We start from the raw sequence: 72089 nt of genomic DNA, 5'->3' as shown, positions 1-72089 counted from the left end.
AAAGGTACCGTGTCATATTTTAATGACGCAGTCGGTTCGAGATTGGTTTCGGAAACCCCTGATCTACTTAAAATATGGTTAATAAAAATCGTAAATTAAAAAAAAACATGACAGTTTATTGTTACATTGTTGAGAAAATATGTCTAAATCAAAATTATAATATAAACACTGTTATGTAGGCTGTTATAACTGCCTATAACGGCATATTTATAATAAAATCATCATCATTAATTGGTCACTCATACTAACAAAATATATCCATTCTGCTTTATATTCAAACATTATTATGTTCTTATAATCCCAATACAATGACTAGTTTTTTTTTATAAGAAATTGAAAAGAAAGTGTTTCACAATTGATTGGTTTAATGAGGTGTACTATTCTACTACTATGCATCCAGTGGTAATGATTAATGCAAGAGCTTAACATCGAAAACGTTGTCTACAAAAACAATTTTTTTAGGACAGCCAGAAAATATTTAATAGAATCGATCAACAATAATTAATCTTGGTATATGCTTTGATCATTATAAAACACCTAAAAAAATAAAAAGAACAATCAATCTGACAGATTTTTTTTGTAGATAACACTTTACGTTCCGTGGTTGTTTCTTATAATATATAATCTGCTAATGTTACTCATATTTTCATTAATATTAAGAATTTCAGTGTAAATTTATGTATTCGGTTCTTATTCATTGTTGGCTCTTTATTTTCTTTAACAGTAATGAATCCTTGTAAAGAGTAAACAATAAAATGTTAACATGATTCCCATTGGTTGAATTTTAACTGCAACAGCCAATGGTGTTTGTTTTTTGAAATACACCGGGAGGGTCTTTTTAGTAGCTTCATCTGAAAATGAGAAATGTAACAAACCTTGCTAAAATTAATTACCATATAATACCAATTACCGTATTGTATCAATCAGTAACGAAGGGTAGAGGTAGGCTGTTAAGATCGGCCATAAATAGTGCACATTAAACTTTATTAGTCATACGTATTTGTTTTTATTAAATTAAGACTAGTTTACAGATGGTGTTGGTTAATTTTTAAAAATCAATTAAACATTGCCTAAACAAACCATAATAGTTGTGGTGTACTTTGGACGATACGACAAAATTATGCACACTTTTTCATTCATATTTATTTGTTTTTGTTGAATTAAGAATACATATTACAGGTGTCGTTGGTTAGTTTTTTTAAATTCATTAAGCCCTGCTTGAACCAAATTATAATAGATAAAAAAATATTATTGTATCTATAAAACATTCAAAGTTATGTATGATTTAATTGCATAATCTTAGATATTTTATAGATAGATGAGTATTTTTTGACTATTATTTATTATGGCTTGGTTTCGCAGGGTTTAATTGAATTTTAAAAACTAACTAACACCGACTGTAAATTATAGTCTTATTTAAATGAAAACAAATATGTATGACTGACAAATTTTAGTGTGCACTATGTATGGCTGATAAATCTGAAGAAGTTTCAGACTCTGATAGTGATATTATAGATAAACAATAAACTGTTTTTATTGTTATTATATTATGACATTCATCTATGTAACAAAGTAAATAAGGATTCGTCTTAAAATCGATACAATAAGCTAATTAGGATGTGGAATTGGAATAGTGGATCGAATATTGCCTCTAAATCTGTCGCCGCCGTGTTCTAATCCTGGGGTTGGGTGGAATTATTGGATTCAGAGCATGGACTTCAGCGGGTTGAGCAAATATTGGTTAATAACTCTTTCTCAGAAAATTGAGTCAGGTAGATAATCTCAGGCAATATTTTCCACCTCGGACCTAGATAATATCCTGCCTATCCCGTAGATGATTGTGCGTGACATCAATCATTAACTGTGCAGCTGTGCCCTTGTGGCATCACAACCATGCTGTGGAATACATTTTCTTTTTTAGAAGTCATCTCTCTATTGTCACCTTGTTATTCAAATGAGATGTTGTATTTCCAAATACCGAAAAGTCCAAGGTCCACAATTCAATTTTTTATTAACATAGACATTTTTGTATTTCAAGTATAAATTGTTGAAAATTAATACTACCAACTGAGGGCATTTGATGGAATGTGAATTTAACTTCTAATTGATTTAAGTTTTGTACTATTCCATTTTGAGTCCATTTTTTGTGACTCAGGTTTCATCTATCGGCATATTGCGGCACTATCCACACTCACCGATGGAAAATGCACACTAGCACAGCATAGAGTTAATTCTCGTATATATAATGAATTAATACAATAAAAAAACATGAAAATCTTATTACTAAGTATAGATGTGAGTATAAAAATATTTACATAAGATACCCACTGAGAATATAACATAATATTAAAATATCTCCTAAATAAACAATGGCCATAGGTAGTGTTGGAAACTTAATAAAATTAGATATGTAATAAGCAATGTTACCAATTATATTAAATAAAAAACAAATAAATAATGGTAAGATATAATCCATAATGGGTAACCTGAATGCGTTAACTGTTGTACAAACCTGGGTCACAAAAGACAACTCAAATGGAATAGTACAAAGCTTATATCGACTAGAACATAAATTGTTGATTTTAACGTTAATATTTTCAAATTAGAACTGTATGCCCATCATTTTAATTAATTAGTTTCTGTAAACCATTAAATTTTTATATACTTTTGGAAGTTACACTGAAAATATAAATTGAATTTTTATGAATTTTTTGTTTAGATTTTGACCACAATATGAGGACTTATCGGTTTTTGGAAAAAGATGCCTTATTCTGCTTTTTAATGATTTATTGCTTTAGATTGTTTTTACAATCTTTTTTCATTAAAACGCATTTTTACTTATTTAAAATTTTATTGGGTTTTTTTTTTAAATATTCTTACCGATTTCTCCGGTAAGTATGTATTTATTGTAATAAATGAAAGAAATATTCAGGTAATTGGTAACTTGGATGGTTCATTAATATAGACATATTTAGATGAAGAAAAAAAATAGAAATGTACATTTTCACTAATGAAACGTTAAGAACTTCCTCGGTAGGTACAGAAACATTTTATTATTAAATGTTCGGATAGTACTTCCACAATATCTATGTAAATAATGTGTAATAAATGGTTGTTAGAAAAAATAAATTTAAAAAATATTTTGGGATGTTTTAATAATAATGCATTCTGCAGATTAAAACGAACATTATGTATGTCAATTTTGAAATAGTTAATACTTAAAAAATGTTGTATCGTCAAGTTAATATATTTCAAAACTAAAATTAACAAAGACACCAATTATTATGAACAATTAAAGCAGCCACAAATGTAAAGTTGTTTTCATTGAAATGTTCCCAACCATTGATTGGCCCTCACTCCTCATACTCCAAACCAATTTGTATGATTTTTTTAATTCTTAATACCTTCAATTTACTTTATAAAGTAGAGTATATGCTTCATAACTTTTCACTCCGGCTCTAGGATGAAAATTCTCTAAATATTCTTAAAATATTTTTTTTACATATAACACCATGAGTGTAAAACCAACGTATTTGCAAATTTTTTAATTTCGAGATTAAATGCAAAACAACTGCAAAAGTCGTGAACCTGATCATGTAAAAGTGAAGTAACTGAAAGAACATGCAATATAATGTAGATATAAACCAAATATTATGTTTTTTTTTTAGAAAATCTATTTCTCCTAACAAAACAAAGACTTCAAACCCCAATATATCCAAAATATGTCTTTTGCAGATGCATTGGTTTTACACTCACGGTGCGATATATTATCTATCTTTTTATTACTACATATAAAGTAATACAAGTAAATATCATTTGATCTAATTTTATGCGAGGTAATCAGGCAGAGGCGTATCAGTTTAGTAAAAAGTGCAAAGTTATAAAACGTATACTCTAATAAAAGGTATTTGCGTTTTTTTGTCAGTTTTTTTCAAAAACGTAAAACCTGTATTTCACCGTAAATCTCAAATTACATTGGTAGATTCTCAGGCCAACCGTCTGCCACGACCCGATCGTCTCCGATAGTGAAAAGCCACTTTTGAATCGTGAGCGAATTGGAACAATTCCTATTTTTTCAACACGATTCACCTACAATCCTATCGAGAATTGCTGAGAACGTATGAAAATATTAAAAGTTACCACCCGCTTTGTGAGTTGCATCGCTATAGTTAGTTGTGCCATTCTGTATTCATCAATTCAACCATCAACATCTCTCTGCTCAGCACTATCCGACTATCTTAAGATGGCAAAGAATCAAAGAACCGCATGCACTAACGTCGAGAACACACTCCTCATTGAATTGATCCACACTAGAAACAGTGTGGAACATTAAAAATCCATTGTATTCGAAAAACAATTTAAAAAAATAGGATCTTTGGGGAAATCGCAGATATATATAACATACAGACTATACAGTTAGCTCTGGCAGTTGAATTTTGATATAAAAAATGCGAGAGAAAACTTACTATTCAGTGTAGCCACCAACCTAATGAAGAAATAGGTTTTGGTAAACCTATATTTTTAATAATAGCAACACTACGTTTATTGTAAACCAATCTTAAGCAAGGATCAACGCAATTGAATCATTGCGTGTAATGACGATTGATCATGACGGTCGGCGTGGATCGTTGGATCTGCGTACCTGCCAGTGTAATTACGCCTTAATAAAACAACTCATTTACAAATATTTCGTTAATTTTATTATGATACCGTTTCGTTATCTTTACTTGCAAGATTGTTCCAAATTCCCGTATCGCTAAAGTGAAATTCCTTCTCTATGAGGTATAAAGTCAAACTTAAAATTTGCGCCTTTGTCACACAACTCATATCGATATTGTGACTTGCGATAATTTCATAGGAGATACTTTTTTTTTCATGGGCCTTCAAGAGAGGTGCGAGATATTTCTCAATGGAGCGCCACTGGTACAGTAAAATGTAACAATTCAAAAATATATCGTGAGAAGTAAATGTGGATTTCAATTTACCGTGAATAGTATAAAGATTCAACGAAGGGACTTTTGTTGATAAGGAATGACGTTTCATTACTTGGTGTAACTCAATAGTGGAATATTTATTATCCAAAATGGTGGATATATTATTTATATTGTCAGTTCCTTTAGTACGATCGCCTTGTGAATTTGCATACAATTGAAAAGAATCACTCGACGAGGATAATACATGCAAACTTATGCATTTCTTGTCGATTGTTTTGAAATACTTCAACCGCTCGTCTGCTTTCTTCTTGTAAAACACCAAACGAAGAATCCGTAAATTATCCATGAGGCACTGAAACTCGGGTACTTTTTTTAACTCCAAAAACCGTTCTTTTACTGTTTCGTATCCTAGTGTGTATATTTCAAAGCATCTTCGTTGGGCCTCCAATGATACCCCTTCATCCGTCAGAAACTTCTGTATATTCCAGAATGATTGATAATTCACGTTTAAAAGAATAGGCTTTTTTTGAATTATCTCTCTGATGTCTATACCGGCAAGACTCCGAACCTCCAGAATCTGTTTAACGTTATCGAGATCCGCATGCAGAATTCCAAAATGAGTAGCTATTTTATTGTTGGGTATTTTAATACATGTTTGTATAATATTTAAAACACTGTCTATCTGAGAGAGGGGTCGATGCTTTATTCTAGGGTATGTTATTATACATTTTTGAAACGTTTCAGGCGGTAAATCAATATTCAATTCGAGATATCGCGACAGCACACGCATCCTCGCCTCCAGCAATGTCGTCGTGTAATCAGACATGGTTTCAGACATCGGCGGAGATGTCGGCCAAAGCGACAGACACTTAACCAACTGGCGCTGTACGTCCACGTCATCGGCCAAGAGCCCGTCATATTTGAGTTTAAAAATTGTTTTTTTAGAAACTATCGTAACATATTTTGCAAGAGTATCTGCAGATATATTCTTGAAGCCGCACTCCAACAAGGTCTTACATCTGTAGTCCACGGTGATGACTTTCATTTTCGAAAACATTTCAATTTCTGCAGGAGCTTTTCTTTTTATGCCATATTTATGAAACAAATTTTCCATAGAAATGCTGCGATCACCCTTTGTTGATTTTTTTAAAAGATATGATTTTATTTCATTCACTGGAACATCCATATTCTTCAATTCGTTCGTTGGACGCTTTTTCATGTTCACTCCTCGGACAACGTATTTCATATAACCCTTTATCCCGATGAATCTTTTACAATCATTCCTAACTATTGGCAATAGAATCATTTCTATATTTAAATCCACAACATAATCATCAAGGTTTATCTATAATTATAACCTCCAAATGGAATAAATAACATGTCAAAATTCAAAATTATTGAAAGTTGACATTCGACTGATGTAGCCAGTAGCCAGGAAATTAAAAAATGTCAATTGTGAATCCGGGTCTCCGAATTATGAAGCTGCATCAAAATAGCACAAACATACACAATTTTTTTATAGAAATAGGTAGAGGTTTGCGACATGTTAGAGATATTATTTTTTACAATCCGTCCAAAGAAAGTACATGAATTTAATTATATTCTTAGTAATTCACGAACCGAAGTACATTTGAATTTTGTGGCTCATTTCATTTATTTGATTTATATTATTGTCTCCTATATTATATTATCCTATAAGATCGAAAACGAAATGAGTCGAGAGGTAAAAATTTGTCGCGGTGTAAGACGGGTGTATATTGTCACCTCTGCTATTTAACATTTTTATACTCAGAAGCTATTTTCAAGGAAGCCTTACAAGGTGAATCGGTGGGTATTTTAGTTAATGGGAAACATATTAACAATATACGATTTGCCGATGATACTGTGCTGATTGCTGATAGTTTAAAGAGTTTACATCAACTGGCAGAAAAGTTTAATGATGTCAGTAATTCTTATGGTTTAAAAATGAACCTCAAGAAAACAAAACTATCAATAGTATCAAAAAATAGCAACACCTAGTCCAGGCACCAACACAAATTTTAATTAACACTAATTAACAGCGAACCAATCGAACGTGTGACCCATTTTAATTAATATTTAGGTTAATGGGTCAATGAGAAAATGGGACCAGTTTCAGGAAATAAAAACTAGAATTGAGATCGCACGGAGCGCCTTTCTCAAAATGAGACGTCTCCTTAGCAATCGAGATCTTAACCTAGGTCTGAGACTGCGTATGGTACGTTGTTATGTTCTCTCAATTCTTTTCTATGTTATGGAAGTATGGACGCTAAACCAAGAGATGTCACGGAGACTTGAAGCTTTCGAGATGTGGCTGTATAGAGGCATCCACAAAATTCCTTGGACTGATCGGGTGGCAAAATGTTGAAGTTCTCAATCAAATGGGGAAGGACCGAGAAGTTCTACGTAGTATCAAAACCAGGAAACTACAGTACCTCGGCCACATTATGAGAGGACAAATATATAGCATTCCCCAACTCGTCATTCAAGGAAATATCAATGGTAAGCGTAGCAGAGGACGGCGCCGCATTTCTTGGCTTAAGAACCTCCGTGGTTGGTACGAGTGCAGCTCTACTGAACTGTTCCGGGTAGCAGACGAGAAAAATAAGAATATCACCTTGATGGTGGCCAACCTCCACCAGGGGATGGCACAATAAGAAGAAGAATATATTTGTAAATATTAGGATATCGTTCGATATTGAAAACACACCAAAAGTGGCACATAGCTATCTCGTTTGGAGGTCCATTTACCTGGAACACCCAATGTTAAAACTCCAACTTTTTTGCGTGCATTTGTTTGTGCATCGTTAGTGCACGTTTGTGCACGATTTTTTTTCGTTTGTGCACCTATAATAACCGAAAAATTCCAATTTCAAATTGGGTGTTCCAGCTAAACGTTGGGTCACCCAATGTTGAAATTTAAACTTTTTTCGAGTGCATTCGTTTGTGCATCGTTAGTGCACGTTTGTGCACGCGTTTTTTCGTTTGTGCACGCACATTAAGGGGGTTATTCGCATTTCAATTTGGGTGACCCAGCTAAATGCTGGATACTTGTGTCACTAAACATGTGTTTTTCCTTAAATTTAAATTGTAAACACTTGTGCGTTGGTAGTGAACGTTAGTGCACGATTTTGTTTTGCTTTTTCACCTATATTTAGCGCGCTATTTATTTTTAAAGTTTGTATGCAAAACCTGACTGGGTGGGTTTAAAAAAATATTTTGTAGTTAAATCTCTTGTTGCTTAGCTAGTGCGCAATTCTGCATACTTTTTTATTTTTTTTTCTCATATAGTGCGTGAGTTATTCTATATGAAATATTTAATGACCGTTAAGTAGAACCACCCAACAAACTTTTTTAACTTTTTATTAAGTCATCGATTTGTCTATTATTGGCTTACGTTTGTGCACGTGCTTTTTTTGTTTTATCGATTATATCGTGAGAGATATTATTTTTTAAATTTTAGTGACTTGATACTTGAACCATTAAATTTGCCTTAAAATTTTTTTGTTTAGTGCATCCGATTAAGTTAATTTATGTTAACTTTTAGCACGATTTTTAAAATTTTTATCTCTTATATTAAGCTAGTTATTAGATTTTGAGTGGCCGTCAAGTTTTAAAACCAAACATTTTTTTTCCACATTTTTTAAATGCACACCTTTGAGTAATTTAATTACATGATTTTTCATGAAGTTTTTATTGTTTTTCCATTTAAATTACGCGAAAAATTCGCATTTTTCCATTTTCACTAAGTACCCCGTCAAAATGTTCTGAACAAAAACGACCGCATCCGTTTGGAACATCCAGTCAAAAGAGTCTCCTCAAAATAGCCAAAACGGTGTAAGGTGCACTAAATATGTCGGTTTATAATAGACTACCTCAAAATTGACAATTTGATTACACAAAAGTGTCAAAATTACAAAATCATTCTACTTTCTTAACATTTATCTATTTATTAATGATTTTGAATGGATCAATGTCAGTTTAATAAGGAAAAATGCAGTCAATTATATAATTATACTTACCTACTGTTTTTTAAAATGATCTGTAATAAAAATAAATACCGTTAAGTTATTAGAATACAATTAGGTATGCATACTTTTGAAAAATGCAATAGGTATATTTTTATGCAACGATATTTTCTTCAAAAGATAATATTGGAATGACATTTATATTTTTTTTATATAAAGGGATTAACTTGCAGGCACTTAACTCTTCCTAATAATATTTGCTTCTTCTTTTTCTCTGTTTCTCCAGGTGGTGCAACGTATGCTTGTAGTTCTGGTAGGTGTTATGTTAGGAGAGAAGTGTTAAGTCACTTCATATTATGCTATTCAGAATCGATATCAAATAAAGTTTTGTAGGTTCTTTAAAAAGTTATTGCCTCTGACAGCTTCGACAATTGTTTCACGCAAATGGTTTTCTTTTGAATGTGTGTGTTTATTAGTTCTTAAACAACGTACCTACTTACATATCTGTTTACATTTATATTTAAACTCATCACGATTATGAGTTTTTAAATGACATATTTGTTTAGGTACTACTTTCAAAATAAAATTCATCACACGCAAATGGTTTTTCTCCTGTTTCGTTTTATGAGCGTTAAGATGATTTTGTGCCGAGCCTCCGTATAAGTAGTCAATTTATTTAAAAGGTAATTCACCATTTTGTATCTTTACATATGTTTGAAGATTACTCCGTCGCGAGCATCCAAATGAACATACATTGCATTTATAAGATTTTTCACGAGTATGTTCTATATAATAAGTACATATTCATTTCATGTTTTTTAAGACAACAAAGTCGTAGGCATTTATATGAATATACATCGAATTTTAAAGGTTTTTCACCAGAATTTGTCACTTGTTAGTTTTTAAGATGACTTAGTTGCGAGCATCTATATGAACATACATTGCATTTATAAGGTTTTTCACCATCCACCAAAAATGGCCGCGTGCCTTAAGCGTTGGCATATTGCGTCAAGGGTCTCTAGTTCCAATCCTCGGTCCGGAAAGTACGCATATTATTCGCGAAAATCTATATGAACATACATTGCATTTATTAGATTTTTCATCAGAATGTGTCATTTTGTGTCTTTTAAACCTTTAATTTGCGAGCATCTATATGAACATAAATCGCTTTCGTTAGTGTGTGCACCAGTATTGTCATTCCACATGTTTTAAGACTACTAGGTTTTTTAAATGACATATTTGATTACATTTCAAAGTCATCACTCATTACACGCAACTGGTTTTTCTCCTGAATGTGTAAGTTTATGAGTTCTTAAGCAACGTATTCGATGCGATGCTGCCAAAAGTTGGTAAGTTGATAGTTTAGGTATTTTGAGTTTACCACGGATAATATGTCTATACTTATATACGTTTGCCATATAAAAATATCAAGTTCATCCGATTTTTGAAACATAGTTTCTTTAGCAGCTATTCATTATGTTAAAAATACGTAACTCTTGATCGTTCTATTTACCAACATCAGAAGACTGTAAAGATGTTTACAGTCTTAATTTAGATAAGAATCTAACTAATGAAACGTAATGGTGAAATCTTTGTTATACTATTACCTAACAGTTTTATTATTTTTTAATAGTTAAGCTAAAATATAAGACTTCCGAAATAGGTTTGTAAATATTATGGTAAAATGGCATAGAAATTACATTATTTTCAACAGAAGGTATATGGAAGAATTATCAGAAACATATTCAAATAACATAAACTTATTCAATGAAAGAACTTATGAACTTACACATTAAGGAGAAAAACCATTTGCGTGTGATGAATGTGATTTCCAATATAATCAAATATGTAATTTAAAAATACCTAGTAAGCTTAAAACATATGGAATGGCAATACTGATAAAAACCTTTAAAATGCGATGAAAGTTCATATAGATGCTCGCAAATTAGTTTTCTTCGATTCCCATCTTGGTTGTATACTCATGGCTGAGGATCTTGACCACTGTTAAATTTTGTTATCCTTTGAGCGACTAAGACTTTCAAGCCTTCTCGATCTTCAGTTTCTCGCAAAGCAGAATAAATGGTGGCCGCAGTAATCGTAAAAGACATGATATGACAAATTCTTTCAAAGAACCTAAATTTAATCAGTGCACATATAGCTGCTGGCAACACAGTAGTTTAAAAAGACAAAAGTGATAATAAATAGTGTTGAAAAACCTTATCAATGCAATTATTGTTTATAAAGATGCTCGCAACCTAGAAACATTAAAATCTATAATATGAAACATAACGGGGGACACCCTCATTAATGCGATTTGTGTACATATAGATGCTCGCAAATTAATATTTTAGAAGACAAACAATGGCATATTATAATGAAAAACTTTATAAATGCCATGAATGTTCATATAGATGCTCGAAAATTAGTTGTTTTCTCCTCTCTTCTTGGTTGTATATTCATGGCTGAGGATCTTGACCACATTTAAATTTTGTCATCCTTTGAGCGACCAAGACTTTTAAGCCGTCTCGACCTTCCGCTTTTCGCAGAGCGGAATGAATGGTGCCAGCAATACTCGTAAAAAACATAAAATAACACATTGTGACGAAGAACCATAATGTGATCAGTGGACATATAGATGCTCGCTAGTTTAAAAATAAATTAGATGACAAAAAATGTGTTCAAAAACCTTATAAATGCAATATATGTTCATAAAGATGCTCGCAACCTAGAAACTTAAAATCTATAAAATAAAACATAACGGGGCACACCCTCATAAATGCGATTCGTGTTTATATAGATGCTCGCGAATTAATGTTTTAAAAGTCATACAATGACACATTCTGATTAAAAATTTTATAAATTCAATGTATGTTCATATAGATTCTCGCGACGTGGTAGTCTTTAAATACCTACATATTATGACACATATTGTTATCGAACATGTCCATTACTTATAAGATCTTATAATCCCAAATCCCATATGAGATCATTTATGAGGGTGTGACCCGTTATGTTTTATTTTATAAATTTTAAGGTTTCTTGGTTGCGAGCATCCTTATAACCATATATTGCATTTATAAGGTTTTTGAACACTTTTTTTGTCATCTTAAGTATTTTTAAACTAGCGAGCACCTATATGTACACTGATCACATTTAGGTTCTTTGTCATAATGTGTTATTTCATGTTTTTTACGAGTATTGCGGGCACCATTCATTCTGCTCTACGAGAAGCTGAAGGTCGAGAAGGCTTAAAAGTCTTGGTCGCTCAAAGGATGACAAAATTTAAAAGTGGTCAAGATCCTCAGCCATGAGTATACAACCAAGAAGAGAGGAAAAGACAACTAATTTGCGAGCATCTATATGAACTTTCATCGCATTTTAAAGGTTTTTATCAGTATTGCCATTCCATATGTTTTAAGCTTACTAGGTATTTTTAAATTACATATTTGATTATATTGGAAATCACATTCATCACACGCAAATGGTTTTTCTCCTTAATGTGTAAGTTCATAAGTTCTTTCATTGAATAAGTTTATGTTATTTGAATATGTTTCTGATAATTCTTCCATATACCTTCTGTTGAAAATAATGTAATTTCTATGCCATTTTAACATAATATTTACAAACTTATTTCGGCAGTCCTATATTATTTTAGCTCAACTATTGAAAAATAATTAAACTGTTAGGTAATAGTATTACAAAGATTTTACGACTGCGTTTCATTAGTTAGATTCTTATCTAAATAAAACTGTAAACATCTTTACAGTCTTCTGATGTTGGTAAATTGAACGATCAAGAGTTACGTATTTTTAACATAATGAATAGCTGCTAAATAAACTATGTTTTAAAAATCGGATGAACTTGATATTGTTATATGGCAAACGTATATAAGTATAGACAAAGTATGTATAAGAATCCGTGGTAAACTCAAAATACCTAAACTATCAACTTACCAACTTTTGGCAGCATCGTATCGAATACGTTGTTTAAGAACTCATAAACTTACACATTCAGGAGAAAAACCAGTTGCGTGTAATGAGTGATGACTTTGAAATGTAATCAAATATGTCATTTAAAAAACCTAGTAGTCTTAAAACATGTGGAATGACAATACTGGTGCACACACTAACGAAAGCGATTTATGTTCATATAGATGCTCGCAAATTAAAGGTTTAAAAGACACAAAATGACACATTCTGATGAAAAATCTAATAAATGCAATGTATGTTCATATAGATTTTCGCGAATAATATGCGTACTTTCCGGACCGAGGATTGGAACTAGGGACCCTTGACGCAATATGCCAACGCTTAAGGCACGCGGCCATTTTTGGTGGATGGTGAAAAACCTTATAAATGCAATGTATGTTCATATAGATGCTCGCAACTAAGTCATCTTAAAAACTAACAAATGACAAATTCTGGTGAAAACCCTTTAAAATTCGATGTATATTCATATAAATGCCTACGACTTTGTTGTCTTAAAAAACATGAAATGAATATGTACTTATTATATAGAACATACTCGTGAAAAATCTTATAAATGCAATGTATGTTCATTTGGATGCTCGCGACGGAGTAATCTTCAAACATATGTAAAGATACAAAATGGTGAATTACCTTTTAAATAAATTGACTACTTATACGGAGACTCGGCACAAAATCATCTTAACGCTCATAAAACGAAACAGGAGAAAAACCATTTGCGTGTGATGAATTTTATTTTGAAAGTAGTACCTAAACAAATATGTCATTTAAAAACTCATAATCGTGATGAGTTTAAATATAAATGTAAACAGATATGTAAGTAGGTACGTTGTTTAAGAACTAATAAACACACACATTCAAAAGAAAACCATTTGCGTGAAACAATTGTCGAAGCTGTCAGAGGCAATAACTTTTTAAAGAACCTACAAAACTTTATTTGATATCGATTCTGAATAGCATAATATGAAGTGACTAACACTTCTCTCCTAACATAACACCTACCAGAACTACAAGCATACGTTGCACCACCTGGAGAAACAGAGAAAAAGAAGATGCAAATATTATTAGGAAGAGTTAAGTGCCTGCAAGTTAACCCCTTTATATAAAAAAAATATAAATGTCATTCCAATATTATCTTTTGAAGAAAATATCGTTGCATAAAAATATACCTATTGCATTTTTCAAAAGTATGCATACCTAATTGTATTCTAATAACTTAACGGTATTTATTTTTATTACAGATCATTAAAAAAACAGTAGGTAAGTATAATTATATAATTGACTGCATTTTTCCTTATTAAACTGACATTGATCCATTCAAAATCATTAATAAATAGATAAATGTTAAGAAAGTAGAATGATTTTGTAATTTTGACACTTCGTCGCTATAGGATTTGTTTCCCGAATATCCATTTTTGTCGAAATCGACATTTTAATGCAGTTCAATTTCTTTTATGGAACTCTACCGAAATCATTTATAAAAAAAATATTTTTTTTATCTAGGAACAGAGATATTTTTTTGAAAAACCCGAATACGCCATGTTAAGTTACAATTACTCCGTGTTGTTCTCCCGAATGTCCAACTATTCGTACCTGAATATCCAAGTTAATTTCGGTCGAAATAAATCTCTGGCTGAGTTTTTATTTCCCGAATATGACTTTTAGCCAATCAAACCGCGCTGACGCCGTGCATCTCGCTCCCACATTCACGCTGTCTAGCTCTAAAACAATCACGCCCACTTTTATATTTTTCGGCCGTCTGGAATCCTCTTTCAAATTTCGTCTTATTGATATTGTTTTTAAAGTTACTATTGTATTAATAGTGAATTCATCTAATTTGAAGAGATCGTTTATAGCTGATACATCACTAGTTTGCCCTGAACTTATAGTAAAGTTATGGAAGTGAGTATTTTAACCTAAATAACTGCATTTTGTTTTGATAAATGACACAAAATCCCAACGGTTATATGAATTCTACAGTATGACCCGGCAACTACTATGACGTAAAAAATAATTATTATTTCAAATTATTATTAATCAAACATTGTTTGTCTTTATTTTACTTTTAATCTAGGTATTTCTATGAAAATAAAGGCGATGCTATGATTTATTTTTGAATGCGCTGATAGTTAATTTAATTTAATATGTATGTTAGTAACTATTTATTTGGTGAATATTATATACTTAGGATATTGGTACCTACCTAATATTAGCAGCCAATGGTAATTAATTTATAGATGCTATTATTTTGTGTTGTCATTCCAATAGTAAATATATAATATTTATTTGGTGGTTTGTAATAAGTTTAATTGTTAATTATAGAAATATATAGGTATAATAATATACAGATATATATACATAGTTTTTTTTTTTTTTGAAAAATAATTAATATAAAATTGTTAGCAAGTACGAGTAAGTACCATCATAAAATATTGGAGAAATCCGTGACGTCGGTTAGTAATTGAAGTAGTAGATACCTACTTTTATTTAATAAACAAAAACCGATCGCCAATAGTCGCATGATTTTGAAAAATACTGATAAGCAGGTATTAACAGGCCAATAGTTAAAGTTTGTCGTCATAAGTAGGTATGTCACCTCGTAGCATAGTGGGTAATTCGTGGACTTGGTCGTAAACCCAGGAGATGCAGGGACGATTCCTGCCGGGTGTCTTACTTTTTTCAAAAAGATTTTTTCTATTGGTTTTAATATATTTTCTCAGAAGTGATTTTCAAAATTATGTATGTTCAATAATTAGAATGGTACATTCTTAAATCTTGTGAATTATTGGTTGAATAAAAAAAAAAGATTATTAAAAACTATTTTATTACTTATTACGAAAAAAACCGAAAAAAGCGAATGCCGCATGTTATTATTACCTACGAACTTGGGTTATTACGAACATTAGGTATTTAAATAGTAAAAGTAATCATTACCAATTATCGTGTAAATAAATATAACATTTGAGGTGCGTACTTTTTAACCACTCAGTAATCCGTGGGCCGTGCAGCAATACGCTACGGTCTTAAGTCCCGAACGTCCATGTTTTGTCCCGAATATCCATTATTCTGAGAGAGCGCTAAAAATTTCCCGAATGTCCACAACGAGTACTTGTAAATAAAACGCATTTTCTGTGCATTTACTGATTTATACCAGTATATTATTCTTGGAATCTATTCTTAGATAATGTTGCAATCATACAGTGTAGAAAGAATGATTGATACATCTACTGATATTTCAATATACGACAATGAAATTTGTTTTTCGTCTCCTGAAAAATTGACATTTGGTCTATTCGGGAAACAAATCCTATAGCGACGACTTTTGTGTAATCAAATTGTCAATTTTGAGGTAGTCTATTATAAACCGACATATTTAGTGCACCTTACACCGTTTTGGCTATTTTGAGGAGACTCTTTTGACTGGATGTTCAAAACGGATGCGGTCGTTTTTGTTCAGGACATTTTGACGGGGTACTTAGTGAAAATGGAAAAATGCGAATTTTTCGCGTAATTTAAATGGAAAAACAATAAAAACTTCATGAAAAATCTAATTAAATTACTCAAAGGTGTGCATTTAAAAAATGTGGAAAAAAAATGTTTGGTTTTAAAACTTGAAGGCCACTCAAAATCTAATTACTAGCTTAATATAAGAGATAAAAATTTTAAAAATCGTGCTAAAAGTTTACATAAATTAACTTAATCGGATGCACTAAACAAAAAAATTTTAAGGCAAATTTAATGGTTCAAGTATCAAGTCACTAAAATTTAAAAAATAATATCTCTCACGATATAATCGATAAAACAAAAAAAGCACGTGCACAAACGTAAGCCAATAATAGACAAATTGATGACTTAATAAAAAGTTAAAAAAGTTTGTTGGATGGTTCTACTTAACGGTCATTAAATATTTCATATAGAATAACTCACGCACTATATGAGAAAAAAAATAAAAAAGTATGCAGAATTGCGCACTAGCTAAGCAACAAGAGATTTAACTACAAAATATTTTTTTAAACCCACCCAGTCAGGCTTTGCATACAAACTTTAAAATTAAATAGCGCGCTAAATATAGGTGAAAAAGCAAAACAAAATCGTGCACTAACGTTCACCACCAACGCACAAGTGTTTACAATTTAAATTTAAGGAAAAACACATGTTTAGTGACACAAGTATCCAGCATTTAGCTGGGTCACCCAAATTGAAATGCGAATAACCCCCTTAATGTGCGTGCACAAACGAAAAAAACGCGTGCACAAACGTGCACTAACGATGCACAAACGAATGCACTCGAAAAAAGTTTAAATTTCAACATTGGGTGACCCAACGTTTAGCTGGAACACCCAATTTGAAATTGGAATTTTTCGGTTATTATAGGTGCACAAACGAAAAAAAATCGTGCACAAACGTGCACTAACGATGCACAAACAAATGCACGCAAAAAAAGTTGGAGTTTTAACATTGGGTGTTCCAGGTAAATGGACCTCTCGTTTGGTCGGTATTCAAAAACTCGTTTCGCAATTGGATTTTTCTATGGTTGGTCTGGATGTCTATGGTCTGTCTGTTGTCTATGATCACTATATTTGGATTATGTGTTTCAAAAACGGCGGTTTTCACACTACTTTGTGTTTGTGTTTTTGACATATCAATGACATGTTCTTATGATTCAGTTACCAAATTTTACTTATGTTTACAAAATGAATGGTGCTCTGTGTGATATTATCTTGTTTTAAGTATAACATTTTTAAAAAGCAGGTTTGTACTTCCAGTGGTAAATTGACAACAATGGATAATAGCATGGATGAATCTCTAACTCCCGGAAAAATACTGTTCCGTCTCGAAGAACTGCGAAAATGGCAACAAATACAAGAACGTCGGCTTCTCGAGCAACAAACGAGTCAGAGAAAAACCTTAACAGAAGAACAATTGAAAGTTCGTCAACATTTTAATAACCGAAGTCATGTAAGTTACACTAGTGATATGCCTAATAATTCTACCACTTCTTGTGAGAATGTTGGACACTCGGACAGCGATGTGGAAATTGAATGTTATCCCGATCGACCGTGTGATTATTTTAGTTTACAAACAGTTGAAATGTTGTCGAATGAATCTGAACCTCTCTCACCGCAAAGTGGAATAAGAGATAATCTGACATCTTATGATTCTGACAAGTCTATAAAACTTGCACAAAATATTTATCAGACGAGGCAGACGAACGGAGACCTTCTAAATTGTACTAAAAATAGAACCAATACAAAAATAAGACTCGAAGAAATACCAATCATCGCTCCCAAAGATTTCAAAACACTGCTAGAAGACAATTTAAAAAATGAAAAACCTAGAATAAGCCCTCCAAAAAATAATAAAAAAGTTATGAAAAAGTATCTCAAACGAGGTGAAGGGATGACAAGGTTTAAATTGACGCCGGATGATATTGGTTTGAATAAAACCAACAAATTGCCATGGAGAAGGAAGAATTTAAAAAAAATACCAGAAAATATAAAAGAAAAACAAAAAATAACAGTTATCGAACCTAAAGTAAAAACTACATTTTCGAAGCCAGTATCAGATAAATCTCAAAAGGTGACCAGTAAAAAGAAGTTAAATTTTCCAACCGAGCCCTGTGAAAATAATGCATTTGATAATTTACCCATTCCAAGATGCGAAAAACTAAATCAATCTTTTAAAGAAACTTGTGTTACTGAAGTTTCAGACAGTTCGAATAAAACATTGTCACCTGGAAGACATCCGACTACCTGGGAATCGATTTTCAATAATGACCATGAAAAATTTCTGACAATGTTCAAGCGGACCAGTCTCTATCGGGATTATCTTGAATGCCCTGAAAATTATATGTCGGATTCTTCAGTTTCAATGAGCCCTTCATTTAATAAATTGAAAATGAATAAAGAAATAGCAGAACAGAATATGTTTGAATTGTTGGAAAAGAAAGTTGATAATGCTAGTTTTTGTTCCACGAGTAGTTTTATTTGCAAAATGGTCGGCAATGGCAATGGCAATGTCAATGGCAGTGCTGGCAACATTACTCCAAATATAAATAAAGAATATATTCAAAGACATCCCCGTGTTCTAAATTTGAAACCGAGTTTGGTTCAATTGAAAACAATTGAAAATCTAAACAGCAGTAAAGAATCCATTGCAGATGAAAGTAGAAATTTTCAATATCTGAATGAATTTAAAAATAAAACAATCCTAGACTCACAATTAAACACGGATTGTGCTTCAAATGATGATACAGATGAATATACGGAAAGTACAGATACAGAAGAAACGTGTAAAATAGGTATTGACAATCTTATTCCTACCTCTACTCCTAATCAACCTCTGGACATTATTGCAGAAAAAATACCAGATAAAACAAAAGATTGTCAACAAATGTCTCCAGATGCAAAGAGGAAGATTATCAAAATTGTAATAAGGAATGACAGTAGCAATGATTTTACTGTTGATCATGTTGAAAATATATCCGACTATGACAGAACCATCACAGAGCAAGGTAAAAATAATGTTGAATTAGATGCGCAGTCCGATTTGCAAACCAAAACTGAACTACTCAAGTCTCGATTGATGGAGTTAGAATCTGAGATAGAGGTATTTCGGAAAGAGAATGAAGCTATCAACCTATTGAAGGAAGAAATTTTTAAAGAAAAGGATGAATTTTTAAGAGAAAAGGCTGAAATGGAGCGTAAGATTAATGAGGACAAGATAGTCGCCGAGTATTATTTAGCGGAGGAAAAAGAAAAACTTGCCAAGCAAAAGTTATTGTACGATAGACACATAAAAGACATGAAGGGACAGTCTCTCAAAAAGGATCGGCAAGAAATTTTGTCCCTCAAAAGGGAACTGGAGGATTTGAAGCGGCAGATAGCCGACAAGGAAGCCAAAACGGGAGCCTTTCAAGCGAGGCTGAGAAACCAGATTAAAAACTTGGAAAAAGATAATGACAATCTACGAGAAGAAAATGACAAGTTGAAAAAGGAAAATAAAAAAATATCCAATTCAAATGCGAGAACTCGGAGATTGTCAAATATCAAATCGTTAGCCGAAATTAACAAATCTCTGGCGGAATTTACAATTAATAACAAAATGACCGAGGTCGAAATAGAGGATGTTTATCCGGTGAAGAGTATCTCATCGGAGTATTTGGCCGGAGAAGAGAGACCAAATAGATCCAGCAGAAGTTGTAAACCGAGTGTGATCAGGCACAGGGCCAAAAGTGTGCCCAATTTGTCAACTGCCACATCTCGATATGCAAAATACTTCAGCAAAAAAAATGAGAATTTGAAGATGAGACAAAATACTGACTACAAGTTCGATTTGAATTCGGAACAAAATTCAAATGATGACAGTAATTCCGATGATGAAGGAAACAAAAGAATACTTCCTGCTGATGATTTTACTAGAAATTCTTCCGGTAGTATTGATTATGGGAATTTGTCAAACGGCCAAGACATTGATTGCAAGAATAAAGATTCAGTCGAAGATGTTTTATTGACCAAACCGAACATCACTGCATACAGAAATGAGAATTTGATTGAAAAAATGTATATGGAAAAATTTAATAGGCTTTCGGAGCACGACCTTACGCGATCGAATATTCAAGACATTTCCAATAAGAAGGAGAGTGTTACCCCTGCTCCGGAGTCGATGAGCGAAGAAAAATCTGAAATAAATAGGCCCGACGGTAGTAAAGAAATACGGTTTGAAAACGGCAACACCAAACTTGTATCGGCGGACGGGTCTTATTCGAAGTTTACTTATTACAATGGTGACATCAAAGAAACATTCTACAAAGAAGGCATGATCAAATACTTCTACAAGGAAGTCAACACGTATCATACTACTTACAAAGATGGGTCACAAGTTCTACAATTCCCAGAGTAATTAATGCCTTTGTTTACGTTCTATTCTGTAGATTGCTTGTTTTGCTATTGTAATGTATAGGTGCTAGAGCAGTGATTCCCAATTAACATGTTATACAACATAACGGAACCCCTTATATTATTTTTTAGTATAGTATTACATCATCCCATTAGTAATTCAGTGTTTTAGTTGAAATGATAGAAAAAATGTTTTTTTTTTTTTAAGTGTAATCCTATACTTTACTCATATATTTCCCATTATTATTTGTGTTTCTTTCCTATCTTGCCCTTAAATTTTCAATTCTTTGGCAATAGAATTATCTCAGTTTGTCTACTTAACTGTTTCCCATTAAGTAATGTGATTTTATAGACTGCACATATAGTAGTGCCAGGTCAAGAAAATATGGTGGATGTGTCACATTCCATTTAAACTGCCTCGGTTTTTGCAGGGTCCTTTATGCCATATGAGGTCTGGCGTTATTGTCATGGAAAATGATACTCCTGTCAGGCGAGGTTGAACCTTTTTCCTCCAAATGATTGCTTTAGTAATTAAAAATTTAAGGTCAAGATGAGGAAACATCTAAAACATATCCTAGATTAAATTTAAAATATAAATTTTGTATAATTTCTAACATTCTTAAAATACCGTAATATTTGGTTGGCTTGTTTGAGAGAACATAACAGCGAACAATATGCAGTTTCAGGAGTCATGCATTCAATTGGTTAGCTGTTAATTACAAAGTTCGTGTTTGGCATAGCTATTTTGGATATTTACTATATCTTTGTGTTTTTTCCAGCGGCCATTTGGAGCGGCGTTATAAAGACGGTTCGATACAGGCTCACCTACCAGGCGGCGCCACCAGGTGGACGCGGCCCGACGGAAATGAAGAGTGGAGATTTCCTGACGGGACCCTCGTCATGGTCAACTCCAATGGAGAGCAGACTCTCCGCTTCCCGAACGGTCAGACTGAGATTCATACCCATGATCATAAGGTAAATCTGGCTTAATGTTTTTTTTAAATTTATCCCAATGAATACCAGCATTTTCAAGTAGTGCTCTTTCTGCTATGAGATACATAATGTACATAATATGTTTATTGTGTTTTTCAGAGGAGAGAATTTCCCGATGGCACTGTGAAAGTGGTATACGCTGATGGTGTGGTGGAGACCCGCTACGCTAACGGGAGGATCAGGGTCAAAGACAAACGGGGAAACCTCGTCATGGACTCCGCTGTGCGCCGCACTACGCAATCCTAATTATACATCATTTTGATTTCCACTTGAATAAATCCCACTGTTATGCACCTTCCAATAATATGACTGCCGGTGAGAATTGAATTTATGTGAACATACAACGGGGACGATAATGAAATGATAATGGTATAGAACTTGTGATTTCTCAACTTTTTTCGTTTCTCGAGATTTCAGAATTCTCAATATTAAAAACTTTTCACAAGCGACTTTACAAAATTCTGTTCCAGCTTGATGTCAAGAGCTATTTTGCTCGCTTTGCTTGCCAAAAAATTTGTTGGTTCACTTTCAATTTAATTGTACATGCGAGATCTTTCATTTGATTATGTCTTTTTTTAAAAATTGCTACTTTCAGGAATATAGAATGTTAAAAATCAACAATCAAAAAAAAAAAAAATTAACTTCTCTATTATATTTATATATATGTATATCTCCATATTTTTCGTCACCTTACTATCTATCTATATGTCAGAAAAATAGTTTTATGGTAATTGGAACTCTTTGAAATGTCACAATTTCAAATTATTCTACAACATAGTCTGCTGTTTTGCATTGTATGTAATAATTTATTTATAGCTTTTAAACATGAAGTAACCATCTTGATTTTCCCATGTTTCAATTATCTATGCATTTTTCATTATTTCAGCACCTTTATATGAATATAATATAATTTTAACTACTAATCTTTATGTGCGTAATACAAATGACCACAACACTGTTTTCATTTATTTTGTAAATCCGTCATCAGGGTTTTTACTATTGATGATGTATTTCAAAATTGGAACACTTCTGAGTAGACCTGTATGTACAGTGAAACCCTGATTTTACGATTTTCAAGGGACCCTAGAAAAAAAATGATAAATGCGGTGAGATACCCGGGGTTCCAGCGGCTAGCTCAGGTGTCCATCGAACCCCGGATTCACAAAAAAAAAAAAATTAAACGGTTGGAGTATAAATAAAACTCGGTCTTTCGTGTTCGTGACGTGGTCTTATATTTTCTTATAATTTTTAGTTTCACAAATACAAATTTATATCTGGGTTTTTACGATTATAGTCGCAGGTCCTATCCTATTGGAAAAAGGACGCTTACTAACTTTTTTTCTCTTTTTAAATTCCTCAGACCCACGCCAACTAGTAAAAGGGACTAGTGATTGGCCAAATCTGATCGCATGATCTTTGATTCGGCGAATCACGAGCCTGACCCTGGCGCCGGCGCGCGAGGATTTCACGCACAATGCGCGGCAAAATTTATTATATTTGAATACTTATATTTAGTCTTAAAATTATCGCTTTCATCCATCATCATTTATACTTTTTAAATTAAATTAAATTTATCTTAATTACACCTCCGCCCAATATGCGATTTTCACACACCGGACGAAGGCCTTTACTTATGATTAAAAATACTTACGTGGTTGAGCAAGGAATCAGATTAGATGTTTTATGAAGCCGTTTCTAGAGGTCAGGGTTACGTTTCGACTTATAGCTACTAAATGATTATTTTACACCGGGAGAAGCCCGCCTGTAACAGGGGTGTATCAGCGGGATATACAATTATTTTTTTTTAAAAAAAACTCGTTTTTCTCCTGGATTTTTTGTCTTGAATTATTTTCCGGTTCTCAGCTAGAGTTTTAGTTTTCTTCATGGGGAGCATTTTAGTTGCGACTTATAAAAATTCGTGATACAATATGCGAGGCAAGCCTGAGCGTCGATCGACCTGTGCAAACAGAGCGACGCGACTGAAAGGTCTGTCATAGTATGTATCATAAATAATTCTATGAAAGCGTAATGAAAAATATTCAACAAAAACGGTCAATCGGGATAATATTTGTGACGGGACCATATAATTTAGACGATAGATCGAGGAAATCGATAAATCGGGGAACGGTTAATGCGGAATTATTTAACATTGTTCTTATGGGTGTTTGGCGGGACTTTCAAAAATGAACGATCCATGCGGGAAAACGATTTATGCGAGAACAGTAGATCGGGGTTCCACTGTATTCTTTGCTTCACCGCATTAATGCAAAAAGATAGTTTTGGAAAACATCAAATAAATAAATAACACCTTGTTAAGTAAACCATGATGCCGTGCACTCAATTGTCGGGTTGCTATTAGTTGTGAGTTGTTGGCAATCCACAATTCTGCTTCATTCCTTTGTATGAGAAAGTCGGTAGAATGCCACTCTATACCTCTATGGTTGTGCTTTACTGTAAATAGCTATGTGCAGTTATTTACAGTTGGAGCTCTTTCAGGCCGGACACCGGTGTCCAGACACTCCCTTTCTTGCTATAAAAGATCTCAGTCCAGCATCTCTGTTTAATTATGTTATCGGAGTATTCTTCACACTGAAGATAATAATTATATGTAGGTCTATTTTATACACAAGGCCGCTATTGACGGTAGTTTATCATATTTATGTATTGAGGAAGTTAATTGTTACAATAAGTTAACCATCTAAACTGTCAAATAGTGCTATGTTTTAACAGTCCCCCTCTTGGCTGTGTTAACTTTTAGAGCGAGATTAGACAGTTTAGATAGCCAACTTATTGCAACAATTATAATACCTCAATACATAAATATATTTAACTACCATCGACAGCCGTCTTGTGTATAGAATAGACCAGTGGGTCTTAACCTTTTCAAAGTCACGGTGCACTCTTTATCATAAGAAAAAATTGCGGTGCACCAAATTCAAACGGTCAAAAACAAATAAAAATATGTGGACATAACTTTTATTACAAATTAAACAGATTACAATATAACAATTAAAGAAAAGAATTATTAAAGAAACAATGTATACATACATATATGGAAAAACTGTAACTAAAATTACCGAAATTAACAAAATGGAATTTATTTGATGTGAAAATCAATTAATGTGATACCCGAGCTTGTCGGATATTGCAGATTTCAGAAATATTAGATCGAATATTTTATATAGCTACCCTCACTTCTTCGTCTAAATTCGTAAGTTTTTAAATTTTTTTCAAAACATTGTTGTAGACTCCATGGTTGGGTCCACTTTAGTGCCACCGTTGGCTGGTTTGTTTGGTGTTACCCAATAGCGCACGGTCCACTCTTTAATTCCTTGAGTGCTTAAAAACATTTGACAACATACTTTTTCCTCGCAACCATTAATTTCAAGTAGTATACCCTACTTTCCTCTCGCTTGGACGGCCCTTCAACCCTTTTTCACTTTGGAGTAATTGTGTCAACCATGCTCAAAACAATGACCGTCTTTTCGTCCCACGATTTATTCCAATAGTATTTGAAAATTAACTCTCCATCTACGTCTTGAAATTTCTCACAATTCCGCTATTTTGATTTTTAACAAGCAGTCGACTCGCACCCTGGGCATCTTTCTCTCGGTTCTTCCAATATCCTGCTTATATTTTCCATTGATTTCCATTGCTTTTTTGAGGATATCTATCGTTAGACCATCTTCCCACGGGGCTTTCCCACTTTTCATGTAATTTAAAGCATGGTTTACTTCCCAGGATGTAATTTCGGGAGTATGGTCTTCATCATTTCCATTTCTCTGAAGATCTGAGTCTATAGTCGTATTGACAGTATCATCGCCGTAGAGATCGCTGTAGAACACTTCAACTCGGCTTAACAAGTGTTCCCAATTTCTGAGGATGGAACCATCTTTTGCTTTTAGTGCTGAGATTTGCCGTTTTCGTATCGACAAGCATTGATTGTTTTTGTTCAAACTCCTCCCTGCTTTCACAAATTGCTTGCATGAGGTTTACATTGAATTTACGAAGGTCTTCTCTTATCTTTCTTCGGAGGGTTTTACAAAGTGATGAAAACTCCATATCGTTTCGAGCAGTGGCGCACCCAGGATTTAATATTGGTGGGGCCCAAGGTGAATGTAAATTAGTCCCATAGGCTCTTTTTCTTCTTCACAGCCTAATTTCTCATTTATCGGTCGTTTGTCTATTGCACTCGGTGTATCTACACCATGGTCCCCACATCCTGAAATGGGCCCTCAGGCTAGGATATTTGGCGGGCCCCCTACCTACCGCTAAGATTAAAGACAGTGTGAAACACTACATTAACGTTTTTCAAATTGTGTTTTAGTTCAAATTAAGGGTACTTATACAGTCAATTATTGGCGATTTTTAATACATCTACTTTAATAATGGAGCTGTCGAGTAACGACACATAATAATCAAAAAATATATTGCACAATTATATAAATAATTGAAAATGTTCATGGCCATGAAGTATAATAGCGCCGCAGGCGACTTTTTTTACTATTAATTTGTTAAAGTGTTTATCTCACTTATCTGGTCAACCCGACACGCCGGGCCCCCCCACAGCCTGGGCCCCCAGGCTAGAGCCCTGTCAGCCCTCCCCAGCGATGACCTACACCACTCCGGAATTCGGGTGGACACTGAGAATTTTTTGACAGTCCATTAGGGATTGGGTTTCTAAAAAACCTGACATTAGTGTTTTGAAATTTTTGTGTTGGAAATTAAAATCTAAGAAATGTTTCTAAATAGGGTGCTGGAGAATTACAAATATTTTTTTTGCCGTGTTATTTGTCTAAGCCCAAGGTATAGTTTATTAGCTTTCAATGTTTAAAATCATTCTGTGCCAGGGCCCCTTGCCCCCCCCCCTGGGTGCGCCACTGGTTTCGAGCCTGTCTATCGCTCTTGGTTTTCCTTCTCTGCTCCATAAGATTCAATGTTGCCTTCGAAGGTTTGTTAGGAAGTGTGACTTCCGAGCTAACTACGAGTATGCCTGTTTTTTCTACACATTGTAAAATGATATTCGTTATATCCTCCGCGTTGGATAGGGAAACAGTTTCATTCTCATCTAAGTAACAGCCCGTTCACACGGTGACGTATCGTCTTTTTTTCAGGATCGTGATTTATAACGAATCGTTATTTTTTTTAATGGCTTAAGAACTCTTATGAGCGAGTTCACATGCGCCTACGGCTTTACGAATCGTGAAAAATGACGTATCACAACACACCACGAATACGGATGCAGATAAAAAGACAGATCCGTTGTTGAAAACTTATATGTAGAGATATATGAACGAGTTCACACTATATTCATTTTTTTGGGATTCGCCTTTCGTGTGGAGTTTGAATGCAGGACGGGAGCGGGAGCTCAGTGCTTCGATTCCATTGAATAAAGTGGACGCGTTTCGCGGACATTATGTCTGACACGGAGAAAGAAAAGAATTTGCATAAATTAATAGACGGAGAACTCTTAATTAGTTCGGTAGAACAAAGACCAGTGCAGTGCTATGGGACAAGTTTCTGGATATTTACTTATCTGGAAAGACAAAGTTGCCAAAGCAGCAGCATGGCTGGAAATATGTTTGATTTTAAACGAGAATTTTGAAGAAATAGAGCAAAAGGAGAGAATTATTTGGTAAGTGTTTGTATTTAATAATATATCGTCGGTATACTGCATAGATGTATTAAAAGTAGAGATAGGCAACGATTTGGCTTCCTCATACAACTGAATGAAGCATGCCTACAATAGCCGATAACTCACGAGAAATGGCGACGCGATAAAAAAAAAATGCAGGGCATCACGGAGGATTTACTTTGGTCAGTATAACGTACCCATATAATATAATGTTAACGTGGAAATTTTGCCACAAATTGATTACCAACCAGTTTCACCATACTTGCCGGCTTCACCATACTTTCATATACCATGCCGCCCCTAGGTATACTGGCAGAAAACGTTAAGTCAAAATTTAGCTGTTTTGACCTAATAATGCAACTTGATAGATTTTAACACGCTCTATCATCTGGAAAAACAAGCTCATATTCCATTTATTTTTTTCGTAATTTAAAGATGTCAATACGAATTAAGTCAATTATGTTCGAATTTCTTACTGGAAAATAACTATAAGTACACTTAAAGTTTTATGGCTGCAGAGATTTAATATTTCTATAGCTGCACAAAAACGTCAACGTGACTCATATCTTTTTGGCTGTACACATTCATGCCACTGCTCGGCTATTTGTACCAACTTAACTAAATGGCGTACGTCACCCGCGCATTCTACTCATCGATTTTTATAGTTAATGTTATATGCATCAGGCAGTTTTGAGCGCAAATAAGATTTTATTTTGGGAAATATTGAAAGCAATGCACCAAAAACACGGAGGCTTCGAATTGCTGAAGGTAAAGCGCGTGTAGATGCGAAATCTTATCATTTTTGTTGCAATGAAATAAAGCAAAGAGCCAACATTTCTCCAACACAGTAATTGTGAACGCTTTTAAGGGACGTGGTGAACAAGGTTCATTCCAAGGAAAAGATATGAGAGGTCGCAAAAGCCCAGCAAATAAAACAAATCAAGACGATATGAATTTTGTAAAGAGCCATATCGAAAAATACCCTACGATGGAAAGCCATTATACGAGGGCTTCTTCTAAAAGACAGTATTTGGAGAGTGGTTTATCGATAAATAAAATGTATGATCAATACCACTTGTTTTGCCAAGAAAAGTGGTGCCAAGTGGTGATTACCGACTAATAAACACATTTTGAAAAATCGGTGCGTGTACTTTGTACGTGCGTTATAAGTTATACTTTGGCGTAACAAAACTTTTGATAACCTAGATTCTTCGACTAGATATGGTGTGGTGATTTAGAATCTGGTTCACAAAATAAAGTTTTTCTTTGGTTCATCGAACTATCCAAATTATTTGTTTTTCTTATTGGTTGGAAGTTAAAATAAAATACTTCAAAAGTTTGGAGTAGTTTGTATTCTTCAATAATTACACATGGCACAACATATGATTTTTGGTGCAGTGGATTATTACCTATGTTCCTTCCTATACATGAATGGCAGTTGACTTGGATACTTCATAATATTATGTATGATGTAGGAAATGAAATAAAAAAGCATTTGGCATTATTTTTTTTTAATAATATTGTCCCCTCCCAGTATGAACTCACCAGATGCAGTTTCTTCACACTTAGTTGATCATTTACAGTGCCGTCTGCTCTTGGCAAAAATATTAAAATTTTATATAAAAAAAACAAACTGCAACATTCAAATTCGCAAGAGAAGACTCACGCTGACCGCCTGGTAAATGTAATGCATGTAATGGTAATCCTATTTTGATCTTTTGCAGTCGAGTTGGGGGTGGAATAGAAAATTTCATAAATTTGATCGATCCAATAAAGGCTGAGGAGACAAATTGGCTTGCAGGCATTACCCTCTGGATATGGCCACATGCAGTGCACACCATGTCAATACTGTCCAGGTTTGATGCTTGCGTTTATAGTGATAGTTGCCAGAATGTATTCATTATTTTAAGAGACAATGAAACAAAAATAATTTGCGAATAAATACAGCCAAAATATAATTCTCTAGTAATCTGTGGTGACATTTAAAATTAAAAAAATATGAGTGAAGACTAGCCACCATATTTTCAACAATAGCAATGCAACATATTGTGTTATGAACCGATCAAAACAAGCATTGAGATGGTCAAATTGATATCTGAATCGTGCATAGTTGATATTTAAGGTTGTGGATTGTTCAAAACGATTAGCGTGAGTCGTTGAGTCTGCTCATGTAATTAATGAATAATCAAAGCCTTAAAAAATGAGAAATTCTAATTATCAAAGATTTAATTGCAAATTTTCAAAAGAATCATTGAATTACATCATTTATTATTCAATACCGAATTACACACAACATTCCTTTTATCGAATACATAATATTTTCAATTGTTAATCGATTCATGAATATTTGCTAGGAAGGGATGATATTATCCTTATGAAAATATTAACAATCAGGTAAGTGTCTATTCTATACATTGTTTCAGAATAATCTACGATGAAGCTATCGATTCCATACGTTGAGAATTCTGTTTTGGCACCCCCTTCAGTTTGAAGTTGATGGGAGTCATATTATTTTCTGTGCCAAATAATATTTTCAATCCTTCCCGCGCCGCCATCTCTTTTGCTACGTCGACACTCTCACCGAATCCTGTAAAATAGAGTTAATATTGTTTATTAAACCTATAGTAGGCATATCCAATATATTATGGAATGGATTTACAATATAGGGTATGTTAATTGAGTCGTAAATGTATAAAAAGCATGTAATAATACAGGGTGGGGCGTGGGAACTGCCTTTTTGAAAATGAAATAAAAAACTTTACAGGTTTCAAATTTTTTTATTCTTATTTTTCGCCTGTCACATGACACAGGAGATTTGTTTTTACACAGTTTTAAAAATAATATCTTGTAAATATCGCCCTCCGCTGTCAGTACACTGATTCAGTTGAATTCGGCAGTTTTGGTTCACTCTCAAGCATGCCGACCGGTATATTGGCAATTTCAGCTCGGATGTTGATCTGTAGGTCTTCCAGAGGGTCTGTGGATGAATCGTTATATAACCAAGAATTTGAGATCATCCCACAGGAAATAATCACAAGGGGCTAAATCAAGCGAGCGCACAGGCCAATTTATGTCACCTCTCAGGGAGATCAGCCGCCCGGGAAGGCTTGTCTCAAAAATTCATTGAAACCCTGGTGGTATGGGCTACGGCCCCATCTTGCTGAAACCACACATTGTCCAGTTCCATTTCTTCGAGACCAGACAAAAAAAACTCCTGGATCATTGCCAAATAACTTTCTGAATTCCGTTTTCTTGAAAAAAGTAAGGGCGGATGATCCTTACTCTTGAAATTGCACACCATACCGTGACACGATCCGAATGAAGCTCATGAAGCACCCTGGAATTTGTTTCACTCCAGTACCGCATATTCTGTTTGTTAACACAGCCCACTAAGGTGAAAATGTGCCTCGTCAGAGAAGAACATAAGTACGTCATTGGGCAAGATGTCAACCAGCAGCTCACATGATATTTGTCAGGTTACATAATCACACAAACCTTAAATCCAGCCCCTCTTCCCTCTGTGATCCCCACTAACTTCTCCATGTTGTTTTTAAAAAAGGAAGTTCCCACGCCCCACCCTGTATAATGATTCCATTGTAATTTTAAAGGTAAAGCATTAGTCATTCCTATTTTTATTTCCTTAACCATATTACGTGAGTCATTTTCAAATTGACCATGTAAGCCCATAACCGGGTCATGTCATTTGATTCATATAGTATCACTCACGGCCTGCTGCAGGAGAGAAAGAGAGAGAGAAGATGTGAATCTCCGCACTTTAAACTGAGGCATACTTTCCTCTTACCATCATGAAGTAGGTTCTTTGCACAGTAGAGGATAATTTGACGATGAGTGTATTAAATGCCCAAAAAAGATAAGAACATAATTTTCATGATGAATACGAAATTGATTCTTGATGGAAGACAAATATTGTTGTATAATTTCTAAAGCCTCAGTGAAATCAACAAAATATTAGTGGCGAAGAGCTGAGGTAGGCTGTGAAGATCCAACAAAAGTAGTGCATACTAAATTTTGTCAGTCATACTTATTACAACGTTTTTCTTTGCTCGTATTCTTATTTGTCTGGTACAAATCTTGCAATCGATTTTTAACTAGCTTCCCAACTAGATAGACATTTAAAACTTTTAGAATATATCAGAACACGATGCCAATGCATTTTTTTAATACTTTCAGCCATCTTTAAGTAGAATTTAATTCATTTTCAGTTAATTCTGTTTTGTATGAAAAGTTATTTCAATACCATTATTGGTTGCTAGGTGGTCCTAGCAACTAAATTATTAATATATACGTGCGTTACTATGGAAATCAATATGAAATGACATTTCATTATTCAGTATTTCTATCAAGTACAAATTTTGTTGATCGTTTAAGCTAGTCAAGTCAAGTTTATATGATTCAACAGAAAATTTAAAAACGTTGTATATAAAAAGTTCTTTTTATCTTGTAATTATTTTTTTCTTTGAACTATGAATACAAATTGAAGATGGTGCTGGTTAGTTTTTAAAAATCTCTTAAACCCTGCCTGCCTAAACAAAACCATAAAGGATAAAAAAATATTCTTCTCCGGTCATCATTACCAGTTTCGATACCAGATAATAAATACATCACAGGTTACTTAAAGATGGACATACCTGATCGATTTATAGCATTCATGATAAAGTTTGTACAGTATAGGGAAAGTCGAGGAAAGCTGATTCAATTCCCAAAGTGCCTATTGAATAGGCACTTTGGGTACTTCTCAGACATGAGGGTGACGACTGGGAAGTCACCTGCTGTACATTTGGTAAAGTATTACTAATGTACAGAAGATGCCGGGTGCAATTCCCAGCTCGGTCAAAATAAATACTTGGACTTAACCATATAGTCGCTATAGGATTGGTTTGTCGAATAACTGTTTCTGTCGAAATCGACCTTTTAATGCAGAATGATTTTTTATAATATCTAAATAGACCAGAACCATACTTTTCTTTAAATTGCTTTGTAATGAATACAGCATTCATATGCTGTAAAAACAACAATTTAAATACCTCCTTGGATTTAAATATAAGATAATGAAATTTGTTTTTCGTCTCCTGAACATTTGACATTTGGTCTATTCGACATACCAATCCTACAGTGACGATATGTGAAGGAAAACCTTCTTCACTGGACAGGTAAAATAATAATACAGTAAAACCTCGTTAGTAAGAACACTGATAATTCAAAATTCGCCGTAATTCGAAATTTTCCCGAAAAAAAAGTCCCTTGAACATTATTTGAGTCCCTGGCATATAAAAATATTCAATAAATCGTAATAAAGTACACTATTTCATGAGCCAGTCATTGAAAATTGTAAGAGACTTTCCGTAAAACATCGAAAATTACTTATTTTATGATGGTAATTAAAATAATCCTGACATTTTATGACCCAATTCGGTAGGCACATCTATAATCAGAAACGAAATTAATAAAAATCAAAAAAAAATTTTTTTTTCAAAATTTTTATATTTTTCCCCCATACATTTCGTAATTCGTAAATCGATTTTTTTTCGATTTTCGGTCCCATGGAATTTGTATTAACGAGGTTTTACTGTATAAAAGTATAGTTGAAAAAGGGGACTCATGGATTATTTAAAATACCTGCAAATCATTTCGCATTGCAGATTTATTTGTAGAAAACTGCAAACTATCTCTCAAAAACATATGGTATTTAGATGAACAATCACAAATATGACATCTGTACCTTTATAAAAATGAAAAGTTTAAAACTCAATATTAATTTTGCTCTGGTTTCCAATTCAACCACACTAAAAATGTTTCATAAATGCCGTCAAGTGTTTTAATACTAAATGTTCAATAGGTTTCCTTTGTTACAGTCCAATTCATTATCAATCATCCAAAAATAAGAAAAAATAATTTGACCAGTAGCTACATCCAGACTACCGGTGGGCCATTGCGACTTGGTATCTACGAGGGAAAATTTTTCAGCCTTCAAAAAGTTTGCAGCATTTTACAGCGAGCGAAAAGGTATTTTCTCATCGAGAATTGACCGTAATACATTAAATCGAAGAAGGAATCACGCACACTCTAGTGCATGCCAACCAAGGTCTTGGGAAGTTGGTCCTGGGACACTTTCGGCACTAATTTGAATGGCGCCTAATGTTCGTTACGCCATGGTATACGCCTGCATAACGGGTGTGGAGATGTGGCAGGTGGTGGACGGAAAATCTAGTAGCTACATCCAGAGTAATCAATTTTCTGATTCATTTTTCTAGTAGAAATCTAATGAACCTTGTATCGATTGACGTGTAAGTATTTTTAAATGGAAAATATCATACAGGTATTCCTTGACTTTAAACTGCATTGATTTTGCACCAAAAAAAATTGTTTTTAACAACATAAATAGTTTTTGATTGATTTCTGCAGATGAAAGCGGTCAAAAAGTTTTTTCAATTGAATAATTTTATTATGTTCTACGAGTTTTACAACAACTCAACTTACGTCCAAAGTGTAGGAACCTATATTTACCAATCTTCTTTCTGTTTTGTGTCATATCTGGGTCACCAAAATGGTGGCAGTAATTTGTTGGATTCCTGTCCAGTGTCATTTTCAAGATGCAATTAGAAAAACTTAAAAGAATTAAAACTGACCTGCTGCCAACAGTTGTTTATCAACGTACAATCCGACACGGTAGCAAGCCAGGACGGTATTTTTGGCTGTTTCTCCTATAAGTCTTGGCTCCGGTTGTGACTTGCCCAGTTTACCCAGTAATTCATTCAACTTTTCCATTGGGTCATCGATCTGCCACAATTCGTTGACATCTAGATGATTGAGTTGCGTCAACACAAAATCCCGGACAAAATGGGCCGCTTGTTCAGTGCTTGACGAGTGTGCTATCGCTGCGACGATGGCTTTGAAGGTTTTCGACAGCTCATCTTCTGTAGGGGGGTAGTTCTACAATTGAAGTTAAAAGTATTGGATTAATATAATGTGGAATTATCTCCAAGACGATTAAGGTAAGATTGTGACTCAGTGTGAAGTAAGCATGGGGTTCTTTTAAAATTGAATTTCCAAAGGCCAAATGCAAAGATATGAACATTTTGTTAAGCTAACTAATTTTAAACTCACAATTATGTTGGAACAATATATAAAAAGACTAAGTATGTAGATTTTTGCAATTTCTTAGTATTTCTTTTTAATTGACACAATGGCTAAAAGTATGAAAACTGCACAATATAATTTTAATAATTATTATAGTATACAGTTAAGTAATATAAAACTTAAATAATTAAATAGTTGATTTATCAGTGGTTTAATTGAATAAACGCACACCACAGATGCAGTGCCCTTTATACTCGTACCTATATATAATTGCAACAATATCTAAAACAATTTATCTGACACATGCGAACAAAAAAAAAGGCTATTTTGTTTTAGTAGTTTGAACAATTTAATATACAATAAGCTACATTTTTAATACTGATAGTTGTTGCTTACATCCTACATGACATTCAATACTTATTTATTTTGACAGTTGAGTTTCTAAAATCCACTACTATGTTAGGGAAACCACTCGTTACATGGTAAATTTTCAGTTACAGTTACCTATGTCTAAGCATTTGGCCCTATTCAAAGATGCTCATTATTTGCACTTGAAATCAAGTTGTCTGTGATTGTAACCCGGGTCTCTTTGTCTGTCTTACTATGCAAACACTTGATCTTCCGTTTGAAAAATACTAAGGAATAATGGATATTTTTCATTTTACCACTAGACGGAGTGCTTTACATATTTTGAAAGTGAGTTTAACAGTCATAATCTAATCGAAAAAGTTTAGTCCCCATTGACACCTCATTGTCGCTAGAATGAAACAATCTGCAATGTTGTGGCATTAATTAAATTGCATATTGTAATAAAAATGACACCTACGGTGGCCGCGCGGCTTAAGCGTTGGACTATAAAGCCGTGGGTCCCAGGTTCGAATCTAGGGTCTGGCAAGTATACATATTGTTTTTCAATTTGTGTGTGTCAGGGTATGGACCTAATAGGTTGAGCAAGTGGCTGACATCCATTTCTCGTAAAAAACAAAATCTGTCAATACAAGCCTCTACTCTGTGGAGGCCCATATGATCCTATTAGGATCGGACATTGTCGAAAAAAAAAAAAATAGATGATCGTCATAAATATAAATCAAACATAATATTAAGTATCAAGCAGTGACGAAGGGTGGAGGTAGGCAATTAAGATTGAACATAAATAATGCACACTAAAATTTATCACTCTAACGTGTTTGTTTTTATTGAACTAAGACTGCAATTTGTATACTGATTGTTAGTTTTTAAAATTCCATTAAACCCTGCCTACTCCAATGGATAGTAGATAATAGTCAAAAAATATTTGTTTACCTTTGAAATATCTAAAATTATACTGTTAAACCATATAGAATTTTAGATATTTTATAGATGGAAGAATATTTTTTATCGATTATGGTTTGGTTAGGCAGGGTTTAATGAATTTAAAAAAATTAGCCAACACCATCTGTAATATGTATTCTTAATTCAATTAAAACAAATAAGTATGACTGAAAAAGTGTGCACTATTTTTGTCAGATCACCCTTAGCACACCTAAACTAATATGGTTTGGTTAGGCAGGGTATAATTGAATTTTAAAAACTAACTAGCACTATCTGCAAATTATTTTCTTAGTTCAATGAAAACAAATAAGTATGACTGACAAAGTTTAGTGTGCACTATTTATGTTGAATCTCAACAGCCTACCCCCACCCTTCGCTACTGTACATACAAAGAAAAAGGAAAAACGCACAATTTATTATAATGTTGAATTCTGGAATTAAGTTCTTGACTCCACTGATTACTTACGCTAGATTGTATGAGGTCTTTGGTGCCGATGTGTGAGGAAATATTGGCCAAGATTTTTTCCTGCATCAGGTAATCCCTAACGGCAAGGATACCGGCTTGCGGAAACTTGGGCAGGGTGTACTCCAGATATATTCGAATATAATCCGCCATGAAGGCTTCACCTGGAAGATCAAACATTGTACATGCTATTAAATATATAATCTCTATAAGATATAAAATAAAACTATACAAATTTAGTGTTAATGTCGTACGTCTCACAATTATATACCTCAAAAGTTTGTAAAAAGTTGAAGAAAAATATTCTTCTATGGAGACTTCAATATGTGAAAGTGAAGCTAAAAAAATGGTTACTAAAGCTAATGATTAAATCAGTTGCATGTAATTTTGCATTAGAGATTCATTGTTAGCAAGCTTCTACTCCAAGATTTATTATTACCCAGGGCTACACTGCCGCACAGTGCAAAAGTCACCTCTACACATACACATACATGATGTATAGGTGATGGACCTTTTTTCAAGGAAAAAAGATAGCAGAATGAATTTTATAATGTAATACAAATACAAAAAATTTTAATTTTAATAATTTTGATAAAATATATTATAGATAAGTAAAATATAATATAGATAAGTAAAATATAATATGGATAAGTAAAATATAATCCAAATAAACATTCATTTTTTTATTTTTAATCGACCGCAGCACCCCCAAGTATCTTATCCACGAGCCGCCACTGCATACATCTCAAATGAAACAAACCTCCCTCGGCTTGTTTTCTTTGTAACACCAATGAAAATAGTATAGTAGTAGCAGTAACAGAATCACAGAACCACCCAGGCTTTGAGAAAATCACGTAAATGTATAGTGACCTTACTGTGAATCGAACCCGGCACCCCCAGATGAGGAGACAGTGCCATACACATTAGACTACGAAAGCTGCTGTACTGTCATACTACATAACATTGACATAAAATCTTCTTTGGTAAACTATTTCTTTTATTGAACAAATAATTCAGATTTGTAGAATGTATCATTCTTTAAATTGAACATACCATACATAATTTGAAAACACCTCAGATACCTACTAGAAAAATCTTTAAAAAAAATATGACGCCCGACGGGATTCGCGTGAATATGCTTTACCGATTAATTTGAGAGGTTTTCAAATTATGTACGTTCAATATAAAGAATTATTCATTGAATAAAAGACATAGTTTATTAAATTATTAGCAAGCGCAAGTACGTTAAAACTAAAATTTGGAGTAATTCAGACGTTGGTTGGTAATTAGGCCACTTTATTGACTATGATTTAAAACACAAAAGCCGATAACCAAAAGTAACGTAATTTGATAAGCATTTCAATATGCAAAAATGCTAGTTAATTTCGTCGTAATTCGATAGGACACCTGTGGCTTAATTGATAAAGCACATTGGCGCGAAACCCGTGGATACTGACGGGAGTCGTATCTTTTTGAACGAATACATTTATATATCTGAGATGTTTTTAAATTATGTATGTTCAATATCTTTTTAAAATCAATTCAATATTCTTTGATTGCATGATATCAGTTTGTCAGGGTAAATATGGTAAAACTTCTTTTCACAGTTCAAAGCAGACTTAAGAGTGGGGTGCAAAATAAATACCTTCTTCAGTAAGTTCCCTATTGTCTCTTTGTTTCAAATCTGGATCCTCAATCCCGAGAGCTTTCTGGCGTATCTCCTCCTGGATAATGTAAGAGCGGTGAGTAAATGCTTCTTGTAACTTCATCGGGTCGATGTCTTCTTTGAGCCTCTTGCCAAAAGCAAAGATCTCCGCTTCTTGGTTCCATTCCAGGAATGTATTTCTCGGGTAAACTTTTGTAGGTAGCTTCTTTTGCCGGTAATTGAATATTCGAAGTGTCGGAGCAACCCATCGGTGGATTCTGCGATCTATATTTTTAAAATATGCCTTGAACTAATAGACGCTGTTTCATAATTATTTCCTGTATGGATAACTCATACGGAATATTAAAAGGCGTCAAACGACCGCCATATTTTAGATTTATAATATTTTTCACTAAAATATTTGACATAAAATAGTGTCAGTTTAGAGGTTATGTTACTTTCTCAACACTACTAGAGATATAAATGGAAACAATAATAAATCAGTTTGATTTTATTACTTACCTTGAAACTTATTGACAACTGCAAATTGACCTTTTAAATTCCATATTTTTAAAATATTTCCTGAAATTGACATTTTGAAATTATCGTGAATTCATTCATAGACAATACAGAATTATAATTAAATCTGTTTCTTAGTGATACCAGAGATGAAAAATATTTTTCCTTTTGGAGATTTCGTGAAACAATTATTGTCCAATCATCGGATTTAATCACGCGGCACGGTTTAACAGCAATTCAATAAACATAGTTTATAACAAAATCAACTAAATTATTTGCAATCGAAATCGTAAATATATTATTAATGTAGGTATGCATGGCCCCCACCACAGAACAGATAATAAATAGAATACCGATCGGCTATATTCAATACGCCGCTCGTTGAAGCAGGGTTTTTGAATGTGTGAGTGTCCTACGAAAATGAAGCACGCATTACGCACGTGCAATAGTGTGTGTAATACACCAACATTAAATGAGCGTAAATGCATAAACCGAGAGCAGTTTTCAGTATAAGGCGTACAACGTATTCTTGACACGTGTGTAAATTTAACACGGATTCTTCCTTACTCGAGACAGTTACCTGCTATCGCCTTACCCATTGGGTATTTCAGTTCCCATTATTTCTGAGTTCCCTGGCCCCCACTTTCTGAAGTGGGCCCCATATTTGACCAGCACTTCTACCACTATCGCTAAAGCCGCTTTGACACGATCCAAGTACGATCCAAGTTGACTTGGACCAAGCACACTCGTATGAGACATCTTCATACTAATTATTCCTATCCAAGCTAGCTTGGGTGAGAAGAACGCGATCCAAGTAGCTTGGATAGGACTGATAGGAGTAATTATTTGTATGAAGAGGTCCCGTAAGAGTGCGCTTGGACGGCGCTCGGTCCAAGTGTACTTGGATCGTACTTGAACCGTGTCAACACGGCTTAAGGTTAAGGGAATGTGATGCTCTGCAGTGGCGTTTCCCAAATTCTACACGAATTATCATTTAACCTTTCCTATGTTTCACGATATTACTATGGCAGTATCTGACAGGCCCAGATTGACGACACACGTTAAATGTAGAGCGAACCTCTTGCTAAAATCGCTGTAATACCAATAATTTGTGGCTTAGTATTTCATAAATATTATTCAAACAGATGTCCATGTGTGCTTAATTTTTTAGATTATGCAAATCAATCGACAGTGGCTAGTAATTAGAGTTTAAAATCGGACGAGATAACTCGCGAAATTTGTATGCGCAGCCTGTCGATCACGGCCTCATATAATGAGAAAACTCACAGAAGACATATAACCGGTTAAGTATATTATTATCAATCATCATATCACATCAATTTGCATCGCACTACCACATATTTTTAAATTTTAATAGGCTTTAAGTATAATACGGCCACAGGCGACTTTTTTTTTTTTTTTTTAACTTTTCGAGCACATTTGGGATGTGTGCTTATCTCATTTAGCTGGTTGGCCCGCCACGGTGGGCCACCCTGTGCCAGGCACCTAGGATAGTGTCCTGTCAACCCTGCGTGTGGGGGGCTTGCATGTACCTATGTGTTTATTTGTTTTGTAGATATAAGATATAACTATCATGTCTGGCTTTTTCATATTCAGCAGCGACGTGCTTAGCCAGGATTTTTTGATTTTTTAGTAAAAACAAAACTTGCCAAATCAAACAGCTCGTCGAAAAAATGCTGATAGAGAGGTACCTACCACGTAGGATGTATCCACCTCCATACAGATGGGTTCAAAGATGAGAATAGAGCAGGAGCTGCTCTCGTGATACCAGTAAGTATAAACAAGAGCTGGAAAATAAGCCCAGCAATACAGATAATGACTGCCTAGCTAGATCATCACGATAAACGAGGCAATAAAATAATACATTAATCGATGGTTTCTCTGCGCAACCCGCTGGCATAATAAATTAACAGACTCCAGAAGTGGTTTACAACACCTTGCCGTAGCTACTCGCTTACATAACTTTACTGTAAAAGCATAGCATACCACATCCATGACCAGATCGAGGCCAAGAAAAATAGAGGGGGAGCTATGCCTTCAATGGGTCCCATCGCACAATATGGGTATTGAGGGCAATGGAGGGCGGATGATCTTGCAAATGAAGGTGGCGAATCAGGGATGCCATATCAATGGATACCAGAAAACCTGGACTGGAATGAGGCCATAAATAAAATGTGCCAAAGCATGTGGATAGATTTTTACCACAAGGCATCCCTAGAAAAGGAGAAATGGAGTAAGTATCAAATGGAATAGTACAAGTAGTAGTATTGACCGCTTCGTTGTAACAACGTCTTTTGTGCGCTCTCAGCATTTTTTTAAAGAATATTATCATTTGTTGGTGTTTAAAAATCAGTCAATAATGCCAACTGATGACAAATATGTCCAGTGTGAGGATGTGTCGGTTCCTGAGAGAACATTGCTTTTAGTGGAGTTAGAAAAAAGTGGAACAGCTGGAAGAAAAAAATAATAATTATTCGTGTTTGTGTCAGTGCGTACGTCTTCCCCCGCTACCGCCTGCCGCTCCGCAGTTCAAACCAAAGCCACTAATTGCACCAACGTCAATTAGCGTAATCGGCGTTAATGCAGCCGTTAATGAGCCCAAACCACTAACAACTCAAAAACACTCGAAGACCCGTGCAACAACTATAATAACAAGATCCCAAAAAATGCCGGAGATTTAAAAGACGCAACTCGTGCAAAGGAGGCTTCAGCGGGAAAGCGAGATGTCACTCCCAAGGCCTCGACGACTCAGAAATCTGAAGGGACACCGGTATCAGGAAATGAAATATCTCTTGGAAACTCCACTACCGGTGAAGAATGGTCAACGGTAGTGAAGAGGAAGAGGGCAGCCATTGCGATTCGTGGTAGCTTTGGTGGGGCGGTGAGGGGGGCGGAGGTGGTTAAAAATTACCACTTCTACCCCTTTCATCGAGACACCACAGTTGCAGACATGAACGACTATATTAAAAAAATTACTAATTGTACTGCTGATTTCACAATAGTTAAACTGAAGTCAAATGGTGATTACGCTTCATTTAAGGTAGGGATCCCTACTAAGCTAAGCACGTTGGTTTTGAAGGCGGAAAATTGGCCCCGCCATTCATTTATTAAAGAATGGGTTGCCAGGATGGAAACACCACGGCTACCGAGTAGCTGACTTAATAATAACAATAAAAATAATAATTGCCCTAAGCAATTATTATTCTACTACCAGAATGTTTGGGGCTTGAAAACAAAATCTGTCGATTTTTTGAGCAGTGTTTTGGCTGATGACTATGACATCATAGGGTTAACTGAAACATGGCTCAATGATAGTGTTTTTAGCCGTGAATATTTTGGAAGTGAGTACTCAGTCTTTAGGAGGGATCGAGACTCCGGCGCAGGCCACAGGCAGGGTGGGGGTTGTCTTTTGGGGGTTAGAAGTATGGAAGGGTTACAGGCCGAACGTTTCCGTGCTTTGGAGACTCAAAATGAGGACCTTTGGGTGAAACTGACCTACGACGGAGACACTATTTACGTTTGCGTCATTTATTTTCCACCAGCAAGTGACTTGGAGGTGTATAAGTGTTTTATTGAGAGTATGTTATCTAATATCAACTTAATTGGAGATAGAAAGATTATTGTAATGGGAGATTTTAATCTAAACTCAGCGCGTAGTGGTAAAAGAGTCAGCGATGACCTTGAATTTCTATGTTCTATTTTTGGATTTTCTCAGCACAATTATGTCTCTAACTCTAGCAATGGACTTTTGGATAGGGTATTTAGCAATATCGACTTATCGCTTTCACGATGCAATGTCTCCTCTTGTACGCGAAGATGTGTATCATCCAACTTTAGTTTTTCTGCTCAGGTTTCGGTCGACTCGTCCGCTTCAGACTCCAATTCCCTCTTACAAAACCAACCAATTCGGCGGGTGGAGGTTTGAAGGCGGAAACTTCAAGCTACTTTACTCATTGATGGGTGAAGTGGACTGGAGTGAGTTGCTCGAGATTTGTGATGTAAATGAGGCGGTACAATGTTTTTACAATATTGTGTATAATATTTTTGATCAATGTTTTCCGAGGAAGTCGCCATGTCGTGGTGGAAGGCGATACCCGAGGTGGTTTTCTCGGGAGATTATTGGGGACATTAAGGTCAAGCATAACTATCATACAGCATGGAAGGCTGGGCATGATCAGACTGACTATATCATGTTTAGCATATATCGTTCGAAAGTGAGACAAGCTGTTCGACGGGCCTATCAAACATATATGGAAACGGTAGGAGATTCCATTCGCGAAAATCCTAAATTGTTTTGGAATTACGTAAAATCGTTAAGAAGAGATGGTGGGTTTACTGATAGGATGAGTTGGAAGGGCGAAGAGGTGACCGGACATGGAGTGGCAGAAGCATTTGCTGGTCATTTCAAGTCTGTCTACGCAAGTAGTATTCCAAATCTGGATGTTGCCTCAACGTCAGGAAAACCGTCATGTGGTGCCCAATCCGTCGATATTTTTTCAATTAATGAGGGCGATGTACTTCAGTTTATTAAAAAAACTAAAGAATACTTGCTCTTTGGGACCTGATTATGTTCCTACATTTTTTTTAAAGGGTTGTATTGACTTCGTCAAAGGCCCGCTTTCATATATATTTAATCTCGCAATGGAGACAGGTATCTTCCCGGAAACGTGGAAGATGTCGAAGGTTACTCCAATCCATAAGAGTGGTACAGAGTCATCAGTGGAGAATTACAGGCCGGTAGCTGTTCTCTCTGCACCAGCAAAAGTTCTTGAGATGATCATGCACAACATGATTTCTCCAAAAATTGAGTCATTTATAATAAATGAACAGCATGGATTTAGAGCAGGCCGATCAACGGAAACTAACCTGGTGGTATTTACCGATTATGTGTCATCGGCACTGGATAGAGGCCACCAGGTTGACTGTTCTTACAATGACTTCTCGAAAGCATTTGACAAGGTCGATCATGACATCCTGATGGAGAAACTCCAATTTATTGGATTGTCGGATCGATTTTTGAAGCTATTCGGGAGTTATTTTAGGAACCGTCAACAATACGTATCGTACGGCCTTTATCAGTCACAGACCTTTTACACATTTTCTGGTGTCCCCCAGGGCTCAAACTTAGGGCCGTTGCTGTTCACGATTTTTATAAATGACATAGCATTGGTAATAAAAAATGCTATGTTTTTGTTGTTCGCTGATGACTTGAAACTCTTTTTGGAAGTTGTCACCTTGGACGATTGTCGTCAGCTCCAACTTGATATAGATAATGTATTAAATTGGGGCAGGCGTAACAAACTAGAATTCAATATTGATAAATGCAATCTTTTATCGTTTACCAGAGCCTCAAAAGTGTTGTTTTTCCAATACTCGATGCATGGCAGAGTTCTGTCACGAATATCATCTGTAAGGGATCTTGGCATTACGTTTGAGAGTAAGCTGACATTTATTAGCCATATAGTTACCATTTGTAACAAAGCGCTTAAAATGTTGGGCTTCGTCATGCGTACTTCCCGGGTCTTTTCAGATGTTACGGTATTAAAACTTTTATTTAATTCTTTAGTTCGAAGCAGACTTGAGAGTGAGTCTATTGTTTGGGCACCGCACCAGTTGAAGTATGGCCTTATGGTGGAGAGGGTACAGAAGAAATTCTTGAGACTCCTTTACTTGAGGTTGTATGGATACTATCCGTGGCTTTATCCAACTGACTTTCTCTTAGGCATGCTTACATACTGCAGTCTGCAATTTAGAAGAAATCTTTATTTAGCTACGTATTTTTTTCGACTTATACAAGGTATAAATGAGAACTCTGCCATTCTGGGCAGTGTTGACCTGTGTGTCCCTGATAACTACCTTAGAAATAGAGACCATCAGTTGTTTATTCTCCCAAGGTGCAGAACCAACCTGCCACTGGTAATGCCAATTGGGAGAGTGATAACTATGTTCAACGAAATTGCTTCGGGTGTTGATATATTTCACCTACGTGAGAATGAGTTTAGGTGGACGTTGTTTTATAAATTCTTAAAATAGGGTCTGCTTAACTCATCCGGTGTACTTCCTTGTACCTATCTAATTCATCTACTGATATATCTCTTTTTTTATGTAATACTGTTATATTTATATATCTTTGCTTCTAAATGTCATGTTGTGAACGTCTTAAACTTATAATTTGTAATGTCCACAATATGTTAAAAAAATAAATGAAAAAAAAAGCGTAGGTACATCGACTGGAATATAAATTGTTGGTTTTAACATTAGTATTTGCAAATTAGAACTGTATGCCCATCATTTAAATTAATTAGTTTCTGTAAGTCATTCAATTTTTAAACTCTTTTTTTATTCGACTGTAGAAAGGAAAAATGACGTAACCCTCAGTTTTTTCAAAATAGGTTTTATTGGATAAATTTCGGTGTATACGACTAAATAATACATGTTGTGTCCAGAGGATGTAAACTGCAAACACAGATTTTTATTATCCAAATTTAGCTGGCAATTTAAAAGAAAAAGAAGGAAGTGATGCCATCATATTTGTTGGTTTTTCTTTCATTAGCTCAATATCTACCTAATACCTAGTACCTATATTTATTACAAGCTCACAGAGTGCATCGTAAATTGACCGTTTCAGATTTCATACATATCAAAATCGGTACCACAAGATCTGCATTCATGTCACGACTGGGCTTTACTTGTTTTGTTAGAATAATTTATTTTTAATGCCGCTGTCTATTAGGTATTCAGTGGTATACAAATTAATACGCATAGTACTAGGTACTTGATAAGTTAAAAACCAAAAGGACTACTCTCAAAAGCTATGTCTACATATTATGATCACTTCAATGTCCATTATACTTCAACTTTTAAATTCTGGTTTTAACACCTAGTAGAGTATAATGCTTCATAGCTTTTCACTCCAGCTCTAGGATGAAAATGATGTCAAATACATATACTATTTTCATTATCTATTTATTTATTTATTACTACATACAAGTGAATATAAGATTAGGAATATAAAAAACAAATTATTAATTATTATGCACTTTAAGGTCATGGCTATTTTGTATTTTAACTTTGATCGGAAACCATAACAAAAACATTTTTGTGCCTCCTGTAAAATTTGATTTGTGTGGATTACGTCTTTTTTCCTTTCTAGAGTCGAAAAGAGTTCTATGATTTTTATACTAAAAATATATTTTTCAGCTTTAGGGCGCTGTACATCTTTGAAAATCTTTTTAGGTACATACCTATTAGCCATTTGATCAGTATTCTTTATTTCTGTTAATAAATACTAACCAGATACCATCGACCTTTGTATGTTTATAGGTTAGGTAGTTTATTAGTAAGTGTGCATATTATGTACTTACAATTTTTGTATTATGTAATGGGCGCATTTTTCATTAATACCCCGGACGCTAAAATGCATTGCTAAACCTCTGGGCACCTATATGTATTTATAATGAAAATTCTGATAATGCAGGCAATTGATAATATAATATTTATTTATTTATTTGATAATATCAATAAAATTATTACATAATATTATTATGTACAGTGGAATAATCCGTGTCCATTCTCGTTGACCTTATCCAGAAGTAGTATCTGTAAAAGAAAGATAGTTTTTATGAATTAGTAGGTATACTAATACCAGCCCCATACAGTGCTCGAAATGGAAAATTTCACGAACAGGAACGCTCTATAATTTTCCGAAAAAAAAGTATGCTTGATATTTTTCGTTACATACGTACGTACTTTGGATGTATAAATACAACAATAAACTTTGAACTTTTTACGTGGATGTATATTGAGCAAGTGGGCAAAGATTGTCAGCGCCGCAGGTGAAAGAACCTCGTCTCAACAAAGAATACCATCAAAAATTGTATTATTCTTTATTCTTACTTTATCTACCACCCATAATCAGCACTGCTTATAACTTATATTACTGTCTCATTTGGGATAGTTCAGTTTGTTAATTAATTAGACTTAAAACTCAACATATCCACATACCTACCATAAAGATTCAAATTAAAAATTAATTTACATATAGCAAATTTTACAGAATATAGATTCAAGACGAGCACAGAATATTTAAAAAAATCAAAGAAATAGCATTAAAATAGTGTTTAAAAAATAAAGAAATAGATGCAGTAACTATTAGAAAAATTAGTAAGTACCTATACAGAGACGAGTAAATACAACATTTATACAGTATATATCTGTACACCGATAGAGTTAACTACGCAATTTAATTATTTAAGAAGTTATAAAACTAAGAATTTATAAACCGTTCACATAAACTCGTTCTCACGCAGGTGGAATATAACAATATCCGAAGCGATTTGGTTGAACACAGTTATTTCCTGCCCAATCATTATTAGCAATTGCAGATTAGTTCTGCAGTACAGTATGTAAGCATACTTAAGATAAATCAATCGGATAAAGCCATGGATGGTATCCACACAGCTTCAAACAAAAGATCCTCAAAGATTTCTTTTGAACCTTCTCCACCATAAGGGCCATTAGGCCATACCTACTTCTAAGAAAAGTTTCAAGCCATCATCACCAAATAACGTAATTATAGCATTTTAAATTACCAATGGTGTATCATTAATTATCGGCCTTTGAGCTTTGAGAATCGATGTCTCCGCCGAATCTTAGGGGTACATTGGTACGACCGCGTTACAGACACCCGAGTTCGTGAGCAGACACAACAGCCTTCGGTGATTGAAGTTATCACGAAGAGACGATTTACGTAGCTGGGACACGTATTCCGGATGACGCCAAAGAGTACGGCACTTCGTACCCTTGTGGCACAGCCTCAAGGGTTCCGTCGCCATGGCCGCCCCTCCCTCACACTGCAGCGGTGCTACAAAAGCGACCTATGTGCTGCAGGTCTGACATGGCGGGAGGCGCAGGAGTTGGCGATGGACCGAGGGAAGTGGCGCCAACTTGTGCTTGCCCTATGCCCCAATGTTGGGACGTGACAGGGTGGAAGAAGAAGAAGAAGAAGTATCATTAATTATATAAGATAAAACATGACGGAAGGTGTAACTCGAGTTGCTAAACACGATTCCTATAGAATAATATAAAATTGTCGTTAATCAGTAGGTACCTACCCATATTCAACATTATAAGGACTAATATTGTAGTGTATGTATGTACCTATATCATGGGCCCCACATCGTGAAGCAGGACCCCAGGCTAGTATCTTTGGTGGGGCCCCCTTCTTATCGCTAAGAATAAAGGCAGTATGTACGCGGAAACAATAATCTGTATATTTAGTGTTTTATTGTATATTTTAATACATCCATACGAATTATTTAGATGTCGAGTATTGATACACAATTTAAAATTGTATCGTATAACCACATAACTTTAAATAATATTATCGTAAGAAAATAGCTCCGCAGGCGACTTTTTTATTATTTAAGCAAATTTGTGATGTGTGTTTATCTCACTTATCTGGTCGATTCGCGTCGCCGGGCCCCTCCTGAGCCCGGGCCTCCAGGCTAGAGCCCTCTCAGCCCCCCCTTTGTGGGGGCCATGACCTTTATGTTACAATGATGATGCTTTGGTTACCATTATTGTAGTATACCTACACTTACCACCTCAAATTAAAGAACTAACGACCGTATTTATTTAATCTATGACTACCACCTAAAATTATTAGATGTCCGCACTGAACACGTACCTACCTAATTTGTGAGTGTATTTTAAACTAAACGATTCAATTTATGATGTTTGTCCTTACCTACTCTCATTATTATTGCCACGGCGATGAATGATGATAATACAGAACAATAATTTATTTTTATGATAGTAATAAATTTTTATTGGAGTATATTCCTATTTTTTTAAAACAAATTTACAAACAAAAATTAACTAAAAGTTCTCTTCATAGTAGGTATGTATTATTTCTATTATTTTTAAAGTAGCAAGTTACAACGTATGTAATTATAACACAATATAAACGTCCCTTAAAAATAAACAAATTACGGTAGGTTATTCAATAGTTTCATACCAAAAACATTTTGTAGGATTCATTGTAAAAATATGGGTTTACGACACGTCATAAATATTTTTTAACACGAGTCAATTGTTGAAATGACATTGAATAAGAAAACACTGTTTCCACTGTATTGTCGATCTTAAATGCTTATCGGAGTGAATTCTTAAGTTTTAGCAGATTTACACGAAGTACCTACTACTTAATTAAGCCTTCATTAAATTTATAAATATCCACTCATATTTATCATTTTCAAAATGATAATATTCTGCTTGTGGCCACTGGTCAACAGCATTATGTTAAATCAGTTTGAATACCAAAGACAAAAAATATATATGTAATATATAGAAAGGTATCGCCTGCTGAGATGTTTAAGGGGGGACATGCTCGTCGAAGGTCAAAATTGAGTTTTTATTGTATTTTCAAACCATGATCCTGGACACGCCTTAAACGTTGTAGATAATCTATTTATATAATTTTGAAGCCTTATTATCCTTTATAGTTATTTTAAACATTTGATGACTGCAGGAAGTATTTTTGTTACATAAAATAGTATTCTTTTAAACCTCTCGCTCTAATGTTTTAGAATATAGTCATATTTCGGTACATAACTGTGCAGTGGTGTTAAGATTTTTTACATTTATTAATTTTTAAACGCATTTATAAAACCATTAGTATAATTTATTACGAGATAATTTTTGTAAAATATTCACGATAAAAAAATATTTTGATAATCTCTGTGATCCCAAATTTGACAAGAATTAGGCATTTTATTATTCAAAAAATCGGCAAGATTAACACATTTGAAGATGATTCTAAAGATATTTATTATAAGCTATGTTTTTGACCATTCAAGTGTGATGAACATCTTATGAATAATGATTGCTTTATAATAATTATTGACCTAAGAATAAGGTAGTGTTTTTTTGAAATACGCCATTTCTTTTGTCATTCCCCAGTGGTTAAGCTACAACATACGGCCGTAGCCATAAAATGACAAACTATAATTAAATTAGGGAGTAAAATTATGTTAACGCGCGTGTTTGAACATGTACTTAACCAAATTTTTTTTTATTTTTTTTTAAACGGTACATGTGCAAACACGCGCGTCAATATCATTTTACTCCCTACTTCAATTATAGTTTTTCAATTTATGGCTACGGCCGTATGTTGTAGCTTAACCACTGGGGAATGACAAAAGAAATGGCGTATTTCAAAAAAACACTACCTTATTCTTAGGTCAATAATTATTATAAAGCAATCATTATTCATAAGATGTTTATCACACTTGAATGGTCAAAGACATAGCTTATAATAAATATCTTTAGAATCATCTTCAAATGTGTTAATCTTGCCGATTTTTTGAATAATAAAATGCCTAATTCTTGTCAAATTTGGGATCACAGAGATTATCAATATAATTTTTTATCGTAAATATTTTACAAAAATTATCTCGTAATAAATTATGCTAATGGTTTTATAAATGCGTTTAAAAATTAATAAATGTAAAAAATCTTAACACCACCTCACATGGACGTACTGAAATATGACTATATTCTAAAATATTAGAGCGAGAGGTTTAAAAGAATACTATTTTATGTAACAAAAATACTTCATGCAGTCATCAAATGTTTAAAATAACTATAAAGGATAATAAGGCTTCAAAATTATATAAATAGATTATCTACAACGTTTAAGGAGTGTCCAGGATCATGGTTTGAAAATACAATAAAAACTCAATTTTGACCTTCGACGAGCATGTCCCCCCTTAACCAAATTTTAAGAGAACAAATTTAAATAATACAAAATGTTTTAAAAAACAAGCGATGATCACTAATAAATATATTTTAGCGGAATTGTACGATTTAAATTACCAAACTTTATCATAATAATTTTACCACCGAAAACTCAATTCATTTGCCCGCAAAAATATACGTGAGTATAAAATTAACACGGCGATTAGATGGCGATGAAAATAAATAAGTTTTATCACTCACAATAAAATATAAGTAATAAATTAGTAGGTAAGTAAATTCGCAATGCATACCAGTCAAAGGTAAAAGCGAGACTGTACTGAGATGATTCATACGTTAGAAATTATTATACAAATATGTAGGTGCCTACTTTATTTTTTATTGAATTTAAGTTATTTAAGTACAAAAGGTTTTCAAACAATGTCAGCAAAAGCACAATTCTTTTGTACCTTGCAGCTGCAGTTACTTTTTTCATGTAAATATGCAATTATTTGGAGTGTTTAGACAATGCATTTAGACACGGACGTATCGACACAAAAAAAGAAAATTGAAAGAAATTTAGGGATGTCATAAATTTTATTTTTAACCCTTGCACGCCCGGCATAACATAAATTCGTTAATTTTTAATTTTGAGAAAAACTTTAAAAGATACATTCATACATAATTATCTCAATCTAACGAACCGCAGCGCAATTTTAAATTAATCCACGAGCCGGAACGGTATATTTTGGAATTCCACGAACCACAACGGCGCTCCGGTCCATTCCGAGCGCTGGCCCCATAGAATATCACTGTGATATTATTCCTCTGTTCTTTCAGTCAAGTCACCTGAATAGATCTTTCAGAGTATCGGTGATTAGTTTAGGTGAAACTTGCAAGACACCTTATGAAGTTTGAAGGTGGTAGTTGCATAGCTGTATGCAGTGACGTCTCTAGGTAAAATGCCGCCTTTAGGTAGACTTAGAATGCCGGGTGACAAATTAATGTTGAAGTTCCAGTGCTCGAAATAGAAAATCTTAAATCTCGAAATAGGAAACGGAACGCATTTTTTAAAGAAACCACGGGCTGGAACGGTATCTTTTAGAATTTCACGAACAGGAACGGCGCTCCGGTCTATTTCGAGCCCTGTGAAGTTCTCGATCGAATGGGAAAGGACCGAGAAGTTCAGCGTAGTACCTACCTATCAAAATCAGGAAACTACAGTACCTCGGTCACATTATGAGAGGACAAAAGTACAGCATTCCCCGATTTGTCATTCAAGGAAAAATCAATGGTAAGCGTAGCAGAGGACGACGCCGCATTTCGTTACTTAAGAACCTCCGTGATTGGTACGAGTGTAGCCCCACTGAACTGTTCCGTACATAATTATCATCTACTGCAGCGATTTCCAAACTGAGAGGCGCGGAGTGTTGCAAAGGGAGGCGCGAAAAGTTTAACACAAATGTAGCCACAGGTTTGCAGTTTGCAAATGAATAGTTTACAAAATGGCCGCTAGTTATAAACTGCATAAAAAGTCCTATAAAAGGTTGTTTGCAAACCTGTCTGAAGATATGGAGACTAATTTTATGATAACTCAGTTCTATACTATTGTGATGCGCGCTGGCTATCTCGTGAAAAAATGAAATAGAAGGTTAAATCATAATATTGAAATTTGAGGCAAATTTGTTTAGGAATGATAACTTTGTTGTTAAACTTGACTTTTTTGGTTGAAAATTGAAAACATGAGTGAATAAATCAATGCAAGGAACACTAATACATTCACTGATTTAAAAAGACATTTTTAAAAAATGGAGCTTTGGATATAAAAATTACAAAAAAAATAAGTTCGTCATGTTTCCACTTTTAAATGATTTCTGCGCCAGATATATTGAAGCAAACAAAAATCTATTTACTGAACACTTTGCTAATACACTTTTCACATTATTTATTTGAATAAAAGATCTAGATTTTACAAAGTTCGTGTGGATATAGAATCCATGGCCCTCACAGGGGGTGGGGGTTGATAGGACTCGGGCCTGGGGGCCCGGCGAGTGAAATTAACACACATCACAAATTTACTCTAATAGTAAAAAAGTGGCACTATCTACTATATAATATTTTATTTTACACATTTAATATAAATAGTAAAATCTTGTTTATTTTTATATTTTTTTTTTCATTTTTATATTAGTACATTTTTGACTATTTAAAAAGGTGTCTGTATTATTAGTTGATGAAATAAAGGGGGGGAGGAGCCAGGATTAGATTTTTTTAAAGGGAGGCATAGTAACATAAAGTTTGGAAACCACTGATCTACTGTGTATTGGAGCATTTCTACGAAACCTACTCTTAAACATTGGTGTTTTTAGATATGTAAAGGTCAAGGGCACTTAAAAGTTTGGACCCTGTTATAATTATTTCTTTATACTTTCTAACGAAGCGATCGCATCGTCCGCTTTGGAAAACCGCCATTCCTTTTAAAAGTTGTTATGATAGTAGGTATGCATTCATTAATTTGCCGCTTCTAAGCAGCACATAGCTTGAATATGCCTACAGGACGTCACTGCTTTTATAGAGTATTCATGATATTAGATACTTTCTACGATTTGCAAAATAAATTAATTGCGAAATTCCCAAAATGTTTCCACGATAATATGCGGGAACCAAATGAAAGCAAGGGTGGATTTATCGGTATTCTGACTGGGTGCGGAAGTAGGGCCCCGCGCTGACAAGAGCACACAATTCAGAACATATTAAATCACAGTAGCCAAATCCTTGGCAACAATGATTGGAAAACATGACAATACTGTTCTTGTAACATTAAAAATCATTTTAAACGTTAATTATTAAACTTACTAGTTGGGCGTGCTGTTGTAGATGGCGGAGGTGGAGGAGATCCATTTGGACCTTGGCCTGGAGGTGGAGGAGGGCCGTTGGGTGGTCCATGTTTCCCTCCGCATTTCGCTGAATGGACATGTCCAGGAGCATTAGACAGCTGAGCTTTCACATTTGCTTCGTTCATTGCCATTCCGTTCTAATGAAATATATTATCATATTCATAATATACATTATAATAAAGTCAAAAGGGGTATTTTCCGATACATGTTTATGTATTGTAACATTTTGTAACCATTCCAAATTCAACAGGCATTATTCTCATAACCATTTATTTTATATAAGATTAAAAAAAACGAACATCCCGTCGCATACAAACTACAGTTTATTATCTAACTTTGTAAAGAGTCATTTTAAACAATTGGTCGCCACGAATTTTAAAACCTATCAGAACAACTTGGATGCCCTGAGAATTTAAAAAATGCATTTTCTCTGTCTACTTATAATAAATTTTCATTAAGTTTTTTTCTGAGTTTGGATCTAAGAATTATTATTGTTTATCTAACAAAATTGCACGTAGAGTGGGCAAACTAAACAAGCTGCTTCAAAGAAATTCAGATACATTACAGCAGCATATTATGCAACTATATCGAAGAGATTGGACCTGCCTGCAGGCATGTGATGGTATTATTGGTTCAGCAGAATAACTTCGAACCCTCAGAAAAAAATATTTTCACTGTCGACTTATGATATTTTTTTTATTCGGTTTGTCGTCCATCATAGATCTAAGAATTCCCACCTTATAAACTTTTATGTTCAGTGAGCAAGCTAAACTTTATTAACAAATTATGTTTTCTTCTATGTAATATTAAAAACAATAAGTATTAACAAGTAGTCATTTTCACTAAGTATTTATACTAATTTTATTTTCCACTCCCAAATAGCAAATCTCATAGGTACCACACCGCATTTGTTCCAGTAGGGAGTAGTTTCGGCCAGCTAGGCATACATAATATTATTATCAAAATTATAAAGAGTTATGTAAAGAAATATGTTCAAAATGTAAGTAGGGGATGCGTTATTGATCGATAATACTAGGTGAATAAACGTGATAAATAATATGTATTTTGTAGTCTTTTAATCTTCAAATTTTATTTATTTTGACATTTATAGTGAACATTATAAATTATCAATTTAAGACGTTCACAACATGACATTTAGAAACAAAGATGAAATATTAAAACAGTATTATATAAAAAAAGAAATAGATCAATATTAATTTATTAAACAGTAGAAAAGTTAAAAACATAAATTAGATACAAGGAAGTACACCGAATGAGTTAAGCAGACCCTATTTTAGGAATTTATAAAACAACGTCCACCTATAAATACTCATCCCCACGTACGCGAATGAATTATTGATTTTGTTCATAAACATGACGATAAAAATGTTTTTCCAAAAATATTTGTACCTACCACTTTAGCAACCAACTATATTGGATGGAAATAAGTATAATATTAATTGCACCTCATTCAAGGGACCTCGCGCTATAATTTATTGGCGTCGCAGTTGCTACAATCGGCCATGTTAGATGTGAGGAAAAGGCAATAGGGAAAACTCTTACCGCAACAGCGAATACAAATACTACAGCAAGCAGCATCCATAGACCAAAGAACTTCATTTTGACTTGTCAACTAAATGTTCCAAATTCAAATAATATATTACTTGTATGACTACTGTGGGAAACAAGGTCCGTGCCATGGTATATATTATGGTTTTTCCGTGATAAAAATCACAATAAAATATTACATTATAATACTTCAATAATGAGTTGTCACCTTCAACGAAAACACACAATATAATATTATGTTTATGATTATTGTGTTGGTCATACATTAAAATTTAATAGCAATCAGTGCCGTACCAAGGATGGTTGCCAGTAAAGTTTCCACCCAAGACATGAACAAAAATGAACCAGAAGTGCGAGTGAGAAAGCATTAGGCACGCTTATATCTCCGCAATATGCGTTAGATTAAGATAGAATTTCTACGGCTGAATTAAATATTTTTTGTAAAAGTCGCCGGTAAATATTGATTAGAATGACTACATTCATTTAAAAACTGCGAGCACGTGTTGCTGAAATTTATTGTTTTTGTGTTAAATATAAAATTAGTGGTAATTAATTTTAGTTAATTTAGTATAAAATATGGTACACTGTATTGTGTTGGTAGCAGTACTGAGAAGCAACATGATGGTATAACGTTTCATAGTTAAGTTAGTAATAATAAAATTGAGGTTATATTGTGCGTTACACGCAAGAAACGCGGCTTCATTTTGCCGAACAATAGCCACTCTCTTTATATCATTACTCTGAGTTGCCATACGTATTGGGCCAACGAAAAATGATCTCCCCCAAGTATATAAATTTTATTGGTAGGTAATATAAATTTTAGGTCGTTATTTTATTTTCATCTTATGTAAATATTATATATTAAATACTTCATCATAATCATCAGGGGGTCGATTAGGTGCCGAATGAAGCTCCTAGCTACCTCTACTCTTCTGGGTCCCTAGTTCTTCGCTGCCACGTACATTTACCAAACTTTATGAGTTCGTCTAGCCAGTGGGTCTATTCTATACTTATCGACCGCTAAAGTGATAAAGTGATAAATATTGTCAAACTTCGGGTAGGTTTGTATCAAGGTATTAGCCCTTATTGTAACAATTACAATAAGTTGGTTGTATTGTTGCAATAAGTGCTATATTTTAACAGCACCTCTCTTGCTGCTGTTAAAATATAGCACTTATTGCAACAATAAATTATAACTAATGTATTGTAATTATTACAATAAGTGTTAATACTTTGATATAAACCTACCTTAAGTTTCATAATAATACTTCTTACTTTATCACTTTAGCGGTCGATAAGGATAGAATAGACCCACAGGTATCCCTGTCGGCGTCTAGTGTACCTACCTTGGGTACCACTATGCGACGACATTAATTGTCCAGTAGTTGTCCACTCGCCGAGTGAGTATTTTTTGTTTTATTAACCACGAAACAAGTTCATGAAGAAAAATGCATGCCCCTTCAAATTTTATAGTTACCTATATTATTATGAATGTGAATTACATTATTTTTACAAAAACGATAACAGCGTTAACAAAAACTTATTATGTTAGTATTCTAACCCGTTCTGTCGAGATATTGAGAGACCAGTTTTCTGTATTTTATACAAAATGTACTGCATTAATCATATCAGCGATTGTAAACGTACATATGTATTTCTAAATATATTTTACGTAAAGATTGTAAATCTTCAATGGTTTCTGTATAAAACCACTGAATGATGTTTTTGTTTGACATAAGCGCCATTTTACCACGTTTTTATTAGCTCGTATTCTTGTTTGTCCTGTTCAGATTTTTTCTTGTGCAGTACAATTTTTTTCTTGTTTGTCCAAGATTTTTTCCGACTAGCTAGACATTTGAAACTTTTAGAATATATCATAACATGACGACAATGTATTCTTTTAATACTTTTAGCCATCTTTAAGAAGAATTGAATTCATTTTCAGTTAATTCTGTTTTGTATGTTTCGGAAAAAAATCGTTAAAAGTAATATTTACTACTCACTATTATTGGTTGCTAAGTGGGTCCTAGCAACTAAATTATTAATATATACATGCGTTGCTATGGAAATCAATATGAAATGTCAAAATGACATTTCCGTATTCTATAATATTTATTCAGTATTTCTATCAAGTACAATAAAAAGTTTTTATTAATACATAGAATTGTCAGGTTTATATGATTCAACAGAAAATTTAAAAACGTGGTTGTATAAAAAGTTCTTTTTATCTTGTAATTATTTATATGGAAGAAATAGATAACATGGTAAAGAACATAAAGGTTTTGTATTAGATACCCCGGTATGATTAACTTTCCATTGCCGGCATTCGTTTTTTTTTATTTTCCCGTCCTTCGTCCGTACTTGAAATATGTAGGTACTTACTTCATATTTTTTATCATTAGATTCACTTTTATTGATTACTTACTTTTTAATAATATTATTAAAAATGATCTAGGGTATTTGGCCGCCCTCTGAACCTATCGCCCGGATACTACGCACTCTCAATACCACCGCTTAGCGCGCCCCTGAAAGCAATCATTAATATTGGAATATAACATTATTACCTACATCATCACTATCATCAGCTTTGCATTTTTATTAGTGTTGACCGGATGTTGAAATTCATTATATTGTATTTCCTATACAATGCGGGGATATTTTTACAGATCTCTATGCTGATGTTTAAATCAATGCTAGTGATTATCAGATTATCTAGCAAGTTCAAGGTTTGAATAAAGCATGTACGCAAGGACCCTAGTATGTTAGTTTTCACTCTAAAAACAACAAAAACTATTTTTTTTAAATCTCTATTATTTATACCAATATTAAGTATGTACCTACCTATATTAATTTATCGAACATTTTGATAATATAATAAATGTCTAGTATCAATCTAACCAAAATAAAAAAAAATCCCTTTAAAATGCCTCGGAAAATTATTAAAATTTAAACTACCCTATAAAGAAATACAATAATCGCAAGACAGTAAAAAACTGGCAGTTTTTACCACGTTTTTATTAGCTCGTATTCTTGTTTGTCCAGTACAATTTTTTTCTTGTTTGTCCAAAATTTGTATTGGACGATTGAAGATTTTTAACTAGAACACGATAACAATGCATTCTTATAATATTTTTAGCCATCTTTAAGCAGAATTGAATTCATTTTTAGTTAATTCTGTTTTATATGGAAATTCGTAAAAAGTAAAACACTATTATTACTATGGAAATCAATATGAAGTGTCAAAATGATATTTCAGTATTCTATATTTATTCAGTATTTCTAGCACGTACAAAAAAAAATATTTATTAATACATAGAATTGTCAAGTTTATATGATTCAATAGAAAATTTTAAAACGTGGTAAGTACGAGTATATAAAAAGTTTTTTTTATCTTGTAATTATTACATTATTGTTTTGTATTGCATCTTTCATGATGTCAATGAAATTATGGTCTTGACTACCAAATAGTTGTATTACAAACATGACATGGTTCTCGAATTTTTATGAAAAATCTATGATTGTACGTACTTTTTCACTGATTTATATCTTCTAAAATAACTTTTTTTCTTGATGTATGGACACCTCGCATTTACTATCAAAGTTTTTTTAAGGAATTTGACACGCAAATTTGTGCAGGCTAAGAAAAACGCCGTATTGAAAATAATTCGTCTTTTCTATATGTCGTAATTCGGGTATTGCTAAATTAAATTCGGCCAGGGCCTACGAAACTTTCTTGCAAAAACCCTGGAAAATTATTCTTTGAAGCGCAAGGCAGTGGTGATTTCAATGACGTCCTGTGGGGGTAGGAATGTCATTCGTTGCTAGGGCGACAAATAAAGAAATGAATACCATTATTACAACCTGAAGGCAGTGGCGGTTTTCCATGAGGCGGGCGATGCGGTCATTTCATTAGAAAGTACCGAGATCTTAGTTTAAAAAAAATCAAAGGAGGCATCCAAACTCGACAGCGCCTGAGATCTAAAACTACTTACCACTATTTGAGAGCGGGTTTCGTGAAAATGCTATAATCCTAAGCAGTGGCGCACCCAGGATTTATTATTGGGGGGGGCCGAAGGAGGAGAATGTAAATTAGTCCCATAGGCTCTTTTTCTGATTCATATAAATATTTTTACATATTTTTACAATACACGGCGATATATTTGTACAGTTTCTCCTAGTTTTTATTAAATTGGAGGCATAGTGGCGGTAACCGTTGAGCGTGTCATCAGCGACTGGCGGATTGGAAGTGAACAGCGACCATGCTGGACATGTGTACCTAGTATGCTAAAACATTACTTAAATAATATCGGCTGTGCTACCCACTTGGTCCAGAGCAGTGTTTCCCAAAGTGTGATACGCGTACCCCCTGGGGTACGGGAAGAGTTTGGTGGGGGTACGCGCTGCACCGGGTTATGGCTACGCCTGGTGCAACAAGCATTAATACAACATCCATGCTAGAAGGTTTATCTCAGGCGGAAGAAGAGCAATTGTTGGAATTATTAGCTTCAGACGGATTCTTGCAAAATAACTATAAGGAGTGTACTTAAACATCATTTAGGTTGCAAATGCAACATATTGTGTATCCAGTTTTAGCAGAGAAATTCCTGAAATACATCTTGCCTTTTCCAACTTCATATTATTATGTGAAGTTGTTTTTTCAGCATTTGTAGACATTAAGTCAAAAAAAGGAACAGTCTTTGGGTGTGGAACCGCATCTCAGATTAAAATTAATAACCAGGGAACCAAATTATGATGATCTGTCGTTTCAACATAAATAATTTCATCCTTCTCATGGTTTATAATGAATGTTATTTTTCATAGTATAACTTTTATTTATATTTTATTATGAATGAATTTTATTTTTCGTTTATTATTATTTTGTTTATGTACTACAAAAGGAATATATAAATATATTTTGATTGTTATTAAAGTACTTATATGCATTTTTCTTTGACGAGGAGTACTCAGTGTTACGAAAATTATAGAAGGGGTACACAGATGTCGAAAGTTTGGGGAAGACTGGTCTAGAGAGCTACAATATTTATTCCGAATTCCACCGAAAAAAATGTTCTTTTGATTTACACCACCACCGTAGTGGGTGTAGTCGTTCTTTTCGCCGAATGTTTATCGCAGATTTTTGGTTTTTTTTTTTAATATTGAGGTTCCAACATATTAATTGAAAATGGACAAAAGAGTATTATTGCATTTAAATTATACACAACCTACTCAATACAATGGATCATATTATACAGGTCGTCAGGGAAATCATAGAGCGCTACCAGGAATACAAACTGCCATTATATCTTGGTTTTATAGACTATGAAAAGGCGTTTGATTCCATCAAAAAATTCTCAATTATAGACGCCCTTAGCAACCAAGGAATTTCCCGACGCTACGTAAACATATTGAACAGTATATACAGTGATGCCACAGCATGCGTGAAACTCCACAAACGGTCGTGTAAATTCCCCATTAACAAAGGTATCCGGCAAGGTGATACCATTTCACCTAAACTATTCACCGCTACTCTTGAGGACTTATTTAGGAAACTTGATTGGGAGGAAAAAGGTGTTTCAATTAACGGAGAGCACCTCAGTCACCTGCGCTTTGCAGATGGTATTGTTATACTCTCACAAGACCCGAAAGACCTCCAAGGTAGAATGCAAGAACTCGCGGATGTCAGTCAAACGGTCGGTCGAAAGATAAATGTCTCAAAGACAATAGTGATGAGGAACTGTTTTTCGGACCCTGCGATTATCTGTATTTCTGGCACCCAACTCGAACAAGTCAGCAGCTACATCTATCTCGGACAGCAGGTGTCCATAGACGGAAGCATGCACGATGAAATTGCTCGAAGAACAAAGCTGGGATGGAGTGCTTTCGGACGTCTGAATAGTATCTTCAAGAGTGACCTACCATTATGTCTTAAGCGTAGGGTGTTCAACCAATGTGTGCTACCCGTGGTCACGTATGGCTGCGAGACGTGGACCCTCAACACGAGAGATGTCCAAAAGCTAAGAGTCACACAGCGAGGCATGGAGAGGTGCATGTTGGGCATCACGCGAAAGGACCGTAAGAGAAACGAATGGGTTAGGAAGCAGACAAGAGTACGCGATGTAATAGACGTTGCCAAACAGCTGAAATGGAGATGGGCGGGGCACATTGCTCGCCGAAAGGACGGCCGCTGGACAAATGCCATCATCCAATGGTACCCAAGGGGTACGAAACGGCCACAGGGTCGCCCTAAAAGCCGTTGGATTGACGAACTGGTAAAGTTCGGCGGAAATACGTGGCAGCGAACGACACAGGACCGAGAGAGTTGGAGAAAGCTTGGGGAGGCCTTCATCCAGCAGTCCTCATAAGAACGGGCCTGTCCAGTTCAGAGGTAGGTAAACTTTTTTTTCTCTTCTACCACGTCCGATCCTAATAGGATCATATGAGTGTTTCACAAGCATAGTGAATCAAGTCAATTCTAGTTATTTTTGAGTAAGCTAGGTTCAAACAGATTATTTGAGTATTTCCTATTCTCTAAGGGTAGAGTAAGGTTTTCCATTCTGACGAAAACCCCAATGGTTCCTGTCTTCACGGTGTCCCCAACGAAACTGATGAACTCCATAACATATTATTGAATAACGTATACCTACTATCAAAGTCGAGACCAATCTTTTTTAGATTTTCTTTCCAAAAAAGTCCAGAATCCAAATCTCACACTAGGCTCGGGAGCAGTGACGGCTGGTGATTTCCAAAATTCTTTATATTAGGAGTGCACTTAAGAACTCACCGCATTCGAAAGAAAAAGATATTCGAAATGGTTTTTCGAACAAGAAATATTATTTCCGCTGTTGTTTTATCAGTAGAGTGAGAATAGTGTAAAATATCGACGGTTTTTCAAGCAGGATAGAATAAAGGTACTCGTGGAGATTAAAGTCAACTAACTATACAAGCGTTTGGTTAGAAAATATACCCACTCGTATAAATCTAAAATAGTTTAGCTCAAAACAAATGAACAAATGCCTATTGTGTCAATAAATTAAGAACCTATGTAGGTACATAGTTTTCATTCAATGCTATAAATCACAATTGTCCCAAACTGTTAGACAGTCTTCGTCAAAATTTAATCATTAGTTCTTTATGAAATTATTAAATCATTTAAATGAATATTCCGCGCTGTACGGACGCGCTCCCTGTCCTTACCTGGATCCTCTCTCTTGACCTACATATAATAATATGATAATATACAGGTACGCGGGCACCCCGACAAAACCGCCCGGACATTGCCGCCAAATCAAATCCGCCTGTAACAGTGCTCGTCAATACCGCTCGGACAAATCCGCCTAGACAAACCCGCTCGCAAAAATACAAAAATATATAAAACAAGTGCTTTTTGGTTTTTCAAATTGCGTATCGATAGAAATTTACATAATATGTAACTATGATAATTAGTGTAATTTGAAATTTAATCAGTTGCAACTGTTAGTAAAGTAATAACTTATCAGCTTTTAACACTTAAGTACCTATTTCTACAAACAATTATATTTTTTTGTTGTTTTGTTACAAAGTTTTTATGCGATCTTAGTATGACATAAATTCTGATTAATGCTAGTTTTGCACCATTCCATAGGATTTTTCACATGGTTTAGTATTCCAGCATTCGCCTTCCGAGATCTTCAATGTTTGTGAATATATATTTTTTTATTAGATATTATTAATAACCATGTCCTTTCTTTTTCGTACAATGTGGTTGTTAGTAATTTTGAACAATCACAAACACTCAGGCTTAGAGAAAATCACATACTTAAATACATTGTGTCCTCACTGGGAATCAAACCAGAGCTCCCGGATGGAAGACTAGCGCCTTACGCACTCCACCACTTCCAGTTCTGAGTTCTCCCACGAAAAAAACCGTTATCCAAGAGTTGAATTATTAGGATACAACAATACAAAGACTAGGACCACTTTTTATTCCAGTATTAATGTTTTGTACTGCATCTTCTATGATATATTAAAATTTTAGCAATGCGCACGTTGCGGATGGTAATCCGATTGCTTTTAATCCACCTATGTGCATACTCAGGCACTATATTCCACTTTAAAAGTAACTATAAGTTCTGGAATAGGGCCACTAAGATTTCAGCCACCCTCCCAAAACTATCTGTAATTAATAATTATTAGGACTATGGGAATAAACAACTCAAGCCGTGTCAACATATTGATCAGCAATAAATTTTAAATAACTGACCGCAATTGCGAATTCTTTAATATCTATTTCCTGTACTGTCCAATCATTGCAAACTCAGTAAATAGCTGAATGCAATTATAATTTCCACAATAACCGCTTTTCCACATAGTCAGCCATATCCAATGAGCGCAAACTCGATATATAATAGCTGACTCAATTATAATAGTTATTTCCTAAATATTATTTTCAAGATATTATTTTGATTGTGAGCTAGTCGACAAATAATAGCGGATCACAATTGATTGAACAGGCCACTCGATTATAAGTTCCGAGTCTCTGTATCGCTCCGCGCAGCATCTCATTCTACCGAGACTCGGACCTCGGAACAGTATCATAAGTATTGTTAGTATCATAAGTTATCCTTGTATCGACTGTTTACTGCTGCAATAAAAACACGCTTCTCCATTCATCGGAGTAACCACCAAATCACGACTTCTCATCTCTCCTCCTGACGTCTCTTCATCTACAACTCCTGGCCATCATACTACCGCGGTCTCGTCCCACTACAACGAGACCACCAAACGACTATTAAAATCATGTTATTTATTAATTTGACATTTCACTGATTAATCTTTCATAGAACATTTTCATGATGGTCCATATTTTTGCAGTCTGGACCTTAAGGGCAAGGGAGCGGAAGGCTTTAAAATGCGGTGTTGGCGCCGAATGGTTCGTAATTCACAGAACGAAATCAGTCAATCATACAGAGACTACTCTTAATGGAACGGCCCTCGACAATATGTCTGAAACGCATTCTGCAGTTTTTTTTAATATATTGTTCAGCGCGGACCGGATAATCTGGAGAGATTGAAGGGAAGGCGAAGCAGAAGCAGAGTGTTGGCGCGCATGAAAGATCAAGTGAAGAAGTTATGAAGGTACTGTGGACAGCCTTCACTCTGCCCTGAGAGAAGCAAAGGACCGAGAGGGGTGGAAAGTATTGATTTCTCAGAAGATAATGGAATTTCAAGGTGGTTACGATCCTTTGCCACGAGGAAACGACCAAGAAAAGAAAGATAGCATTTTCATGTAACTTCTTCTTCTTCTTTGTCCATATCCGCCCTTAACTGGAGCGTATGGACATCACGCGGCGCCTCCAAGAATCCCTGTCGCTCGCCAGTCTTCTTGCTTCGTTCCAGGTCAAATCGGCATCCCGTAGCTCCGCCGTATACACTCTGTAGATTGTATTTAGCGGCCTTCCAGGTCGCCGGAATTCGGTCCGCTTGAAGAACAGGCAAGCCAGGTTAAAGTTCTCTTCTGGCATCCGCAGCACGTGGCCGAGCCAGGTCCAACGTCGCCTCTTGACTTTCAGCGTGATAAGAGGCTGCTTGGTGCGTTCTCTTATCTCCTCGTTGCCCCTAAAGTCATACCACCGCACATCCAGTATTCGTCGCAAACATCTGTTTTCGAAGCTCAGTATACGGTTGCTCCGAGCCTTCGTAAGGTGCCATGATTCGCTACCGCAAAGCAGCACCGTCAGAATGCAAGCGTCGAATAGGCGGCATTTGGTTTTGACCGAGTACAATCGTGAGTCCTAGACATTTCGCATCGAGTTGAATGTTGCTCCAGCCATTCCCATTCGGATAGCGAGCTCTTTCATATAACGGATATAGGTTTTTTTAAATGAAAGGTTCTGATAATGCAGGAAATTTATAATGTATTTATTCATTTATTTGATAATACATATTATGTGTACAGTGAAATAATCTGTGTCCATTCTATTTGACCTTAGCCGGAAGTAGTATCTGTAAACGAAAGATAATGTTTATTAATTAGTACAGAATATCGATGGAAGGTAACTGAGATATCAGTCGATAATGTGGATTCATTCGCTTGAATAGATCTTCCAGAGTATCTAACAATGAATTGTTTGGATGAGATTGTGTCGTCTTGCCGGGTACCTACCACTATTAATAGAAAACCCGCAAAATTAGTTTAGTCTTATTGGATTGTGTATGTATTTTTTTTTATTTTCTTTATCTCACAGAACCATAAGATTAAAATATGATATTTTTCAATAGTGACACTTCAATTTTTTATAATCCCCAGTCATTATAGGATCCCTTAAATTAATCATCTTTCTTTTAATATATACAATGAGGATATAATGTCTGATATTTTAACGGTTGTTTTATATCGTAATAGATTTTTGGGAGAATGGTGTCTGCAACGAGGTCGAAACGTCTAGAAAAAAGGAAGGAAGAATACACGGTGATATTATGAATGTAAGATAGTATCATAACAATAATATTGAAGGAGTACCCAATCCCATTTTGCAGAATATCTAATTTCAGTTGAGTATTAAAATTAAGAAACCTAGTGTAAATCAATATAGAGATACATTTTTCTGCAAGCAAATAAAAATGATATAAAAGCTGTTTCAGGGGAATCATATATTATAATATATATAATATATTATTTAGAAACCTTTAGATGTCATTGTATAAGTTAGTATAATATTATAAAATAGGTATATAATATTTTTATAACACATTGTATTTTATTTCAATCGAACTTTCTTTATATTATTTTGGCATATTATTATAAAAATATATGTGAACCATAGATCTGTATGTAAATGTAATTGAATAATAACAATCCAGATTCTGGCTTTTATTAGTAATATAAATGAACATATTATTTTATAATGATCTCATTATTTATAAATGAATATTTAAAAAAATATATATAATTACTATTAATGATATTTAAATTTAACATTTTATTGACTGTTAAGTGACACAGTACCTACTAATATCTATGACCTGAGTCATACATAACCTGAAAATGTAACGTTTACAAAATAAAATCAATAATAGTTAACGATTTTAACTGACGTAAAAGTGCCGAATAAGTTAAATTGAAGTAGCGACGCGAAGTCTCATGAAATGTTAGTTTGATTAAAGCCCACAAATTTATACGGTGTGGACTGTCCAAACTACGTTTAATTTTATAACAATGTTCGTATAATATGTGGACATGGGTAGAATTTCAAACAAATGACTGCACGTGTATTGTATAATATGTTTTCGGGCATATGTTTGTCCAGACTAGGCATTACGTTAAAGATATCGATGAAATATTTATAATTTTATAATAAAGAGATACATATTATAAAATTATTGTAGACTTATAATAAAACTTACTAGTTGGACGAGGCGGGGGGTGGAGGTGGGGGAGCGTCATCACTCATCTCCATTTGCAGGGGGTGGTTTATCGTCGTTTGGGCCAGGAGGTGGGGGACCACCATTTGTTCCAACAAGGCCAAGAGGTGGGGGATCACCATTTGTTCCATCAAGGCCAGGAGATGGACGACTATCGTCGGAATTGCCTTGAGGACCTACCCCAGTCCCAGAGTCGTCAGCGGTCAGCTTAGCCGAATGCAAATGTCCCAGAGCACCAAGCTTGTGAGCTTTCATATTTGCCTTGTTCACAGCCATTCCATTCTATTGAAATATACATACATATGATTATTATTTTCAGATATAATTTATATACATATAGGGCAGCAAGTAGAACATCTTTTGTCACGTCAAATTTTAACTTTGAAATAATTTTGACTGTTATTTAGAAAAAGAAAATTAATATAGGTAGCAATTACAATTTTTTTACAAATTAGTTATTAATAGCTAGCGTTATATTATAATAATATTCAACTTCTCTGTACCTCTTAAATTTAAATAATTACAAGATAAAAAGAGCTTTTTATATACATACCGCGTTTTTAAATTTTCTGTTGAATCATATAAACTTGACAATTCTATGTATTAATAAAAACTTTTTATTGTACTTGATAGAAATACTGAATAAATATAGAATACTGAAATGTCATTTTGACATTTCATATTGATTTCCATAGTAACGCACGTATATACAATCAATAATAGTGTTTTACTTTTTACGATTTTTTTCCGAAATAACTTTCCATGTAAAACAGAATTAACTAAAAATGAATTTAATTCTGCTTAAAGATGGCTAAAAGTATTACAAGGATGCATTGTTATCGTGTTCTAAAAGTTTCAAATGTCTAGCTAGTTGGGAAGTTAGTTAAAAATCTTAAATCGTCCAATACAAGTCTTGGACAAACAAAAAAAAAATGTACTGGACACACACGCTGGACAAACAAGAATACGAGCTAATAAAAACGTGGTAAAAAATACACTCCCTACTAGAGATGTTGAAGAATTTATTAAGTATATTTTATGAATTTGTAACAGGGCTCGGAGCGCCGTTCCGGTTCATAACATTCACAAAATTATCGCTCCGTCTTGTGAAAAAATTAATTTGACCGTCTGAGGTATATAAACCATATAACAAAGAATCTAATACACTATTTTTGAAGATATACTTCTTTAGGCGCGTTTGGAAAATCAGATCAGAGTGTATTTTTGGCGTGTGACATGTAACACAAAAAAATCGCAATCGATTGGATTCGAACCACGATTGTTCGGTTATCAGCCGAACGCACTGCGCTGCCTTTACGCCACAGTATTATAATGCAATCGTGACGATTATACAGTATAATATTATAGTTTATTCCGTTGCCTAGGCAGCGAATTTACTATTATATGTACGAAGAATTGTTCCGTTGCCTAGGAAACGAATTTATTATTCTAGGCCAAAATAAAATAAAAACCACGAGAAATAGTTAAATAATTTATTTAGTGATATAAGTTAAAGTGTCTTGAAATAAACCAGCGGCACTCCAATAAGCGGCCCTCCTTTATTCTAGTTTTTATTGATATGGGGCTATTGAAAAGTCAATTCAATTTTATATCATACTTTATTATTTGACAGATCTGAAACATGACGTCTCGCGCAATGATGTGATCATAGCCGACCATGGTGACTATAGAATAAGAAGTATGGATTATTTTTCTTGGTGAAAAATATTCTTTCGCGTTGTGAATTGTACCTACTCCTTTTTATATGTGATTAGCTCTCAAAACTAAGCTTAATATTTTAAGTGTGATAGGTACGTTACTTTTGTTTGATATTACATAGGTATTTAGTTTTTAATATGTGAAAACTATTTTCTAACTGAATATTGTTGGGTGATGTGAATTTTGACTAACGCGGTGTGCGATTATTTTATTTTGTTACGCCAAAGAAGTATAACTTCTAACGCGCGTACATAAGTACAAACACTGATTTTTTTGTAAAATACATTTAAAATTAGATAGCAATGCATTTATATATTTATCTATGTAAATATTTTCGTAACATTGTCGAGCTCTAATGTTCGTAAAATTTTCGATTTCGAGCGCTGATTTGGAGCCTAAAAGTATCAAATTGAAACATAAAAAGCGGAAATTTGAAACCGCTAATTCTCATACAAACTCTCCATATTTTCCATCATGTTATTTCTTTTGTTCCTTACAAAATTGAAACATTCTGGCTATGACTTTTCCATAATATTATATTATAACAAACAATGGGTAACTTCACCTGTTCTCAGAATTTCTCGGGAGCCCGAAGCGCTGATTGATTTTGAGGCTCAACAAGATAAAAGTAAAATAAAAACTACAAAGTCTTACTACCTAGTAAAAATGTCAATGTATCTCTATTCCAGAATCACATCTTCTAAATAAAATTAATAATTAGGTAGATTATACAATATAATAATATTATTGTTATTTGGTTTAATTTTTGTGTTACGTAAGTCTGTCTGAGTGGTTATATTATATACCCCTTTAATGTTAATTGCAGAGATATTTTATACCTACTTGATTAATTGTGAAAAATATGTGAATTTTTGTAGAAGATTTTCGTATATAACATGAGTATAAATAATTGTATTATAGTTTACTGTTTCGACGCCCCTTTTTAAATCTTTTGGCGAATCGATTGCGTCATTTGCGTAAAATAAAATTGCCGCCGTTTTTATTATCGTGTACCTAATAGCTAATTAATTTGCTTTACTCTCATAATATTATCTTTAAGTTATTTTGAACCTTGTTTTATTCAACATCTTTAGTGAATCCCACAGAAAAGATTAATAAATAGAATTTCGATAGGCTATACACTACATTTTGATGCAGGGTTTTGAATGTGTGACTATCCTACGAAAATGAACCACACATTATATTCGTGTAATAGTGTGCGTTATACACCAATGAGCGTCAGTGCAGAAAACGAGAAAAGTCGTCAGAACGAATGTGAACGTGTATTCTTGACACGTGCTTAAGTTTATCCCATATTCTTCCACACTCGAGATCGGTTGCCTGTTTCTCATTATTTCTGAGTTCCCTGGTGAATCCCCATTTGTATTTCAAGACGGAGTATGTGATCATAGACCTCAACATTGTGTCGGTTTCTTAGCACAAATTTTATACGAAAATGTGACAAGGCATTTTTTCTATACACAAAAAATGATTTAAAAAAACAACATGGATTTATTTGAATTATTTGAGATTTATTCAGACTCGACGTGCTAACCTTAGCTGAAGATAACGTTGTTCCATAGCAGAGAATGTAAGAACCTATACAATCAACAGAAAAAAGCTCTTACCGCAACTGCAAATAGAAACACTACAGCAAACAGCATCCAGAGACCAAAGAACTTCATTTTGACTTGTCAACTAAATGTTCTAAATTCAAATAATATTACATACAGATAGGTATGGCTACTGTGACAAAGCAGATCCGTGACATGGTATTTATGGTGGTTTTTCCGTGATAAAAGTCACACTAAAATCTATTATAATGATGGTTTGTCACCTTCAGCAAAAATAAGCATTGTATTCTCATGATTACAGTGTTAATTATTTTTGAAATATAATTATTATTACCTACCTCATATTTTTTTGCAATCTTATTACTTATTACAGTGTTGACCGGATGTTGAAATTTATTGTATTGTAACTATTTTCTATACAATGTTATGACGGAATATTAGCAGGTTCCATGGTGATGTATCAATATATACGTGATAATCTAGTTCTGCGGTGGGCAAACTTTTCAAACTTATGGGGCACATTAAACTTTTAGTTTTCATAATGGATATGTTTCTAAAATCATTCAAATAACAAGTTATTTATTTTTTAGATTAAAAAAAAACTTGTTATTTGAAAGTAAGTGGGTGATGTTGTGATGAGGAGATGTGACGGATTGACACAAGTACAGTGATACAAATACAATGATAACAGATGTGTTACAGCGAGGTAGATATTTTAGCCCAAGGCACGATGATACAGAGTGACAGTTGGTTATATGATACACATGAAAAGTGGAGTGAGATATTCGGCCGTTGACGGGACTAGGTATACAGAGTGATTGATATGGAGTGACATTTTAATTCAATCGTGATAGACTATTTATTGAGTCCCTCGTGATTGAATACTGCTGACACTGAATGTCCCACAAATTTCGGTCAACCAAATGGCGTATTGGCTGACTACATAATCAAATACATCACACAAATATACATCAAAGCTCGATTCATCGTAAATAAATACAAATCCAAGTTACCTATACACCTTTATATTTGTTTGTTCAACGCGTGCGTGCTACCTATGCTCATGTATGCTTAGAGACGGCACATTTTAAGAGGCGGCAAATTAAGAAAATTTTGAATTTGAGAATCGATTCTTTATAGATGAAAACTTTTTCGTCTACGCGAACTGCATATAAATATGTGTAGGTTATAGACGTATTTCCACATTTTCTCTAAAATATAATTGTGACAATATAACACAATGCAGTAGTTTAAAACTAATATAATATGACGGGGGGGGGGGGGGTAATTTCAGTTTGCTTAAGAACGGCATTTAGCAAAGGGACGTCACTGTATCCAACTGTATGGTGTAGGTTTTTTTTCATTAGTTTTATCTATTTATAAATAATTCATCATACGAGACGCATGTTATATTGTATATGGTTACCCATAGTTGAGTCGCAAAAATGTACGTTCGGGTCACCTGTTAGTTGTCTACCGCTGATCTAGTTTATATTTCTTGGCTTCAATTCTTAACATCAAGTTAACAAGTTAACTACAGGGCTCGAAATGGACCGGAACGCACCGGAGCGCCGTTCCGGGTCGTAAAATCGGCAACATTGTCGTTCCATCTCATGGAAAAAATAATTTTACCATTTGAGCTAGAATGGCCATAATATAACAAAAAATCACACACTTATTTTTTTATAAAACATATAAAATTAGATAACTATGTTAATATTTTCATAAAATTACCGAGCGCTCCGGTTCGTGAAATTCTCCATTTCGAGTGCTGAGTTAACAACACGTAAGTAAAGATATTACTAAACTATAACACGATTTATTTATCTCACGAATAACTTTGTAGGTACGCAGCATTCAATTGAACTCAAGTTTTGGACATCCTGTGAGGATAAACAGATCATATTATAATTACGTATAGGCGGTAAATATAGGAAGAAACGAGAACAATAGGTACAAACTTTGACAATATATTTCGTAGAAATTAGATTTTTTGTTCGACTGCGGCGCTGACAACATTACCCTTTACCAAATATATTGAAAATCTTTCTTAGGTATATATGTTAAATGTACCCGGAAAAGTACGGGCTATAAAGTATCTAGTTTTAGTAGATGGGGTAGTGGGGTAGATTTTTTAGCTCTGTCCCCTCCCACCGTATTAAAAATCAATAATAAATTAATACTTAGAGATAGATATTTTTACGAAATTGACCCCCCCCCCCATTTTTCTGTGTGCGTGCTTGATGATAGACCCCAATTTGGTTAATATAATAATACATATTAGTATTATCTAGTAGGTAAATACTTCAGTCGATAGGTAAATATTTCAAACAACATTGTGAAAATAAGCTTGTAAAATGGTTGGTTGAATAAATTACTTTCATCGGACCGTGGTGATAATATTTTGGATAATACAAATTTGCTTCGGGTAACATCTACCTACATAACAAATTAGTTTCATGGTGTCGTTGAGTTAATTATATTTTATTTTTAATGGTGGGTATCTACAAGCCTACGCTTCTGCATTGTAATAATCTGTAATATTTAAAGTACCTACTTCCAGTAATATAATCAGGGCCGCTTCATTCAATAGACTGACGGGCCAGAATATTTCAAACAGAGAAACAAATGCTTATACCTACTTATAAATAAACTAAAAATAATTACAAGATAAAAACAACTTTTTATATACCACGTTTTTAAAT

At 34.2% G+C, this 72089-nt stretch overlaps 3 protein-coding genes across 3 annotated transcripts; 1 reads left to right on the top strand and 2 right to left on the bottom strand.

Moving 5' to 3' along the window:
* Positions 1 to 4555: 4555 nt before the first annotated feature.
* LOC147069587 (transcription termination factor 5, mitochondrial-like) lies at positions 4556 to 6344 on the bottom strand. Its single transcript, XM_085950645.1, has one exon. The coding sequence runs from the start codon at positions 6238 to 6240 to the stop codon at positions 4702 to 4704; it is 1539 nt and encodes a 512-aa protein (XP_085806771.1). The 5' UTR covers positions 6241 to 6344; the 3' UTR covers positions 4556 to 4701.
* An 11135-nt stretch (positions 6345 to 17479) lies between these two features.
* On the top strand, positions 17480 to 22420 carry Sas-4 (spindle assembly abnormal 4). Its single transcript, XM_085950169.1, has 3 exons — positions 17480 to 20804; positions 21584 to 21779; positions 21897 to 22420. The coding sequence occupies exons 1-3, from the start codon at positions 17605 to 17607 to the stop codon at positions 22041 to 22043; spliced, it is 3543 nt and encodes a 1180-aa protein (XP_085806295.1). The 5' UTR covers positions 17480 to 17604; the 3' UTR covers positions 22044 to 22420.
* A 5011-nt stretch (positions 22421 to 27431) lies between these two features.
* On the bottom strand, positions 27432 to 38591 carry mRpL44 (mitochondrial ribosomal protein L44). The gene is made up of 5 exons (XM_085950880.1): positions 38472 to 38591; positions 37950 to 38234; positions 36308 to 36468; positions 34080 to 34383; positions 27432 to 30019 (listed from the first exon to the last, which is right to left on the bottom strand). The coding sequence occupies exons 1-5, from the start codon at positions 38542 to 38544 to the stop codon at positions 29862 to 29864; spliced, it is 981 nt and encodes a 326-aa protein (XP_085807006.1). The 5' UTR covers positions 38545 to 38591; the 3' UTR covers positions 27432 to 29861.
* Between the last annotated feature and the right edge of the window lie 33498 nt (positions 38592 to 72089).

This window comes from Rhyacophila brunnea, unplaced genomic scaffold, assembly GCF_057557595.1.
Source record: "Rhyacophila brunnea isolate RB1 unplaced genomic scaffold, BYU_Rbru_1.0 scaffold_23, whole genome shotgun sequence".
Taxonomy (NCBI): Eukaryota; Metazoa; Arthropoda; class Insecta; order Trichoptera; family Rhyacophilidae; genus Rhyacophila; species Rhyacophila brunnea.
Note: the sequence above shows the minus strand (reverse complement) of the source record. Positions and strands in the feature narration are given on the sequence as shown.

What these genes read in the sequence shown, in the direction of transcription:
- LOC147069587 (XM_085950645.1), bottom strand. Translation starts at nt 6,240, where the DNA reads ATGATTCTATTGCCAATAGTTAGGAATGATTGTAAAAGATTCATCGGG.
- Sas-4 (XM_085950169.1), top strand. Translation starts at nt 17,605, where the DNA reads ATGGTGCTCTGTGTGATATTATCTTGTTTTAAGTATAACATTTTTAAA. An exon ending in CAAGTTCTACAATTCCCAGA is followed by an intron (nt 20,805 to 21,583) that starts GTAATTAATGCC and finishes TGTTTTTTCCAG; the next exon opens with CGGCCATTTGGAGCGGCGTT. An exon ending in TTCATACCCATGATCATAAG is followed by an intron (nt 21,780 to 21,896) that starts GTAAATCTGGCT and finishes TGTGTTTTTCAG; the next exon opens with AGGAGAGAATTTCCCGATGG.
- mRpL44 (XM_085950880.1), bottom strand. Translation starts at nt 38,544, where the DNA reads ATGTCAATTTCAGGAAATATTTTAAAAATATGGAATTTAAAAGGTCAA. An exon ending in TAGGGAACTTACTGAAGAAG is followed by an intron (nt 36,469 to 37,949) that starts GTATTTATTTTG and finishes TTGATCTTCCAG; the next exon opens with GTGAAGCCTTCATGGCGGAT. An exon ending in AAGACCTCATACAATCTAGC is followed by an intron (nt 34,384 to 36,307) that starts GTAAGTAATCAG and finishes CTTCAATTGTAG; the next exon opens with AACTACCCCCCTACAGAAGA.